This window comes from Dioscorea cayenensis, chromosome 2 (assembly GCF_009730915.1).
Source record: "Dioscorea cayenensis subsp. rotundata cultivar TDr96_F1 chromosome 2, TDr96_F1_v2_PseudoChromosome.rev07_lg8_w22 25.fasta, whole genome shotgun sequence".
Classification (NCBI taxonomy): domain Eukaryota; kingdom Viridiplantae; phylum Streptophyta; class Magnoliopsida; order Dioscoreales; family Dioscoreaceae; genus Dioscorea; species Dioscorea cayenensis.
This window is the reverse complement of record NC_052472.1, coordinates 16,869,481-16,941,569: the sequence shown is the minus strand read 5'-3', so window position 1 is coordinate 16,941,569 and position 72,089 is coordinate 16,869,481. Positions and strand designations below refer to the sequence as shown.

At 34.4% G+C, this 72,089-nt stretch overlaps 5 protein-coding genes across 5 annotated transcripts; 3 read left to right on the top strand and 2 right to left on the bottom strand.

Annotated features, from left to right (window-relative positions):
• Positions 1-26,123: 26,123 nt before the first annotated feature.
• LOC120273268 lies at positions 26,124-26,948 on the top strand. The gene has a single exon (XM_039279898.1). The coding sequence runs from the start codon at positions 26,124-26,126 to the stop codon at positions 26,946-26,948; it is 825 nt and encodes a 274-aa protein (XP_039135832.1).
• A 15,403-nt stretch (positions 26,949-42,351) lies between these two features.
• Positions 42,352-47,700, top strand: LOC120278677 (CCR4-NOT transcription complex subunit 9-like). The gene is made up of 12 exons (XM_039285409.1): positions 42,352-42,445; positions 42,535-42,692; positions 43,031-43,114; positions 43,216-43,305; positions 43,385-43,427; positions 43,793-43,899; positions 43,981-44,076; positions 45,215-45,328; positions 45,416-45,504; positions 45,587-45,656; positions 45,756-45,808; positions 47,621-47,700. Exons 1-12 carry the CDS (start codon positions 42,352-42,354, stop codon positions 47,622-47,624), a joined length of 1,002 nt encoding a protein of 333 aa, XP_039141343.1. The 3' UTR covers positions 47,625-47,700.
• LOC120278687 (transcriptional regulator SUPERMAN-like) lies at positions 47,657-48,693 on the top strand. Its single transcript, XM_039285416.1, has one exon. It carries the CDS (start codon positions 47,797-47,799, stop codon positions 48,571-48,573), a length of 777 nt encoding a protein of 258 aa, XP_039141350.1. The 5' UTR covers positions 47,657-47,796; the 3' UTR covers positions 48,574-48,693.
• A 3,496-nt stretch (positions 48,694-52,189) lies between these two features.
• On the bottom strand, positions 52,190-52,945 carry LOC120280809 (transcriptional regulator TAC1-like). Its single transcript, XM_039287759.1, has 2 exons — positions 52,632-52,945; positions 52,190-52,547 (listed from the first exon to the last, which is right to left on the bottom strand). Exons 1-2 carry the CDS (start codon positions 52,847-52,849, stop codon positions 52,355-52,357), a joined length of 411 nt encoding a protein of 136 aa, XP_039143693.1. The 5' UTR covers positions 52,850-52,945; the 3' UTR covers positions 52,190-52,354.
• Positions 52,946-60,143: 7,198 nt separating this feature from the next.
• Positions 60,144-61,751, bottom strand: LOC120273259. The gene is made up of 2 exons (XM_039279890.1): positions 60,672-61,751; positions 60,144-60,581 (listed from the first exon to the last, which is right to left on the bottom strand). Exons 1-2 carry the CDS (start codon positions 61,749-61,751, stop codon positions 60,144-60,146), a joined length of 1,518 nt encoding a protein of 505 aa, XP_039135824.1.
• Positions 61,752-72,089: the final 10,338 nt, after the last annotated feature.

Here is a 72,089-nt window from a genome sequence, read left to right as displayed (position 1 = left end):
TCATAGACACATAATTGGATTTTAGTGACCTTCGATAAACTTTATATGTAGTTCATAAACTCATATATGTCAGAGGTTGAAATTTTAAAAGTTGTTACAAGTCATTATACAATGGACAATGTAATGAAATGAATGCAAAGAATTTCCTATTTCTTTTTTCTCTTTCCCCCGCTTTTTCTCCTCCTCCTTTTCCTCTCATCCTTCGTGATCCTGCAACAGAAAAGAAGGAAAGATTAAAAATAAATAAAGAGTTTGGGATTTGGATTAAAGTGATTGTTTCTTTTAATTTCATATTTTTACCCTTCATATTCTGAGCAAATAATATATATTGTTGCAAAAAAGGAAAAACAAATAAGAGGTATAAATTTCATTTTCATTATATTAGTATCAGTATAGTTAATGTATTGTCATTAATTTTTAAATCAATACTTATAGTATTACTATTTTAATTGTTATATAAATATTTTTATTATTTAAAAAAACTTAATTATTGGCTAATATACTTATATGCATTTGGCACAATAACTATTATTATAGATAAAATAAAATAAAACAATATAGTGAAACAAAACTACATTATATATAGTTATATATATATATACCTACATAAGCTAAGCCGCAGGAATATAGATTGCAAGAGCTAGTTCAACAGCCTCTCCTACATGGCTTAGCTCCTGATCTGAAGCAACAGCACCTTCATGACAACTAATCCATGGGAACCATCTTCTCCAAGTGCTGAAAGTAAAATAACTAAAAAATAAATGATAGAAATAAATATCTCATATATGCTTAGGAGTAAATAAATGAAAAAATGACTCACCAGCGTTGATGATACCATGCTAGAACAAGGGATGTCTTGCGAAACCAATCACGGAACCAACGCTTATCAGAAATGGTGTGGACAATCACTGGGATGCAACAAAAAAAGTAGGAAATACATTTGAAATAGCCAGGAAGCATACTAGCTGATAGCATGGCCACGGAGATGACACTGAAAATAGTGATCATGCCTTGGAAACACCTGAGTCCAACAGCTTCTCGATTAGTATTGGACTGAAGTATACTTGCCGAGACACAACAACTAAACAAACCAACAAAAGAAAGAATGGCAATATGCAACATCGTCTTTTGGTCATCATCTGCGAAGATTTGGAACCACCCATTTGTCACATTCGATGTGATCAGAGAAGTTAAACCACTTAATGCCGCCGCTGATTCCATCTCAGTTGTGCCTTAAAAACAGAGAGAAAAGTAGCATATGAGATACTGAATTTAGAAGAGGGAGGTCAGGTGAGGTTGAGCAAGAAGCACACTAAAAATGTCCTTTTTGAGCCCAGATTAGGGCCGGGCATGGGTTGTGCAAGGCGGGGTTTGAGTTGGGCTAGACTTAAAGTAGCAACCCATACATACAAATTGGGCTAGGCCGGGTTATATTTGGACTAGATACTAGACGGGTTATATTTGAACTAGATGATGTTAACTCAAACCCGAGCCCTATAAAAACTTTATTGGCCTAAACCCCATTCCTAGCCCAGTCTAAAAATAAATTAAATTTATATATTTTATAAAATAATACAAATAATTAAATAAAACCTCAATCCTTATATTTTATTAAATAATGAAACAAATATAACATAAGTAACACAAAAAAAAAAAGACCCAAAAAAGATATAAATATATTATCAAACCCTAAATCACCAATACGTTTTACATTTATTTATTTAGACCTGATTGGGCTATGCGTAAATCCGTATAACTCAAGCCCACCCAGAAACATAATTTTTGGACTATTTTTCTAAACTCAGATTTAATATTTTTTTTAGGTTGGGGTTGGACCAGCCGATGGGCTGCCCATCACATGGGCACGCCCATGTGATAGAAAAAGATAGTTTTCTAAACCTAACTCATCTATTTTTAGAGATAGCTATATTTTAATAGAACATATTCATTTAATAAAATAATTAATTTATATTTTTGATATAATAATTTTTTAATTTATATTCATCTAAATGATTAGCGGTTACTAAGCACTCAATGGCCACCAATCTTTTCTTATTGGAGAAAGTTGTACACTCAAGGCAACTCTCCCATTATATATGTTCTAGTATTCTAAACTCCTTAATATTTTGTAAACTTTGGTTTAATCCTAATTTTTAATTTAATTAATCTTTATTATAAAATTATCATTTTATTTTCATCTCTATAAAAATTTAATTTCATTTTTTTAATTTAAGTAACATTTATTACAAATTTACCATACTATTTTCGCTTCCATCCACTTTTTTTTCTCTATGTTGGTGAGGGTTTGGCCAACTAAACGCGCTCCACTAGTGAGCTCATTGAGAGGCAGAGAAAATAAAATGTTAAAATGATAATTAAAAAATAGGTTTATGTTCTTTCAAATTGTTTTATGTATTAAGAATATACGTATCATTTACAGACTTGCCAATTAATATCAGAGTTTTGATGTATCCACATTCCGAAGGAGGTGATACAAGAGGAAAATAGACAATTTAGATTAAAATATTGTTTTATCAACTTGAGAACAGGGATAGAGTTGTAATTTTAAAAAAATTTCAATGTTTATTGGGTGATTATAAAAATAAGACTTCTTTATAGTCAGTTAATCTTTCCAAATCAAACTATACCTTTTGGTTTACATTTAAAAAAAAAAAGAACCAAGATCAGTAGATTTATTTTTTTTTTTAAAACAAATTTTTTTGGACAAATATATTAAAAAATAAGGCCATTAATATAGTGTTTTATTTTAATTTACTGTTTTAAAATCACCTTGATTTTTATGGTCAAGCATTAAAAAATTTATAACAAAGTACTACTAATGAATGATTTTGAAAACTTGTTTCTCCTTAAAATAGTAAAAAAAAATCATGGGTGACAATTCACAATTGACAGGAGATTTATACAGTTTTATAGTATCTATTAAAAAAATGTTTACAGTAATGTTAAAACACTTAAAGTTACAGTAATGTCAACAGTACCCCTTGATAGAATTCGAACTTCAAAAAAAAAAAAAATTATTTTGATTCGACCATCTCTTTATGAACTCACCTATTTTAATAATAAATCAATTATTTTCAAGTAATCACATAAGATAACATCCCAAATACTTTTTTTTTTTTTTAATTTATCTCTTTAAAAAGTTCAGAAATAGTAACCGATCAAATAAATCTATGAAATTTTCAAATCAAATAATTAAGTAATTTAATTTTTTATTTTTAATAATAATAATCCTCTTACTTTGGAGAAGATATATACGTGTCACGTAAATTCAATTCCTGGTGACTATGCTATCAATTTCAATAATGAAAATGAGTTGCAGTTCTCTTTGTGTACACTTTTGAAGACTAGTGCTTGTCACCCTCCTAAAAAATAAATAAATAAAAATATGATATTAATAATTTTTTAAAAAAAATTAACATGAAAACAATACAAATATGAATTCAAAATAATAATTCTCACTATTTTTCATTTAGGAAAAAATCCTAATGCTATTTTAAAAAAATTTGGATAAATCAACGACGACCTAATGTTATTTTCACATAAAATATTTTTAAAAAATAGTATTTTTTTTCAATATATAAAAAACAGTAACATCCTCAAGGAAGTGAAAAAAAAACAAGATAAAAACTACATTATTTACTTTCCTTGTAAATAATAAAAGAATGAGTAAAACACGACCAATACCTAAACTGTTTTAGAACCTTTGGTATTTTATATTTTTTTATAAATTTTTTTAAAAAAATTCTGTAGTTTTTAATAGTATAAATAAAGTAAATTTTCGGCTCCATTTTAGGGAATTTTGATATTTTAATGGTTTTAAAGAAATATTAAATATAAACATATAATTTAAAATATAAATAAAGTAGTTTAATCAACTTGTAATATAATACATAAAATGAGTAAATAACTAACTATAAATAAAACTATACATAACAGAAATTAAAAAAAAAAATATCTAAACACCAAACAAACAAAAAATTATATTCAATAGAAAAAAAAAAATTAATTAAACAATAATAAGTTTCATAATCTATTCTTCTTAAAAAAGCCCTAAATCCACATATTCAATTTTTTTTTCAATTTTTTTCTACTTTCACATAAACTTACTTTAAATTTTCATCTCCAAATATAAATAATATATATATATATATATATATATATATATATATATATATTGAAAAAAATAAGAGAGATAAATGATGAGGAGTTAGGCTTAAAACGAAAGGTAAACTCTGGGCCAAGGGAATCGTATGGACAGCGTTGGATGTTGATCCAACAGAGCACAAAATCCAGCCGACCAGGGATGACCCAGGAAAGATGGCCTCTATGTGCATATAGCCTTGTACGAGTAAAAAAGGAAAATTATTTTTGCTTTTTTTTTCCCTTGATCTTTAGTCAGATAACATGACCCGAGAAACAAAGGTCTCTAAGTCTCTTATCCACGCACCAATGGTCATAAACCCAAAAATAAAAAATAAAAAAAAAATAACCCGAAAAGCAGTGAAACAGCAACCCGAAGATTCACAAACCCTAATCCTACAACAAAACCCATAAAAAATCGACGTTTCATGGAAAAAAACACAAACAAAATTAAACCCTAAATTTTCGATCTAGTTAAGAAAAATGCAACTTAATATCTTAAAAATCGAACAACACTTGAAGACCAAAATCGACCAGAAAATCAAAACCATGTAAGAAGAAACCAGGCTGAAATCGGAGAAAACCGAACCTCCCTTCAAAGTTTCTTCAAGCCTCTATCATGGCCCTAGATCAATCATCGTCCTCGTCGTCTACCTCGACAGACAAATAGATCTAGAGTCGTGACACCTCTTCTCAACAGTCAACACCTTGTAAGAAGAAAACCTCACCACCTCTCCCTCCTCAACACCTTGTGAGAAAAGAACCTCACCACCTCTCCCTCCTCAACACCTTGTGAGAAAAGAACCTCACCACCTCTCCCTCCTCAATACCTTGTGAGAAAAAAACCTCACCACCTCTCCCTCTTCAACACCTTGTGAGAAAAAATCCTCACCACCTCTCCTCAACAGTCAACACCTTGTAAGACGAAAACCTCACCACCTCTTCTCAACAGTCAACACTCAACACCATGTAAGAAGAAAACCTCAGCACACCTCTAATCCCAAGTTCCAAACCCAACGAGCCACTGAAGGAGGAGGGAATGCCGTGGTTTTATATATAGGCGGCATCCCAAGTTCCAAACCCAACGAGCTACTGAAGGAGGAGGGAATGCCGTGGTTTTATAGACGGATGGGGAAAATTATGACCGTTCAATTGAAGATTACATTGATCGGAAGGAACGGTTCAGATTGATTTTGCCACGGTCACACGCGCCTATGGTTGTTGGCCGTGGCGTAAGAAGAACGCAGGGCACACGTGGACCAATTACAAGAGTTTTTCTTCATCATTTTAAAAACCTCTAGTTAATAGTGTTTAGATATGGTAACATATATTTATAGCCAATGTATTGTGACAGAGGATTAATTGAAAAACCCATAATTGAATTTTTGTGTCATTATCATTATAATATCATGTAAAATACTTTAGGACATTATAACTCATTCGTTGTTTATTGGTTTTTTTATGGGAGGATATCACTTCTCTCTCTTTCATAATTGTTAAAAAAAAAGATTTATTAGTTCAAATTTGGTTTTTGAAAATCGTCTGGATGTGAAAATTGTAAAACTCTAATTGTCTCATATGTGACACATGATAGGATTAATAAATGTTTAAATGATCGGTAAGCTGTCGTAACTGATGCACTATTATATTTGTTACTCTTTTTACAAAAAATAAATAGTGTTTAGATATTAATTAAAAATAATATCGCTAAAATGTGAGAACAACGAACTCAATAAAACTGTAGATAATAATGCAATATATATATATATATGTGTGTGTGAAAAAATTTAAATTAGATAAAAACCATAGCTAAAAAAGAATGAGATTTCACTTACCTTTAAGAAAGATTCCAACACTCTTGCTATACTTGCTCTCAATTCATGACGAAAGATTCCAGCACTCTTGCTAGACTTGCTGTCAATTCATGACGCTTTACTCAACCTTTGCATCTATATTTATAGATATAAGCAAATTCACGTACTCCCTTCGTATCTCTTCATCTCCCTCGTTTTTCGATCTCTCATTTATACGCTTTGAAGATGAAACAATATATGTGGAAGGAACTTGCGGGACATACATTATCATGGATACAAGACGGTATGCATGAATAATTTTCTTTTGTTAGATTGGAGGGCACGGAATTTGGTTGAGAGCATACTAATTGAGAGATTCAAAACAGTGTATTTATTTCTCTTGTTGCAAGACATAACAAAGGCAATCCAAAATTAATCTCACATCAACTGAGGGAAGAGTTATCATGTACATATAAGAGTTGGGCTGACTTCTTCATTAGAGCGGTTTTTTTTAATCTAAATCTGACCGTTATGCCCAATATTGGTGCTTTTATTGAAATTTGCTCCTATATGGATTAGGATGTAGGCCCTCCACCGGAAATGCCTTTGTGAGCCGGGGCAGTCTAAAATTAGTCTGACAATAACTATAGAAAATTATCATGTGCATATATAAGAGCTGAGCAAACTTTTACCATCAGACTGATTTTTTTAAGATGCAGATCTCACTCTTGTGTACAATATCTTTTTTGTCTTATCTCACTCATCAACAATGTGTTTTGTTTTTTTAAAGTGATTTTTTAAGTTATTATAATGATCTTATTGGTTGTTTATTTTTTATATTTACTTTAACAATGAATTAGTTATTTCCATAAAAAAAAATATTTTTCACAATGATAACACATTTTTTTCTCTCATTAATTTTAGTAAAATATTTTTACTAATATAAATATATATTATTTTGAATTTAAACCTTTATTTTTTAAAAGATAGAATTATTATGAATTTGGTCCCTGGCCAATATATCAACTCCAGGATCTTAATTATTTTATATTTGATTTTTTGAACTATTAATTTTATTATATATATATATATATATTTATTTTTTGCAAGATGCCTTTTTTTCATCGTCTAAACCCATAATTTTAGACAATTAGACCATGTTATGATCAATTTGTCACCTCTTTGTCTATATATATCTATATATATAAAATCCATATTTATACTAAGGGTGTGTTTGGATGGAGGTAATAAACACTATTAGAATGGTAATCATTATCAATAGTAATTTATGCCCATGTTTGGATGGATAACTATTAGAATGGGAATGGAATGTGTAGGTAATGAATAGTGGTACTGTAGAGGCATATGTATTCCCCCCAAAATTGGGGGGAATGACACTATTTAGGGAGGAATGAATAGTATTAACTTTTAAAATGACACTTTTGCCCTCTGAATATTTAATTAAATAAAATTATAAAATTAAATAATTAAATATAACAATTAAAAATAAAAAAATATTTTTATAGTTATATATAATTATAATAATAAAAAGTAAAATGAAACTTTTCAGCCCTCTCGATTATTTAATTAAATAAAATTATAAAAATTAAATAATTAAATATAATAATTAAAATAAAAAATATTTTTTATTTATATATAATTATAATAATAAAAGTAAAATGACATTTTTGCCCATAAAAGATATTTAATTAAATTAAAATTATTAAAATTATACTTTTGCATCCATGTATTTTAGTTAAATAAAAGTTATTGACTAAAATTCTTAATTATAATAATTAGAGTGTAGTAACACTTTCTCTTATTGAGATCTAATTATATAAAAATTAATTATTTAAATATTAAATTAAAATAATTATAACTAATAATAATTAAAATGAGATATTTAATTTAAATATTTAATTATAATAATAATTATTTTTAATAATAACATTCAAAATCTTTTTTTTTAAATTATTTATGTAATTGGATTTATGCATATTAGGGGTAAAAAAGTAATTTTGTCATACTCTCCTAATACTATGCACTGGTCCATTCGACTTCAGAAACTGAAACGTCGCACTTATTTCACCCTCACGCACCTCTCTCTCTCTCTCTCTCACACACACACACACCCCCGCCCACCCTGCACTGATGACCCGACCCTACATATCGCCTTCTTTTTCAACGCACCCCTAGCCCCTATCGACTTCTTTTTCGACTTATTTTTTTCCTTGATCATTTTTTTAAAACTAATGTAAAACAAAGAGCAAAAGAAAGGAACGGAAGTATAGCCCATGAGTACTGTCTTGTATTAGATTTGAGGGGTTTTGAGTTTGAAGCTCTCTCTATGGGAGATCTATGTGAGGAGCATTTTTTTCTTCCCTCCAAAATTACATGGTAGAAGGATTTATATTTAGAAGATCTTTTAGTGCATTTTCATATTTGTTTATCCAATAACTAACAACATTTATTATTTTCTTTAAAAAAATCTACAATAATGTAGTTGTCACATTATCAACCCTTGTTGTTCTTAAATGATTGTTCATAGCCACAACCTAAACATCCACATTCTAAGACCGGATCATAAACTATTAATTTTTCCTCTAAGTGTTTTTATTTTTGTCTTTAACCTCACCATAAACTTTTTATTTTTATTTTTATTTTTAAGAAAGTGACTAGCACTATTTACATGAGGGTGTATGCGTGCGGATTAAAAAATAATTGTTGAAGCGGAGTTTGCTGTTCATGAACATGCTTTAGAGAAAATGAATCACTAAGGATATTATCTTTGGGGGGCGATGCTGAGGAAGGAGAAGCGGAGTTTGCTGGGGAATCTCTGGGGCGAATATGATGATAATCGGCAGGCCAGTAAGAAGGACCACAAGCTAGCGGAGATGCTGAGGAAGGAGAAAGGTACAGGTGGAGAAGTTGTTCATCAGAAAGGACGGACATACGCCCAGGTTGCTAGCTCGCCTTCGTTGGAAGAGCGGTCTTCGAACTTGATGCGGGGGATTAGCCATAGTAAGGACCAGACTGTAAAGGTAGGGGCAAAGCGACCTCGGTCCCCTCGTGAAGGAGCGTGCGGTAGGTTCTTTTGAACTTCCCACTCAACTGCAGAGTGCCGACACCAAGTTGTTTGCCTTTGTTGCTCGGGGGTTGGTCACGTAGCTGCTAGGTGTCCGGTGGAAGATAGGAGAAGCCCAAGATGAAGGAGAATTCATGTGAGGTCTAAGCTGGTGGGAAGTAAGAAGGCTGCTACTAATCTGGAGAGGGACGAGATGAGGCCCACTGAGGCTGGGTCGAACCCCCAGACATTGTAGGGAGATGATTTGAATGTTGTGGTGCCACAGTTGGCGGTGAACAAAGCATCTCTTTCACTGTCCCTATCACCGGAAAGTTATGAATCGAGAGAAGAGTCGGCCAAGGTTGCTCGCCCCTATCTCCGGTCTGGAGGTTATGTCAATGAGGAGAGGCGTGGTAGATGTTTTTTTCCTTCGTTCTTACTACCAAGTCAAGGGACTCGTTATGCTCACCGATCGAGGCTTTCTTCATCTTACCTTTCGAGAGCGTAGAAGTCGTGAGGGAGGTGGTGAAGTTTGGAACGTTTGAGGCATTGACGAAGGATGGGAAGTGCACCTTGAACCTAGTACACTAGATAGCGGAACTCGGGGATTTGGGTCTGGCGGATAGAGATGGTCAGTGGGTGAGTATCTGGAATCTTCCTCTCCATGGGTGGTGTTGGGAGGTTATCGAAGGTGTCTCTGAGATATGGGGAAGCTTATTACCCTCTCGAAGATATCTCGAGCCTCATAAGAGGTTCCCCGACGGTCCCGATTCGAGCGGAGACGTAGGGTAGCTTTATCGCTGAAAGTCGGACTTCTCTTTTGGTATGAGAAGATATCAGGTCTTGATTGTTGAGGAACGAGGGGTTCTTCCATGGTTCAACCTTGAAGCTAAGAGGTATGTCTTGCAGGAAGGTGCTGAAGCTGTTGGTTGGATATCGGTGGTTTCCCGGTTTACACATTCGGTGTCGAAGGCTGATAAAGGTAAGAAACCTATGGGTATCACGGCATCGGATGCATGGGTGGGGGAAGAGAAGAGGTTTGGCTCTGGTGTTGATGGGTCGGAGGTGTTGCGGGAAGGTGGTGGGGCTCTGCCGGTGAGAGGTGGCGGGGTTACCATCCTGTAGAGACGCCCAGTGGACATCAGAGGGGCAGGGAGTGAGCTTCAATCATAATCATCGTTGGTGGAGCGTTGCTCCCAAGGTGAGAACCAGGAAGATCTTCAGAAGATGTGTCCGCCGGTTGAGCTAAGCTCCCGCGGTGGACAGTCGCAAGGAGGACCCCGGCATGTGGCAGTTCAGGATCGGACCGATGGTCCATGTTGGCCAGATGGGAGGGCGCGGACTTTCGAGCAAGACAGAAGGAGTGACGGTAACAGGATGAAGATGATTGGCTTGATGGAACGACGTGTCGAATGCTAGAGGGTTCGAACGCCGCCGCCGCAGGATGCTCGATGTGGGTAAGACACGTGCCACGCCCTGTGGTGGAAAAAGAGCGCTGCGGGAAGGGTCGCCGAGTTCGAGGAGGCTGGGTCTGGGGCTATTGGGTCCTAGGTTGTCGGGGCTAGTGCAGTCGGGTTCAAGGATGTCCGGTCTGTGGTTGCTTCTCACCCAGTGATGGTGGACCAGGATAACTTGAAGGCGGCTCGTGTCAATCTGGAGACAAGATTGAGCCAAAGTGGTTCGTTGAAGGTGGTTGGTGCCACTATTGGGCCTGATGGGCTTGTGTAGGATCCGGTTGCAGAAGTGTTGGGCCATCAGATGGGCCTGGGCCAAGGTGATTTTCATTCTGAGGATCCAATCTTGCTTTGTGAGGTTGATACGGTTGGATCAATTCATTCTGGAATTAGGCCGTCTTTGGGCCGAGATTTGGGCTTGCATCGGGTGGGAGATCATCTAAATCCGGGTTTGGACCAAAATTTGGTGGTTGGGCTAGCGGATTTTGCTTCTTCTTCCTCAAGGAGTATAAATTTTGGTGATGTTTCCGTGCAACCAGTTTTGACTCCGCAAGTAGGTTTGACTTGGCAATTTTTAGCTGGGGTGTGGGCTCTCTTCCCTGTTATAGTAAGCCCGAAAGTTGTATCAGATGGTGTTCCTAGCGAAACAGAGCTGTTCGATTCGCAATCAGCTGATAAATTGTCTTCAAATTTGGAGGGGGACTCGAATGACTCGGTATCAGAATTTGAAAGAAATCTGCGGGCACTGATGCCGGGCCTACAGGGGAATAGCTCGACGGGGGATTCTGATTAACCTAAGGGCCCCAGGAGAAGTGAAAGACAGAAGAATCCGTCGTCAAGAATTATTGTAGAGGCAGGCTTTCTTCGAGAGTCGCCTAGATCAGCAAAGAAGAAACAACATCAAGTAGGGACCTCAGAAGGCACAAACTCCAAACCTCTTTTTTTTCCGATTAGTCTAATGCACAACTTGCTAACTACTGTAATGCATGTGGCATTGTGTTCTCTGAGTCTACTAATGATTGTTTGAATAGTATTCGTTCGCTAGAAGTAGCACGATTAACCCCTGTGTCGGGGGATGCGGAGACTTGTTATGAGGTCCGCATTTTGGAAGTGTGTTTATGAATATTATCTCTTGGAATGTTAGGGGGCTGGGTAGACCGGAGAAAAGATTTCTTCTTAAAGATTTCTTAGCTCTCCATCATACTGAGGTGTGTTGTTTACAAGAATCCAAACTAGAAGCAATTTCGCCAATTGTTTGGAGGGAGATCGGTGGTTCTAAGCTAGACCAATTTGTCTTTGCGCCAGCTAAAGGAACGGCAGGAGGCATGATTGTTGGGTGGAATGGTGCCATTCTCATGGGAAAGTTAGAAAAGGTGGGGGCTTTTAGTCTTAATGTGGATTCTTCGATAAGCGGGACAATTTCCACTGGAGGTGCAGTATGCTGTATGGGCCTGATGCGAGGGCCCTTAAACTTAGTTTCTGGGAGGAGCAACGAGTTTCCATGTGGGGCGGGGGCACTGGGAGGGGGGGTTGATCCCTTGGATTATTTGTGGGGATTTCAACGCCACCTTTTCTATTGAGGATAAATCCTCAAGAGCACTTAATCTTCAGGAGATTCACGTAGCTGACCAGTTCTTATTGAATCTTTGTCTGTGTGAACCATCGACGATGGGTAGAAGGTTCTCTTAGACAAGTGGGCAGGTGCCGCCCATCTCAGTGAAACTTGATAGATTTTTTGTTAATTGCCCTTGGATGGATAAGTATCCTCGATTGCTGCAGAATACCCTTCCGAGGTTGGGATCTAATCATGTTCCTATTCGGCTTGAAGTTGGGAGGCATTACTCAAGGCTGAGGTTATTCAGGTTTGAGTTAATGTTCACGGCGAAGGGGTTTAAGGAACTGGTTCAACAATGGTGAGAGGAGACGACTCTTATTGATTGTGGCGAGTTTGTGGTTTTTAAAAAGCTGTCATGGCTTAGAGAACGTCTAAGGAAACGGGCAAAGCTTAGCTTTGGATCTGTCAAACTCAAAAATTTGAATTTGTTACAAGAAGTGGAGAGTCTGGATATTATTAAGGAGTCTAGGAGTCTTGCACCTTCCGAAGTTGCTCTTGAAAACCATCTTTTGCAATCGTTGGAGTCTATTCATAAATAAGAGGAAATCTATTGGAGGCAAATATCTAGGCTGCAGTGGTTGAAGGAAGGTGATGGTAACACGAAATATTTCCACACGGTGGCGAATGGAAGAAAATGTTGGAATCTGATTCCCGGAATTAGACAAGGTGGGACTTTACTTGTCGACCCTAAAAATATTGGTAGGATTTTTGTTTCTCATTTCTGACAGCAATTCGGCAGTAAACGATCTTCGAGATTCAAAGTGGATCTTTCCATTCTCTTGGCACGCAAACAACCAATGGAACTAAATAATCTAGAGCGACCTTTTACAATGGGCTCGAGATTAAAGACGATGTTTTTAGATTAGGTGGGGACAAAAGCTCCAGGGCCCCGAATGGGTTTCCAATGCACTTTTTTAAACAATTTTGGGAGAAGGTCAAGGAGGACATCTTTAAGCTTTGTGAGGACTTTTATTTTGGCAGGGCTAATCTCGAACGGATTAACTGGGCAAATATTATGCTAATTCCTAAGGTTGAGTCACTTGAAAACCCGGGGGATTACGGGACTCTATCGACCTTTATCAACTCTTCGCTTAAAATAATTTCCAAGTTGATGGATGATTTGGTGGATAGTTCTCAATCTGCCTTCTTGAAGGGTCATTGCATCCTGGATAATGTGGCAATCGCGAGAAGCTTTATTTTTTTAGCATGAAAAGAAGGATCCCCCGGGTACATTTTGAAGGTAGATTTTTGCGAAGCCTTTTGATTTGGTGGATTGGGAATTCTTATTGAACTCCTTGCTCGCTAGGGAGTTTGGGTCTAGGTGGTCGGGTTGGATGGATAATATTCTCTCCTCCACTAAGGCTAATGTGCTAGTTAACGGAGCGCCAAACGGCTATATTCGTTATCGCGGAGGGTTGAGACAGGGAGACCCTCTTTCTCCTTTGTTATTTGTTTTGGTAATGGATGTGCTTAGTACAATGTTTAACCATGCGCTGATTCAAAGATTTTTGGTTAGGGGTGTCGCTCGCCCTTATCGGAGTAGATGCAATCTTCACTGTGCGGATGATCTTCTGGTTATGACTTCGGGTGGCTTAGAGGATCTCAGAATTGTGAAACTTATATTATACCTTTTCGAAGGAATGTTTGGTCTTCATGCAAACTTTTCCAAGACTTGTTTGTACTCGGTCAGTCAGGGGGTTTGGCCGGATGTGGCGACGGCATCAATATTTTATTGCGCGACAGGGATGCTCCCCTGAATGTACTTGGCCTCCCACCTCCTCGAAGGCCACACAAACAAGATTGGGAGTGGATTATCGCTAAAGTGAGACGGCGTCTGTCTGCGTGGAAGAGTAGGCATCTCTCGATCGGTCGATTGACATTAGTGAACTCTGTGCTTTATGCAATTCCCACATATTGGATGTCGATTTTCAAATTACCTACTTGGGTCATTAAAGCTATTGATCGTGTCAAAAGGAATTTTTTGTGGTCGGGGCTTGACATTGAAAATACGGGTTGTAGACTTGTGTGTTGGAAAACTTTGTGCCGCCCTAGGGATCAAGGTGGTTGGGGGATCCTTGACTTACATAATTTTAATCATGCACCTTTGGGGAAGTGGTGGTGGAAGTTCTCAAACGACCCAAAATGGGGAGGGGCTGAGGTTATTCAATTTAACTATGGCAATGTGAATTGGAATTTGTTCCCCATTGTTCACGGGCGGATGTCATTCTTCTGGAAAGGAGTTTTGGGCGTTCTCCCTACTTTAAGATGTTGCATTATGAGTGAAATCTACTCGAGAGAGGAAACCCTTTTCTAGAAAGATCGTTGGCTCAATGGTAGGGCGCCGATGAACGTCTGGCCGGAGCTTTTTAGGGGATGCGGTCATCATGACGCAACTTTTAATATGATGGGTCACATACTAGAAAAGCATCCCTTCTGTAAGGATGCGGATGTCGCTCTTAGCCGGGACCGACTGAGGACTTGTCGACGTGAGGAGAAGGACAAAATAAGATGGGCACTTAACGGTAACGGTGTTTTCTCGGTGAAATCTTTTTACAACTTCTCAAACGATGGTTGTTTGAGGTGCGATATAGAATAAGATTCTATCGTTAAAAAATTTGGAGCTTAGCCGTTGCAACAAGCTACTGACGGCCACATGTGTGTTTTGTCATGCTGGGGTTGAGTAGGTTGATCCTATGTTCCTTCATTGCTCGTTTGCTCGGGAGGTGTGGGACAACTTCTGTAGGATGTTGTCTTTACCTGAGCCTCTGAGATCTATGAGAAGTATTTGGGTTGAATGGAGGAGCTCCGTGAGGCCGGCTTCTAGGATCTTGGTGGATTTAGTAATCAAGGCGTTAGTGTGGAATATTTAGCTTGCTCGGAATGATAGAATTTTTAATGCTAAAACACTTCCTGCTCAATGTGTTGTTCTGAGTATTAATTGTATGCTGCTCTCGTGGTTTGATGCTCTTGCCAATAGCGCCAAGGTTAAACTTGAAGATTCCATGGCTACTGTTAGGCGCAACCTTGAGTTTCTTGGTTCGAGGGGCACGCGACTGCCAAGGAGGATGTTGCTACTGAGGAGGCACCTGATCTGGCTACGGGATAGTCTTTGTTTTATGTATGGTCTGGAGGATGGCCTTGTGTCCTCAGGGGGTCAGTTTTTGGTAGCCCTTGTACCATTTCTTGTGGTGTGAGCAGTTTTGTCGCCTTGGTTGTGGTTGTTTTGTACTGTGTTTGCTCTTTTCAGTTTATTTGAAGTGGTTTATCGACCTTTTTAAAAAAAAATAAAAATAAAATTAATTGTTAATCTGCACATTTTGAATTGGGGACGAAGAGTTTGGATTGCCAGCCTACACCCACAACATTTAACCAATTATCATTATTTTTTTTAAAAGAGTCTTGAACTCGAGACCTATTGATTGTCTCATCTTCATTTTTCACAATAAAATCAGGTACTATTGCATAATAAATATCATTTGTTTGCGTTTAACCTACTTGATCATAAATTCTTAGTTTCCTCAAAGAGTTTTATATTTGCTTTTAAAATGTGAGGAGGTGTTGAGACCTCCTCACATCATTTGCTAAAAGTGCCAGTTTACCTCCTGGTTATTTTTTTAACCATTTCCATCCCTCCTCATTCTTTCATATGGGGTTCAATTTTTTCTTCTAAGAAAAAAATTTCACTCCATTTTTTAATATTTAAATATATTTTTTATTTTTAATAATAAATAATTTTTTTACTTACTCTTCTCCTTTCCAAGATAATTAGACATTGTATAATATATTATTTATAATTTTTTAACAAACGATGATAAGCCAAATGTCAAGGGTGTCGTGGGCTTTTTTTAATTATAACACATGTCTTTATCTCATCATCGAATCGTCCCATCTATTTTTTCTCTTGGTTTTTATCGTCCCCTCTCATTTCTGAAATACTCCCAACTAGTATCTCTATTTTCAAAAATGGACCCACTTAGGTCATTTTCAAGCACAAAAGGGACTAAATGAGCTCATTTTAAAAAATAAAGAGATTATTTGTGAGCATTTTTAAGTAAAAGGACCAAAAAAAATAAGGGGAGAAAAGTAGAGGAACCAATTTAGATATTATACCAAGATGTCATTTATTTATGCAGTAGACCCAAATACTAATACACCAAGATATCATTTGCTTGTTTATAAGCTATGTAACATAAATTACTATAGCTTATGTTAACTCGCCCAGATATATATGTAAATATATGATGTGTAGACAAATTGAACAAGTTCCAATCTATTTCTTTGGTTCCATAGCATTTTGTGCTCGCCCTCAAACCATTTATTATCTTCAAGTTTTATTATTGATTAAATTTAAATAATAATAATAATAATAATAATAATAATAATAATAATAATATATTGGTAATTCATGAAACAGATGATGGTCTCATTTTTTGACGCATGGGAGCATGTAAATGCATCTATTCAAACTCCATTAGAGGTCTATGACCACATTAACTTGTTGTATTTTAATTGTAAAATAATAAAATAAATAAATAAATAGATATATTGTGTTTTTATTTTAATTTTTTTTATTGTTTTTATATATTTATATATGTTTTTTTTTGTTTTTATTATTTGTATATAATATTATTTGTTATTATTTAATTAAATTTATCTGATAATATTAGTGTTTGGTTAGTTTTTTTTTTTTTAAGTAATTTTTATTTTTTTAAAAATTTATTTTTATAATTCGCATAATATTAATTTTAATAATTTATTTTTTAATTGTTTTCTATTACTTTTCATATATATATATATATATATATATATATATATATATATATATATATATATATATATATATATATATATATAGAGATAAAGACATGATTTCTTGATTTTTAATTTTGAAACAATAAAATAAATAAATCGATAGTGTTTTTACTTAATTTTTAATCTTTTTATATATATTTGAATTTTTGTTATTGTTTATATATTATATTATTTCTTATTATTTTAATAAATTTAATTAATAATATTAGTGTTGGTTAGTTCTTCCTTTTTCTTAAGTGATTTTAGTTTTTTAAATTTATTTTTAATAATTCACATCATTAGATGAAACCAGTAGTATAAGCACAAGTGTTTATGCTAGTAATAATAATTTTTAAAAATAAGATAAACAGTGATAATGGAAATAGTCTCTTGAAGGCTTGAAGCTAAAGTTTCTTCATAAGTCTTAGGAGTTGGATCCTCTTCCATATTTAATTGAATAAAAATATTATTTAACATTAAATAACTAATAAAACTAAATAACTAAGAAAATTATTTAGGTTTATTTAGATAATTAAACAAAACTAAATAGCTAATAAAGGTAAGATAATTACAAAATCCTAAGATAATTTAAAATCCTAAAATCATTAGACACTACGCTGCGTCATTCACCTCCACTCGCGAGAAACTCGACCTCGAGTTTTAAACTTGGCAATTAAGCTTGTGATTGGAAACCATCACCATTCCAAAATTTTAATTTCTTGATTTTGAAAATTTTCCATTTAGTAGCATTCTTTTGCTCCCTCTTCGAAAATAACCACATCCTTAGCTTGGATTCTTTGAGATGCTCCGAGAAATCCTTCTTTGGTCTTCTTTTTTTCATCAACACTTTTTCAATCAACTTTTTCATTTTTTTTCCTCAGTTTTAAAAAGCTTCCTTAATTATCTTTTCACAATTTCCATCATCAATAATAGTATTAAACACCTTATTTTTAATCAACTGATGACTTTTGGGAGTTGGCATTATCTACCTTAAAAGATAAACTTGCCTCTGCTTCATATTCGTCTTTTTCATCACCATCTGGCTCACAAATAATCTCTTCAGTCTTCTCTACATTGTTCACAGTCTTCCTCAAGGAACATTCGTTTGACTTGTGTCCCAGTTGATTACATTTGAAACACTTTCCCACAGTAGATTTGGCATATGGATTTTCTATTCTTCTTATGCCTTTATCCTTCCCTTTTTTATCTACCGTCTCTACTGCCTTGTTTCATCTATATTGGTTTTTGTTCTTATCGCTACGATCTTCAAACTCTTCTTTGGACTCTACGGCTTTATAATCTTCACGGTTCTTCAATCTTGTTCTTGTTGCATTAACTTTGCCTTTAGGGCCATATTCTTTACCTCAAATAAGGTTCGGATAACATGTACACCGATTCTGTCTCTAAGTGCTGGCCTCAACCCCTTTAAATACCTTGCAACCTGCTGCCCTTCTGACTCAAGGAGGTTGTTTATCTCAGCTAGTCTCATTTATTCTGCAGTGTATTCATGAATAGACCGACTGCCCTGTTGACAATGTTGAAACAGGATATGCTCAAAATGTGGAGGTAGAAACTCCCTCTTTAATAAATATTTCATCTTGTACTAAGTTCGTACAGGACCTTTACCTTCTCGTTCTCTTTGGATTGAATCCGTTCCTACCATGCAGATGCTCCCCCTTTCAAACGGCATGCTACCAATCGAACCCATTTCTCTGAAGGGGTCTCCATGTAGTCAAAGAATCTGTCAATTTTTCTAATCCAATAAAAAATTCTTTTATATATGACCAAGCTTCTATTGAAAGACGGGATACCCACCTTTAACCAAAAATCTCCAACATCCCTTTCAATAGGCCCATAATTATTTCTCACCCTTTGGCTTTTATATGGTTAATGTCGTCAGAACCAATTTGGTTCAAATCATCTTCTTCCTCTGAATCTTCATCATAGACATATTGTCTATGAATAGGGGCATGACGATATCTGTCAATAAGAACACCACTAGCCAACTCCACCCCTGGCCTTCTATTGTCATTTCGTCTCCCATGTGATCAATCTGTAGAGCATCCAAATGATTGGCAAATTTCTTCAAAGTGCTCATCAAAATGCCGAAATCTGAGATTCATCCGTTGCTCCAAACTCCAATCGTTACAACGCTTCATCCCCTAGAGGGGCTCTAGCCTTCTGATCACCATCACGAAGACCATCATCGCCACCACCAGTTGACATTCTCTCTCTAATACCACCTAGCCAGCGGATACCCAGTTCTAATCCAAGAATTCACACTCAAAATAGAATAGATAAGAAAATTAATTTCAATTCATTGATCCCCTTTCACAAACCCTAAAACAAGTTATTATAGAGGTCTAGATTAAGGACAAAATAGTAAATTAAACTAAAATAATTAAAAAATACTAGATAATTAAATAAAACTAAATAACTAATAAAGCTAAGATAATTACAAAATATTAAGATAATTTAAAATCCTAAAATCATTGGACACCATGCTGCGTCACTTGAAGGCTTCAAGCTAAAGCTTCTTCATAAGTCTTAGGAGTTGGATCGTCTTCCATATTAGTTATGGATCGGCTTCAAGCTAAAGCTCCATTCGTCACAACGCTTTCATCCCCTAGAGGGGCTCTAGCCTTCTGATCACCATCACGAAGACCATCATCGTCGCCACCAGTTGACATCCTCTCTCTAATACCACCTGGCCAGCGGATACCCAGTTCTAATCCAAGAATTCAAACTCAAAATAAAATAAACAAGAAAATTAATTTCAATTCATTGATCCCCTTTCACAAACCCTAAAACAAGTTATTATAGAGGTCTAGATTAAGGACAAAATAGTAAATTAAACTAAAATAATTAAAAAAAATACTAGATAATTATATAAAACTAAATAACTAATAAAGATAAGATAATTACAAAATATTAAGATAATTTAAAATCCTAAAATCATTGGGCACCATGCTGCGTCACTTGAAGGCTTCAAACTAAAGCTTCTTCATAAGTCTTAGGAGTTGGATCGTCTTCCATATTTAATAAAATAAGAATATTATTTGTTATTTCATTCCTTATTCATTCAACCAAAAAGACTAAAACAGAATCGGAATGGACCTGACGAACCGGGTTCAACCGAAACCGGGCTTATAATCGATTCGATTAACCTTAGAAACCAGATTTTGAAAAAGTAAGGTTGAATCAGTTACGTAGCTAGTCGTATTGGTGAACCTGCATGGTCATCAACCCGGGTTTGCATTTTTTTTTTAAATTTAACTTTATAATAATAGATTAATATTAACAATAATATAAAAAATATGGAGGGCTAAAGTGTAAAGTCAAAATTATAAACTTTAAAAATCATGTTTTTATTTTATTTATGATTCAATATTTGAATTTTTTTTAATCGTCTATAATTAAACTATAATTTATTTTTTAATAAAATTATTGATCATAGTTCAATTCGGTTCAGCTCGGTTGAACCCCTCGAGCCCTGACTTTTTTTCGGTTCAAAGCCCGGTCCAGTTCTAAAATCTTGCTCTTTAGAGCCCGTGGTCTTAATTTGGTCCATGTAGGATCTATTACATTGTAAAAATCTAGACAACTTCATACACAAAGATAGTTTTAATTTGATTTTTTACTATTCTATAATTAATATTGGGAAGTTTTGTTATTTTTAAAGGAACTCTATTATGCACATGGCGGCAAGTAATTAGCAATGCCTCTCCCAACGATTAAAGGGTAGAGTAGAACTTAACGACATTCCATTCACTCTATTACGCTGCAAAGCCTGAATATTTTTATATTATTTTAAGTAAGTTTCCACGATGCTTCCTATTCATCGATACGGGTGTAATCGATCGAGTTCGAGCCGAGCAGTAATAAGCTCGAGCTCGAGCTCGACTGAAAATTCGGTACTCGATACTCTGCTCGAGCTCGATCGAGTATTTATTTTATAGCTCGAGCTCAACTCGGTACATAAATCGAGCTACTCGAGCTCGCTCGATTAATCTCGAAAAAGCTGAAAATAACCATAAACATTATGCTCGAGCTCAAGCTTGACTCGAGCTCGAAAGTTTTTCCCCTTGATTTTTATCAAATAAATCTAATATTATATATATACATACATGCTCGATTAGGCTCGCGAGCACTCGAGCCAAGTATCATAATACTCGAACTCGGCTCGCTCGACTACTCGAGCTACTCGAGCTCGAGCTCGGCTCGACTATGACCGAGCCGAGTTCGAGTTTTCACCGAGTCGAGCCCGAGTAGCTTGCGAGTAGAGGTGTATCATTTACACCCCTATTCATCGATGGTTGTGTCTTGTGTGACTACCACTGGAGTGGCTTCAAACTTTGAATGTTATCCAAATAAATAAAAGGTCTGCATAATTTCTCATAAAACATGTAATCCAACGTATATATCATGGCAACTTTCAAGTCCACATCAAGTTTTTGAGTGGATGATGATGATGCAAATAGACAAGCTTTCGACAAGCTTTCATCATTTCATGCAACCAAAGACTGCGCGGCGTTCACATTTATAACAATTTAAAGTGTTGAAATAAATTCTGCTGATAAATTTGGAAGTTAAAATTAAGATTTTAAAGTTTTAGGGTCAAACAATAACAATCACCTAAAATACAGGGTTCTGGTGTCTTTAATGTTAGAAATGGGCTGGGGTCAACAACACCCACATTCAGTGAATCACCCAAATTTGAGAGAGAACATATCTTTCTCAAAGAGTTTAGTCACACATGGGATAGAAAGGGAAAGTCCCATGCACTTTTATATTTTTTATGTCTTACTCTTTTGATTTAGTATTTAAACATCATCACGCTAAATAACCACACGCGAAACCCGACATGTTGTGTGTATGCCCTGTTAGTTCATTCGTTTATAAATTAAAAGAATGAAACAATATAACGGAACGATGCAGTGCGTGCTCTCTGTTGGGAATGACTATGCTCATCTGTTATGATTCATTTTCAAATTTTAGTTACACGTTTTTTTTATAACAACTCGATATTTTTCTGTTTTAAATTGCAATATTCAGATTTTAAATAAAAGATAAGATAAGCTTTGGGTTTTAAATAAGACATGGAACTTTTTCTTCCCTAGGGGTTTTTCTTTTTTCTTTAGCCTTTGCCTTCTGGGTAATTGGTGTTATTCCAACTCTTTCCTACGAGTGTATGTGTGTGAAACGACGATCTCGATTGCAGGGTAGTGGTATCCACGGCACAGCTTTCGATTTTTCCAACAATGCGAAAGCGAAATCTAACTTCAATTATGGTTGTACCAACCACAAAGGCCCTTCTCGGCCTGTCAAAATTGGAGCCCCTCGACGGCACCAATTACCGTAGATGGTTGCAGAAATTGCTCACCTTTCTTTGAGCAACTGGAGGTTGATTACGTCCTCTTCACTGACCACCACGATGACCAACTGGATACCATCTCCATCCCGGTTACGTTTGTTGCTACACCACCAACTGACCAAACCAAGAAGGCAGATGGGGACACTAGTGCTCAGTTTGAGAAGGACAACAAGACTATTTGCAGCCACCTCTTGAACCACATGACCGACCCTCTTTTCAACTTGTTTGGCAACCAAAGGTACGCTAAAGCTATCTGGTATACCTTGAAACTAGGTATGGTGCAGATGATGCAGGCAGGAAGAAGTATGTTTTCGGAAAGTGGCTGCAATTCCAGATGGTGGACGGAAAATCTATGATGGACCAAGTACATGAGTACAAAAACTTGGTGGTGAATGTCTTATCTATGATGGACGGGAAATTTATGGTGGTGAACGTCCTATCTATGATGGCGAACCATCTTTTTTTTAATTGTCAAAATAACACTATTTAAAATATATTCTACCAAACTAACCATAAAACCATCACATCAACCCCCATCTCATCACCCATGTGTTTTTAAAATATAAAATATTAGATCCTTTTTCAAAAACACCCTTTATTAAAAAAAATTACAAATAAAAAATATTTTTATTTTTTTAAACCAATTTTCTTAAGTTATTATTATTATTATTATTATTATAAAAATCAAAAATAAAATAATTTTTTAACAGGATTTATTTTAAAAGATATATTATTTTAAAAATATATTATTATTTTAAAAAAATACCCAATTAAGTTGTTAGGACAATCTTACTGCAAATGTGTAATATTTTTTTCCCAATTATGCCCCACTTATTTAATCTAATTCTTTATTACATTCACTATCAAAACCCATAGTTTTTATTTTATTAATTATTTTTGATATTATAATTTAATTATTTATTTATCAAAATACTTTAAATTAAGTTGTTCAAATTTTTATATATGAGTGTATTTTGGTAAATACAAAGTTATTTTAAAAAATTTTAAAAAATAATTTTGGATATTATGATTTAATTATTTATTTATTAAATACTTTAAGTTAAGTTTTTCAAATTTTTATATATAGGGGTATCTTGGTAAATACAAAGGTATTTTAAAATTTGTAAAAAAAAATAATTTTTGATATTATAATTTAATTATTTATTTATATTAATACTTTGAATTAAGTTTTTCAAATTTTTATATATAGGGGTATTTTGGTAAATACAAAGGTATTTTAAAAATTGTAAATTTTTTTGGATATTAAAATTTAATTATTTATTTATATAAATACTTTAAATTAAAGTTTTCAAAATTTTATATATAAGGGTATTTTGGTAAATACAAAGGTATTTTAAAAAATTGTGAAAAAAATAATTTTTGATATTATAACTTAATTATTTATTTATCTAAATACTTTAAATTATATTTTTCAAAATTTTATATATAGGGGTATTTTGGTAAATTTGGTATATTACTGAGGTGATTACTATTACTAACCAAATATAGTAATGAAAGATTACTAATAAATTCTCAACCAAACATGGTAATATATCACATTACCATAATATTCTCGGGCATATCACAATCCTGATCTCATTACCATAGTAATATATCATTACTGTGAACTAAACAACCCCTAAAAGAATCTTCCTATATTTTTTTTATGCTTTTTAAATAAATATTTGTAATGCTCAAAACTCAAAACACAACATAAATAAAAAAAATGAGATGATAAAATCAATTGTCAAACGTTGAAATTTATGGCACTACAAATCAAATTAAAAGGTTTTATTCTACAGTTTTAATAAATTTGAAAACTGAATATCAGAATATCCAAGAAGATAAGTACTAAACTAAATTTTAAAAGATCTAACATGGTCTTTGAAATACTTAAAGAACAAAAAGCTTAAATATTTTATATTATTTAAAGCAAGTTTCCAGCATGCTTCTTCTTCCAATACCTTCAAGCTCAAGCTTTGAATTTATTTATTTTTACATAAAAAGTAAATATATGAAAAGGCTAATAATTGGTTGATAAAAGGTCCTAGAATTTCTCATATTTAAGTAGTCCAAAAGATCACGGCAGCTTTCAGATCCACATAAATTTTTAGGGGGGGTTCATGCAATATGGACTGGTGACGTCACATATATGACGTTTTAAAGTATTGAAATAAATACTGCTGTCAAATTTAGAAGTTAAAATTAACAATTTTATAGCTTTTTAGGACCAAACAATAGCAATCACCGCAAAGAGCTTACGACTCAGTAGTAAGTAGGGGTGTAAACAAGACGAGCTGAGTCAAATATCATCATGTTCAAACTTGGCTTGTTTATATTATTCAAAGGAACTTGAGCGCTTTCTTAATATGTTTTGTATGCTCAAGCTCGGCTCAATGAAAAGCTCGAGTAACTCGAGCTTAGCTTGTAAAACCTTTTTATGTTGGTTGGTATGCGGACTTGTAAAAATTTGGGTAGCTCGTTGTAAAGCTCGACACATAATTTAAATATAGCTAATTTAATATATATATATATATATATATATAAAAGCTCATTTAGGCTCACGAGTCTCACGACCTGAGTAATTTTGAGCTCGAGCTCAGTTCGCCAAAGTAAATGAGTAGCTCGAGCTTTATCTCGGCTTGTGAAAAAAATCGAATCAAATTCGAGCATGGATTAAATTAATCTCAAGTGGCTAATGAGTAACTCGACTCATTTACACCCCCTTATAGTAAGGCCTCACTTGCTTAAGATCAAGATAATAAAAATTTTATTGTTAAAATTTTCTTAACAGTATATTGGTGGTAATGGTCCCTCAAATTAGGGTGTAAAGTTGAATGTTCTATGTTTTTTTTTTTACTCTATGCATTCCCAACTGTGTGGCTTGTTTACTTTGTAAATTAAAAAAAAATAGCAATCACCAAAAAAAAAAATTGTAAGGCCTTGGTGCTTTAATCCTAATTTTTATCAATTTTAAAAAAATAATAATATATTATAATTTTTATTTATTAAAATATTATTAAATTTTAAAATTTCATTTGAAAGCAATGGAATATAAATAAATAAATAAATACATGATGGAAAGATGGAGGTGCGATTCCTTACTTTTTCTCTGTGGAATGTGACGACGAGCGAAGCCAATCCATCCCTACCGATGGCTCCGACTTCTCGTCATCGCCGTCACCGCTGTGTTCCTCGAGCCGGCTCAGGATCGCGATGGTGAGCTTCTCCTCGGAGTGCAAGGCCTCATCACGGAGATCGTTCAAGGGGGTGGCGGAGGTGATGGCTGGGAACAAGCAGGCTTATGCTGGTCGTGTGGGCTATGACTGTTAGTATAGTATGTGTGAATAGTTTACTCCCACATCGGTTAAAGAGAAGAACGGGCATATATTTATATAATGCAAGATAATAAATAAATTAAATAATTGAATTTGAGAAAAGTGCAAGTAGGCCCTCCAATATATATATATATATATTTATTATTATAATTATATATTTATTTATTTAATCTATGAATGGGCACTTGGGCACTTGGGGCATCTTGGGTTGAATTAAGATTTATTATTATTATTATTATTTAACGAAGAGATGCCAGTCGTTTTCTCTAACAGAAAAAATCCAACCGTTGTTCACACCTCTTCACCTTCTTTAAATATAGAAAAGTTCTCAAAGAAGATTATTACTTTTCTGCAAAGTTTGATCTTGAGATTTTGTTGTATCCTGAGGGAATTGTTGCGAAACCTAGTGCAGACCTGAGGGCGATAAATTTCTAAAAGACAGTGTTCTACACGCCTCAAAATCCACTAAATTCTTCTTCAATCTCTGTTTTCTCTAACAATTTTTAGGAATTTATATACTGTTTGTTTTTACAATGGAGAAACACCCCGAAACTTCCTTCAAGGTGATGAACCAAGATTTCATGAAGCTTGATCGTTTTGATGGCACCAATTATACTCGTTGGAAGGACAAGATGATGTTCTTTCTCACTGCTTTGAAGATTTGGTACGTGCTTGATCCAAGTCTGCCAAAAGTTCTAGTCGCTACTCCTGTTGAATCTGCAGAAGCTAAGGAAGAACGTGTCAAGCATCAAGAAGATGAGTTGCTGTGTCGTGGTCACATTCTAAACACTCTTTCAGACCGTCTGTATTATCTCTTCACTTTTGTTCAATCACCAAGAGAAATCTGGAAAGCTTTGGAATTCAAGTACAACACTGAGAAACAAGGAGCAGATAAGTTCATTACTATGAAATTCCTTGAGTTTATCATGTTCGATCATGTTTCTGTATTGGATCAAGTGCATGAACTACAAATCCTAGTCTCTAAATTGAAGGACTTGAATATTGAAGTCAGTGAAGCATTACAAGTTAGGGTTGTCATAGCCAAACTTCCTCCAAGTTGGAATGATTACAGAAAGAAATTGTTACATTCTTCTGAAAGTTTCTCTCTAGAACAACTACACAAGCATCTCAGAATTGAAGAAGAAACTAGCATTCGAGATGGAAAGAGACTTGGAAAAGAATCTGACTCCAATGTGAATTTCATTGATGTGAACAAGTCCAACAGATTTGGAAAGAAGAGAAAATTCGTGGATGTTAATTCAAGCACAGACAATATTGGTTCCAAAAAGAACAAGACATGTTTCATTGTAAGAGGAAAGGACATTTCAAGAAGGAGTGCAGGTTTTGGAAGAAAATGAAGAAGGATCATGTTGTTGCTAGTTCAAACAACAAAGTTAGCATTGTTGAAGAACAAGTAAAAGACCTTGTGGCTATGGTTTCGAATTTACAAATCTCTACGATAACATAAGTTAATATGGCTGCGTTTTCAAACACCAATGGCTGGTGGTATGATTCTGGAGCAACCATTCACATTTGTAATGATAAGAATCAGTTCAAGGACTACGAGATTGCTGCTGATGGACATGAAGTGTTAATGGGAAATTATAATGCTGTTAAAGTTCATGGAAAAGGGACTGTAGAGATTTTCTTCACTTCTAGAAAGAAACTCACTTTGGTCAATGTTCTCCATGTTCCTGAAGTTAGAAAAAATTTGGTGTCTTGAAATTTGCTATGTAAAGGAGGATTTAAGACTGTATTAGAAGCTGATAACCTTGACCTCTCAAAGAATGGGATCTTTGTTGGGAAAGGATATGCTTGTGATGGAATGTTTAAACTTTCTGTAACTCCAAATATTAATAATACTGAAAAAGTTTCTGCTTATATGATTGATTCATCAATTACTTTATGGCATTCACGTTTAGCACATGTTAATTTTAAATCATTAAAGTTTTTGGCAAAACATGGATATATATCTTATGAAAATAGTGATCATGATAAATGTGAAATTTGTATTCAAGCAAAAATGACTAAGTTATCTTTTCCTAAAATAAAAAGAAATTCTGAATTGTTACAAATTATACATTCTGATATATGTGAGTTAAATGGACATTTGACTAGAGGAGGGAATAGGTACTTTGCCACTTTTATTGATGACTACTCTAAATACACTCATGTCTATCTTATGAAACATAAAGATGAAGTCTTTGATAAATTTAAATTATTTAAAACTAATGTTGAAAATTAGAAAGAAAACGAATTAAAATCTTTAGAAGTGATAGAGGTGGAGAATATTTTCCAACAGAATTTAATTCCTTTTGTGAACAACATGGAATAATTCATCAAAGAAGTGCACCCTACACTACACAGCAGAATGGATTGGCTGAAAGAAAGAATAGAACCCTTGTTGATATGGTAAATGCAATGTTGTTAAGTGCTAACTTATCTCATTCTCTTTGGGGAGAAGCATTATTAAGTGCTTGTCATGTGCATAATAGAATTCCCTCAAAAGTGACAAAGACATCTCCATATGAATTATGGAATGGCAGAAAACCAAATTTAAGTTATTTTCGTGTATGGGGTTGTCTAGCATTTTATAGAGTAACAGATCCTAAAAGGACTAAATTAGGGCCATGAGCTATAACGAGTGTTTTTTATAGGGTATGTTGAAAATTCTAAAGCCAATAGATTATTAGACTTAGAATCTAATGTCATTGTGGAATCCAGAGATGTTCAATTTATTGAAAATAAATTTCATCATAATTCCATAAGTGAGTCAACTCCTAATACATTAGATAATCATAACAAGAAAATTAAAAGAACTAGCACAGTCGAAGAAGTTGAACCAAGGAAAAGTCAAAGAACTAGAAAAGAAAAGAACCTTTATCCTGATTTTATTTCTTCTCAAGCTTTAGTCTTTTTAGTCGAAGGTACAAGAACTGAAATAACAAATAAAATTCCTATTTTATTAAATATAGAAGAAGATCAAACTCCTAAAACTTATAAAGAAGCTCTTGCTTCAAGAGACTCGGCATTTTGGAAAGAATCTATCAATGATGAAATGGATTCTCTTATGTCTAATGGAATATGGGTTTTGGTTGATCCACCCCCTGATTGTAAGCCAATTGGTTGCAAATGAGTATTCAAAATTAAAGATGGAAATATTTTTAAATCGAGATTAGTGGCAAAAAGGTTGAAACAAAAGGAAGGAATTGATTATTTTGACACATATGCTCATGTTGCTAGAATTACTTCTATCATAGTGTTATTTGCATTAGCATCTATTTATAATTTACAAGTTCATCAAATGGATGTTAAGACAACATTTTTAAATGGTGAGATTAATGAAGAGATATATATGAAACAACCTGAATGTTTTATTCTACCAGGAAATGAACATAAAGTGTGCAAACTAACAAAATCCTTATATAGACTAAAACAAGCACCAAAGCAGTGGCATGAGAAGTTTGATTCTGTAATTCTACAATATGGTTTTAAGCATAATAGTGCTGATAGATGCATTTATTCTAAGTTCACTAATAATTCTGGTATAATACTATGTCTCTATGTTGATGATATGCTAATCATTAGTACTAACATGGAAGGAATAAATGACACTAAGGCATATCTATCCTCAAATTTTCAAATGAAAGATTTAGGTGAGGTAGATACAATCTTAGGTGTCCAAGTTAAAAGACATAGTGGGGGTTTTGCACTCTGCCAATCTCATTACATTATGAAAGTGTTAATTAAGTTCGATCATTTGAATATTAAAGAAGCAAATACTCCTTATGATGTTTCCATTAATTTGACTGAAAATCCTGAAAGAGCAATAGCTCAACTAGAATATGCTAGTGCTATAGGGTAGTCTTATGTATGCTATGCATTGTACTAAACCTGATATAGCTTTTGCAGTTTGTAAATTATCACGATTTACTAAAAATCCAGGTGTGTTACATTGTAATGCAATACTAAGAGTTTTAGGATAACTTAAGAGGACAAAAGACCTGGGCTTATTCTATGATAGTTTTTCCTGCTGTATTAGAGGGATACTCTGATGCTAGTTGGATAAGAAGTACTAGTGACAAAATGTCAACTAGTGGATGGATTTTTACATTAGGAGGCGGAGCTGTCTCCTGGGCATCAAAGAAGCAAACATGTATAACACACTCCACAATGGAGTCTGAATTTATTGCCTTAGCAGCAGCAGGCAAGGAAGGAGAGTGGTTGAGAAACTGGTTATTAGATATAAAGTTGTGGCCACAACCAATGCCAGCCATTTCTTTGCACTGTGATAGTCAATCAACTATGTTAAAAGCGCTCAATAAAATATATAATGGTAAGTCAAGCATATAGGTCTAAGGCATGAATTTGTAAGACAATTAATAACTGATGGTATTATTACCATAACTTATGTGAGATCTTGCAAGAATCTAGCAGATCCATTAACTAAAGCTCTAACAAGAGATTTAGTACGAAATACTACTGCTGAGATGGGTCTACGACCTTTCAACTAAACTTATCATTAATAGGAACCTAACTTTTATTTTAGTATTACCACTGATTTAGAAGTTTAAAGGGTAATAACAAGTTAGTGATAAGTGTTTTGAGTACTAGGTTTTGCTGATTAGCAAATTAGTACCATGGTCATTCAGAGGGTGAGTGTAATAATTAAACACTCTTAATGAAGCAAAAACTTCACCTATATAAAATTGAGAAGTCAGGATGGAGCACATGGCCTTAATAGTGTTATTTTTTCATTTGATTGAGAACTTCTGTTTGAATGTCATTACTAGCGAAACATGTGTGACAATTCCGATTTGGAAAATAGAATCACAGTTTAAGCTTCAGCCACTTGCGATTTTGCTAAATTCTTGAATTACTTACACTGCATAAAGGTTTAAAACGAAAGTTACCTTTATAAACGCATTTAGCTATAATATGACTATATCAATTTCACACATACTAAATGGGGGATTGTTAGTATAGTATGTGTGAATAGTTTACTCCCACATCGGTTAAAGAGAAGAACGGGCATATATTTATATAATACAAGATAATAAATAAATTAAGTAATTGAATTTGAGAAAAGTGCAAGTAGGCCCTCCAATATATATATATATATATATATATATTTATTATTATAATTATATATTTATTTATTTAATCTATGAATGGGCACTTGGGGCATCTTGGGTTGAATTAAGATTTATTATTATTATTATTATTATTATTATTATTATTATTATTATTATTATTATTATTATTATTATTTAACGAAGATATGCCAGTCGTTTTCTCTAACAGAAAAAATCCAACCGTTGTTCACACCTCTTCACCTTCTTTAAATATAGAAAAGTTCTCAAAGAAGATTATTACTTTTCTGCAAAGTTTGATCTTGGGATTTTGTTGTATCCTGAGGGAATTGTTGCGAAACCTGGTGCGACCTGAGGGCGATAAATTCCTAAAAGACAGTGTTCTACACGCCTCAAAATCCACTAAATTCTTCTTCAATCTCTGCTTTCTCTAACAACCTCATCAACGCCGATGATCTCGTTGACCACATTCGGCCGCCAGCGTGGAGCAAGATCCTCGCGGTCCGATCTCGGCTTTCCTCTAATGATTGGATTTTCTGGAACGATGCGGTGCGTGATCTCATCGAAAAAAATTGGGTTTTTATTTTTTTGGGGAATTTTTTAATAATTTAGTTTGGTTAATTGCTTAGGACACGGTGGTGATAAATCCGGTGATCTCTTTGGTCAGAAGAGGGTTTCAGGGTTTTTTTTTATTTAGGGCTTTGGATCATGGCCCGTTGGATCATCATCAGACGTTTGTGGTTCTTTCATGGCAGGAAAGTGTGATATGGTCAGTGATCAAGCATACTGATTTTGATGCATCTCCTGATTTTATTCTGATTGAGGATATCAACTGAGTAAATTTAGGTGATTTTTTATGAAATTTTTGTGATTTTTAAATTAATTTATTAGTATTTTTTTCTGATGCTATTTCCTTCATGATTGTCGTCTTTGGATTATTGGCATGGTAATAATCTTTTTTTTTAGGAAAAAAATCTTTATTTTTATCAGCAACAAATTAATCAGCTAAAGAATTTCCCATTGATGGAGCTATTTACATTGAATTGAATGTTATATCTGTCTGTATATGTAGTTCATAAACTCATAGTTGGATTTTAGTGACCTTAGATAAACTTATGATGCATGTAACTTTTAATTTTTAAAGAAGCCAGAAGCCTTAATTAAAACTGAAGTTTGGCAAAATGTTATATAGATGATAATTGAGTAACTACCGTACTAGGTTATAATTCAAAATCTTAATTAAAATGTTTGGTGTGCTTTAGGGATGTAATGATCAAAATCAGTTATGTTATTGCAACTTTTGTTTTATAGTGTATAAGATGTCAGAGTTTAAGAAGTATTGGCCCTATTGGGTACTTGTGCAAGATTTTTAATAAAGTGGATAAGACACCAATTTATTAAAAAGAAGGAAACAGAGGAGTACATCAAAAAAAAGTCACAAACAAGAAAAGTCTAAAAAAAAATAACAAACTGAAATTCTCACAAAGGATAAGGAAAACAGTGAGCAAAAGCAAGACAGGAAGAAAGAGAAAATGAGACAAGCTGGGACGGCTAAGTCAACCGTCTGGAGACACAGGCCTGCCCAGTAACAAGGATAGAAGGACTACTCCTGATCAGCAGTGTGTACCGAATCGCCGATGAAATCAGTGGGTTGAATCACTCTAGTTTTATAAATTTTTTATTTACAAAAAAATAAACCACTCATGAATAGTGTTTTGCGGATAATCACTTGAAAAATTGAAAGTTATGAATTCTACAAATGAGAGGATTGAATCAACTTTGTTATGACATTTTCCTTATCAAGCCTAGAGGAAAATTGCAATAATATGATAGAGTTTAAGGAGTTACGTATAAGCACGAAAGATTTTAGTGAGTTGTTTGTTATTGATTGATAAAATAAACTATAAATAGGTTCATGGACAATGCCATTGATAGGAATTAGGATACAATAGTTCTATAAATTTTAAATTATTAAACACTGAAAAGGTTAACCACCATGAATGATTCTGTTGAAAGGCTGAATATTCTACTTTCATGATATGAACTTTACAAATGTAAAGACTAAAATCAACTGTGTTATTGCTTGCTTCCGCAAGTTATTGCAACTTTCTTATAGAGCCTAGTGGAAAATAGCACATGTAAGGCCAAGTTTGAGTACCATACTTGTGTATGGATGGATGGTTTTAGTGAGTTGGTTATTAGTAACCCATCAAAATAAAATATAAATTGCGTACATGTATGATGCCATTAATAGTGTCCAAGTGAAGCATGATTTTTTAATAGACAAAACCATCAAAATATGTACTCTACAACATGCAGCATTATGCAAAATTACCATGTATAACCATTTACATAGACTTGCTCTCATGTTTTAAGGTCCACATTGCTTTTATGATCATCTTGTGGTTATTGGTGAGCAACCTCATACTTGAACTTGAGCATTTGATTTGTGGACTATGTTGTGATGTTCTGTATTTAGAAACAGCCAAAAGTTCATGCCTCCTCAAAGGTTTAGCTGTATGATTGTAACTTCTGTATGCTGTTTCTCTTATGAGGTGTCACATACCATGTGGATGAGTCTTCATGTCATTGCTCCCCTGCTGCGCATGAGGTTCTTGCATTGTTCAGGAGTTATTTGACGTTGGCTGCTTTTTGTCCTTCAAAATCCAGGAATATTCTTCATTAAAAGATCAAAGTGGAGTGAGAATTTTTTGGATGTATGGCGACCCAGACAACATTTATAAGCTTTGGGTCAACAAAAAGTGGTGATAATGCAGCATCCAAACATCTTATAGACAGTCTTTCACCTGATGAACTCGAGGCAACATATCCAAATATCACCAATGCAATGCCTGTTCAATTCCTATCCATGGTTCCCCTCCTGAAGTCTGTTTTGCGTCTCCTTACCTTGCCTTCTACCACCTGGAAAGGTCAAGAAATCTCTTACAGAACATCTCTTTATTATAGTGTTATTTTTGTGTTTTCAAATGCTCTTAATTAGTTTCTTGTGCTTGTGATGGTGTTTGTAGGTGCTTATTCTTATGGGGATTTCATGGTTCATCTTGCTGGTGTAGATGAAAAGAAAGTATGGGCAGAAAAGATTGTCAGAGAAGTGGAATCAAACTGAATTTTTGGCACCATCTTCTTGTGAATCTATGCCTGTTTTGGAGAATCAGTGCAAAGGACTTTGTGTTTTGGTTCAAGACAAATGCACAATCAGTTTTCTTTCTGGTCTTAAAACAAAGTTCATCATGTTGTGTTGTACAGCCAGTTTGTATGGCAAATGTTAGATTCCTGAATTATGTTGTATTTCAGATAGAAAGTGAGACATATACTGATCTGTGATATCATGGGCATGTGTATTGTATATTTATAAAGGATTGGTTCTTAATTTTAAACATTTCCATGTTGTGTTGGCTGATTATAAAATAGAAATTCTCAGGTGGACATATATGACTACTTTATTTTCTTCTATTCTCTTCTCTTCTCTTTTCTTCTTAATATATACGTATATCTAAGTGATGCTTGTTGAATTGGAATTGTGAATCTAGTCAGTAGGGATGACTTAATGAAGTAGGAGACTATTATAAACATTGTGAGGCTTGACTGCTGCTCAGGGCTAGCTTCACTAGTCATATTCATAGAATGAAGTCCAAAGAAATGCTCAAACTGTGTGTTTTAAATTATCTGCTGACTAGTTATTGCTGTTCTCACATGCATGCCAAGACAGCCAATCTTTTTGTTTCCATTCACTATGTTAGTTTTCATCAATCAAACTCCAATTACTTGCTCTTTCTAGTAAATCAAACATTACAAAAACAAAATATTTTAACTTTTTTTTTAATTAAAGTACATGTTCTAATCACTCAAATTCGCATTAAAAATTTATCAATAATTTAGAAATTCAAAAAATTGGAAAATATATAATTCAATAAAAAAAACATGCATAAATATCCATGGTAATTATGAAGGATTATTTTTATATGCAAAAAATAAAATACAACTTATACTATATTTATGATAATGGGGAAAAATTAATTAAATTGGGAAAAAGATGGCTGTCCGATTACAATCGGGCCAACAGGTTATAATGGGCTTGGTGGGCACCGGCCCGTTATCCGTCCACCGTCGAGAGCGAGAGGTTATCGTTGCTCTGTGAAACCAGCCTCACGCGGTCCCCTCCGCTCTAAGGGTGACATGGGCCGGGGCTTTAGCCTGACCCACATGACCCAACTCCCGACTTGGATCAGGCGAGCCAGATACAAGCCCAAATCAAAGCCCAACCCATTGGACCGGATCAACCATCCAAAGCCATCTTTATAGCCCCCGCTTGGGTTACAAGCCCACGCTACAGGACTCGGTGATTGGTAAGCAAGAAGGCTTATATTTATATATGAGAACTTTCATTCTATCATCCGATGTGGGACTAAAGAAAAGGTTTTTTGATTAAATGAGTTAAAACTTAATTTGGGGATAATAGACAATTAATGTAATTGAGATGAAGTATACACGGTTTCATCTCTGAAACTTATATTTAGATCAAAGACATGATAAAAAAAAATTTATTGCATCATTTTAATTTAGAACCTTAATATTGGGTTGGTTTTTAAGTTCATATATTAAAAGTAGGGATGTAATCATGAATTTGCTTAAATACCTCCATAAAAATGATATTTGTTTGTATACCCCTACAAATCAATTATATTTACTTCTATGCCCCTATGGTTAAGTTGACTCTTAATAGTGTTAAATCAATGGATGGAATAAGGATAACTTACCAAAATGGGTTTGCTTATATACCCCTTTTAAAATTTTTTTTTTTCTTATTTTGTAGACATTACTTATTTCATTCAACAAATGACCATTATGAGTTTGTTAATATACCCATCAAATTTTTTTATTATATTTTATAGACTTAAATTATTTAAATTATAGATAGTTAATATAATTTTTTCATATACGCTTTAATTATTTTTAAAAATTATTAAAAACCATGAATTTTTGAGTAAATTCATATTTTTAAGGTTTTTATAAATATCTCTAAAACATTTTACATTATTACATGCTCTTTACAAATACAACCTAAAAATAGGTAAAAATTACAACGTGTAACAATATATAACAAATAATTTCATACTATGGTTAAGGGTAATTGGGTAATTTTGGATAATGTTAAGGGTAGTTAGATTATGTTAAGGGTAATTGGGTAATTTCATACTAAAAAGTAACAAATAATTTCATACTAAAAATTATGACTTTGGATGATGTTAAGGGTAATTTTGTTAAGTTGAGTTAAGTGGGAAATATGGTTAATTCCATAAACCCTAACGGTAACTAACGGTAGGGATATATAAGTAAAAAAGTTAGTTTTATGAGGATATGCAAGTAAATAGTATTTTTATGGGGGTATTTAAAGCAATTTCATGGTTTTGTAGGGGTATGCAAGTAATTTTGAAATTACTAGTAACGTGTGATTTTTGAAATTTTTTTTAATCTCTAAATTATTTAAAAAAAAAACATATTAAACCAATAATGGGACAGTTAAACTACATAAGGATCTGATGATTTCATTGAAGATGATTAAAGAAATATCACCATGTGAGATTTATAATTTTCTTTTTTTTTTAAAAAAAAAGCATGTGAGATTTACAAAAATTTCTTTCAAGGAGAAAATAATAAAAGCAATGCTAAAAATGAAGGAGTTACACTTAAGGGCCTAAAGAAAATAAAGGGGGAAATATAGATAAAAAATAAAGTGTGCTAATTAGCAAAATTTCTCAAATAAAACTTGAATACTAGATACTAACTCATTCCTTATAATATAGCCATATCAATGAAGAATTTAAGATTAAAAAAAAAAAATCAATTCCAAGATTACAATCAAATAATCAAATAAACATAGAGGAGCAACTATTTCGCACATTCTTCCCATGAGTGTGTTAAGTTTTATGAATCTCTCTGTTAAGTTACTATACTATAGAAAATCTTTATCATCTTAACTTCAAATAATGAATTCAAACTCTTTCAAATTGTGGGAGATCTCGCAAATATTTAGGGTCTCGCTAAGTGTATGACCGATCATAGGTTTGCCTTCTTGCTAATTAAACCTATGCTCACAAATTCAAACTCTCGCTAACAAAATTCATGGATTAACATCGCCACAATTGAATCTCAATAACAATACGAATTAGATCAATGAAAAAAGTCAAAAAAATTGAATTATAACCAAAGTTCAGCAAGGCAAAGCACTAAGAAGGTGCCTAGCCACTCATGAGTATAAAATTCCATACAAAATTTCATAATATTGCAAGAAAACAAAGGTTCCATGAATAACTCCCACCAATTATTTATGTTGAGAATGATAAAGTGACTTGATCTCCTTCAAAGCTTGATCTCTTCTCCAAATTCTTCTCTAGATCTCTACCTTTCTATCATATTGGGGATCAAATCCCTCCTAAGATTGCTCCAAGATATAACGAACACTCTCTAGAATTGTTCCAAAGAAGCTTCCTTTAAAAAGTCTCCAAATTAAAAGCCCCATTTGATCTCTCTAACCATCTATTTATAGGGTCTTTATAGGCTGATGAGTGTACATTTAATCATTATTTAACATCATTTTGTATACTCATTAGGCATGTATTAGAGTATTATTGTGGAATCGATGCTAAACATGGCGAATATTGTATCTTCAAGCTTTGGACAGTGCTTAGGAGAGAGAGAGCCAAAACGAGGAAGATGTAGCTTTCTCGGCATCAACCAGTGAAGAATAGGCCAAATAAACCCACTTTATGGGCATCTTACAGCCGTAAGTCTCATCTAGAGAATCTTACGAGCATGCTTATGCCCGTAATGATATGTTTAAGGACAAACAGAGGGACTTATAAGTAGGGCTTATGCCGTAAGTCCAGACAATAAAAGTTGTTTAGAGGAGCTTACAAGGAGCAATATACGCCCATAAGGGTAGTTGCAAGGGCAATCCAGAGAAGTTTACAGTCTAGCGCTTACACCGTAAGGTGGACCGTAACACCATATAGAAGACCTTACGAATGAGACTTATAGCTGTAAGACAGACCATAAAAGCTGTACAAAGGAGCTTACGAGAAGCAATATACGGCCATAAGGGTGGTCGCAAGGGCAATCCAAAGAAGTTTACAGTCTAGCACTTACCGCCGTAAGGTGGACCGTAACACCATATAGAAGACCTTACATATGGGACTTATAACCATAAGTCAGACCGTAAAAGCTGTCCAGAGGAGCTTACGAGGAGCAATGTACGCTCGTAATGGTGATCGCAAGGGCAATCTAGAGAAGTTTACATTCTAGTGCTTACGGGCGTAAGGTGGACCGTAACACTATATAGAAGACCTTATGGATAGGACTTATAGCCGTAAGTGATCCCATAAGGTTCTTTACCCTAGCATTCTTACGCCGTAAGTGGCTAGGTATAAATATTCATAAATAGGGTTTTTGAGGGGATCTTTTTGTTCTTTGGACGATGAGGCTTGGGGATAGAAAGGGGGCGATTCTCCAGGGCTTTGGAGGTGAATCAAGAGTGAGAAATAGCCCACCTACCTTGAGGTTAAAGATTGGAAGCGTTAAGGAGTGTCTTAGCAGTGTATTTGGAAGGTTTTTGGGAAGATTCGATAACAATCTCAACGTCGCAATTGAGAAGGAGGTTTCTTTGTTTTCATTCATTCATATTGTGTCTTGTGAATTGTATTATTGTTTTTCATTAATGGAGAACTAATTTTCAAGATGCTTTGGTGTAGATGAACTCTAGGGTTTGACATATTTGACATTGGTTGTGGATCTTTATCCTTTAATTGTTTTCTAATTGCAATCTATATTATTTGAATTCAGTTGCGTGTTATCAATGTCCTTAATATTATCATGGCGAAAGCCCTAGTTTCATATATGATTTGCTTAGCATAGACATACCTCTATTGGAAGGGATTGTAAGTAAGCCTAGAAATAGGGTACTTTGGAGCTGAGAGTTCTCTTCCCACAATCATCTCAAGTGAATTAGCAAGTAATTCCATGCTCTTTGTGATCATAGAGAATAGAGTTTAGGAGAAATCACATTTTTATTTTGTATAGAATTAGGGGCAATCGCTTTGCAAAGAAGGGTTGTCTAGTTATTGAATTCTTGTTAATTCACATTAAGATTTCATAGAGTGCAATGCAATCGTAGAATGTCTGTATCGGCATTGTACTAGATTAGTTATTATTCACTCTTGTAAGAGGAGGTAATATATTTTAGGATTTCTCTCAGTTCAAATAGGATTGCTTGAGTATCCCGTTTCCACTTGCTTACTCAACTGATTTTACTTTTGTATTCTTGTTTTCTGTTTTCGTTCTTTTGTCCACATTCACATATCACAACTTTTGGTAGGTTAGTTTTTGGAATTAAGATTAATACTAGTATTATGTATTTTTCCTTGTGGATCGATACTCTACTCTTGAGCATACTTTTCTACTTGATTGGCACGTAGTGTTGTGTCTCCTATCATAGGCCTACATATTGACTGTAAATAGGGGTGTAAATGAGCCAAGCTACTCGAGATTGGCTCTTTCAATGCTCGAATTCGATTTGATTTTTCACGAGTTGAGCCGAGCCGAGCTCGAGCTGCTCATTTACGTTGATGAGCCGAGCTCGAGCAGTAAAATACTCAGCTCGTGAGGCTCGCGAGCCTAAACAAGCTTATATATATATAAATATTAAATTATTTATATATAAATTATAAAAATATCATAATTATATAAACTATATTAAATTACAAAATTACTCTTTTATCCAACTGTGATAGGTTAATTGAGCTTAAACGAGCCGAGCTCGAGCTACTTGAGCTTTTCAGTGAGCCAAGTTCGAGCCTTCGAATAATATACTCTAGCCTAGTGATACTCGGCTCGGCTCGGCTCGTTTACAGCCCTAGCCGTAAACATGGGTGTGTTTATTCGGTGCGTTTGGAAGTTGAATATCCTTAGAATAGCAAATCAGGTAAAAACATAGTTGTAAAACATGCTTTTCATAGGACTGAACACAACACGGTTATCTTTTCTTTGAACACTATCTCACAAGGCAAACATGCCTATGTGTTTCCACTTTGAATTTAGAGTTAGTCTATAAACACCATGTTTAAAAACATGGCCATGTTCCTGCATGTGTTTATTTCAATTTCTTTATTTCCTTTGTCTCTTTAGCCCAAAACTTATTCAATTTGTTCTCTTTTGTTCCAACACTTAAAAAAGAACCTAATCACGAGAAAAAAAAATTTGGGTATCAAAACTTATCAAAAACATGAAGGATCTAGTAAAATGCTATGGAAATCAATATGCAACACATGAATTATACATTTCCGTTTATCTCTTTATATTAGTCCCCGACAATTTACCATTACCCTCTTCTAATTTTCTTAATTTAATATTTATATCCATTTGAGGGTTAAAAATAATAATTTACAATGTGGTATAGGGTTCCGATGTGGGAGCAGAACTTGCAATCCAATTCCCATTGACACGTCCGAATATGCGTGTAAACCGCAAGTGTATGGGTGTCGAAGTAATAATACCACGGTGAGAGGGTAGTCGAATCCTCAGGGAATAGTGCTTAGAACCACCAAGATTGCTATTTAACTAAAATGAAAATATGTTGAAAGTGATGTGGAAACAAACTCAATGCAAATAAAAATAAGAAAAGATAAAGGAGGCGCAAGCAAAAAATAGGAAAGGCAATCGACGATAAATGGGGTACCCGGATATTGCTCCGCCTAGGACAATCATTTCAAGTGCAAGAACCCTCTATTATGCTTCCTAATCAATGCAAGTGATTCGTGGAAATCCTTAATTACATAGTTCCAAATCTAAGGTCAACTATGCCTAACTCTATACATGTCCCGGAGGAGAGATTGAATAACCTCTCAACCTCGCACTCGCATAGAATTGCAATAAGTTCTAGGGATTCCAAGTGATAAATCTCTTTCCTAATTGTAGACCTAACCCTTTGGTCCGGTGGAAGGTCCCCTAACCACAATTAAGCCCTAGATACCAAGATCACTTCAGGCTTCACTCCGTTTGCACCCTGCAACTAAGCCCCGCTGAAGGTCATCCCTTAGACCATTCACTCTATTGTGGGCTGCAAAGAACTCGAGGAACGGAGGTAGAATCTAACACATCGGAGGGGAAGGGGACGCTCCCTGTACCTCTCGACTCATCCCTCTCAACCCTCTCCAACCTAGCTTTTATCTAACACTCGTGGTGTGTCACTCACTCACAAGGTTACCAACAAGAACTCTCAACCCTAGTGTCACTCTAGGGGAGTATTCACACAATCAAGCATTCAAAGTTGGAAATCACAATAAACATCAATTAATTGAAAACATGATAAAGAGATTCAAAGAAATGAATACATCCTAGGGTTCACAAATACCCAAGTACCCACTAGAGGTTTAGCTCTCCCTGGAGCAAAATACAATAGATAATGAAATCAAAAGTATAGAGATGCAATCCATGAATGAAAACCCCCTTGTGTTCGTGTTAAATGTCTTGTGGATCGGCCACGCCTTCTTCAAAGGTCCCCTCGTCAAACCTAGGGCACACCTCGCCGGATCGGTGCCGACGAAAGCTCCCCAATAGCTCTCTTCCGAAGGAGAAGCGGTTTCGAAGGCCGTCAAACCTCTCCAAAGCCTTGCCAAAGCCTCTCCAAACCCCAGCCGCCGGCGCCTCCAAAGATGGGGAAAGGTGGAAGAAAAGATAGGGGAAAAGATATAGAAATCGGGGCTGAATCACGGCTTTTAAAGGGCTGGGAATTCTGATTTTCGGCCGGCTGTGAACAGTAAAATGCTACATCGATTTTGCTACAGTATTTGCTACAGTACTCCGCCAAAAATACTCCCGAATCCACTTTTATTGAGGCAACATAAACAGCACACGTTTATGCCGTAGATCCCGTCGCTTTTTCAATAAACGGGTTCATTGGTGAAGATCTTGCTATCAATGCACAAATCGGGATACGCAAATGTAACTGCCCTTGTGCCCCTCCAAATCATTGTAATTGCTTGAATACATGGAGGTTGGCACACATTCACGTATCTTTGACCCCAACTTGTCTTTTCGCGTTTGTTCCTTCCAAGATTTCATCAAATAGTGCATTCGCGATCTACTTTTGGCTTCTTTTTCTTAAAACATAGCTTCACAACCCTATCTGCGCAAAAGAACACAAATACACATGTATTAGGGCTTAAACCTGATAAAAGTAATGCTCATTGTAAAGAAAGAACGCTTCGCATTCTTATCACACAAGCACTTATCACCCATGCCATTGGGTGAGGACATACAACTAGATGTTCATTTTTTGGCTGTGTGCACCATCCTTGACTGTTGGGTTCATCGCATTTATTAAAAACAAAAACAAAAAACTTTATTTATTCAATAATGGAAAAGTATCATTTTCTTAAAATAAGAAAAAAATAAAATTATACTTTTTCATTTATCTCTTTACATTAGTCCCCCATAATTTACCATAACCCCCTTCTAATATTCTTAATTTAACATTTATACCCATTTGAGGGGTAAAAATAATAATTCACATTTGTAAAGGATCAATACATAAAACGCAGCCATCTTTATATTCCTTTGATTCTCCCGCCAGAGTTACCATTTCCAGTTTGCGATGGCGGAAACCGAAACAGAGCTCCGCAACGGCGATCCAGAGGAATGGGAGAAGCGAACCCTAAACCTAATCAAGGGCTCCGAAATCGATCAAGGTTCCACCTTTTTCAATCCCTATATTCATGTTTTACCCTCAATTTTGTTCAATTTCGTGAAATCCTCTTCTTTTTCTCCGATTTCTCAGAGTTTTCGGCCCTGAAATCCAAGAAGACTGGACGAAAGAATCGGCACAAGATCAAGAAAATGAACAAGCCGATGATGCTTCCTTGCACCCTTCTTGAATTCATGGATGATGATCTCCGAGAGGCAGCAATTCGATATCTCAGTACTTTCTTGATCGAGGTCCATATCTTGCTTCTTTTGATCCTGTTAGACTTCTATCTAGGGCTTCAAATCATCTAAATTTAAAGATTTTTTTTTTCTTTAGTTTGTTTCTTTTTTCCAGAATTCTATTCAATTGCGTGATGTTTATTCTTGTGAAAATGTTAGATTGCCATATGAACTTTACTAAATTTGGTAGCAAATTTGTTTTCAAGATATAAATTTGTTTTTTGTTTCTTCTTGATCTGGTTCTTGTTTGGATTTTTTTTTGGATGCTAAACAAATAAAACAAAATAAGGCTGGAGTAGAATGCTATATGAGTTCTTTGTGGTTTTTGCATTTTATTTTTTCTTTTGTAGAGAAGAGAGGAAAATATGGACAATTATGACAGGGCTGGATTTCTGATTTTTCATTCTTTTGGTACAATGACCATACTGTTGCAGGTAGTGATTGAATATGTTTGTTTTTTCCTAAGAATTTCAATTTAGTGTTGGTTGAGCAGAGATTAAGATAGTTTATTGTTTTTATTTTAATGAGTAATCAGGAAGTAGTGGAATTTATTTGGAAAATGGACAATGATCCACTGGAGGTACGATCAATCAAGCGCCTTGCAAATGTTCTGACCATGTTTCAGGTAACTATTCTTCTTCTTATGTGTTTGTTTCTGTGAAATTGAATGTGGTTTTAAGTTTACTAAAGTCATGGTGTTGCAGTGTGTCGCAGCTAACAGTGAGACCAGGCAGAAGTTTATTGATTGTAAGAACTCTGCCCTTTGTGTATTGCCTGTAAAGCGAACTGTGAATTAATAGCTTATTTCTTCTTTAAAATAAGCATGGATTTTCAAAATGGCATATGATGTATAAAAAAGTTCTAAATAGCTAGGATTTTATCTTGTCACTTAATAATCTGTCTGTTCTTCACATTTATCCTTTTTATAATTCTGGCAATGTGCTGGCTAACTAAATTATCATAATTAATATTCTACCCACACTTGGATGCACCATTCTGATCAAATTCTAGTCTTCTTTTGACTAGCTGCATCTTTTTGAGACCGTATGTTCTGCTTCCTGTTAGCAAGGTTTTCTTAACTATATCTGATCATACAGCATTTTTTGTTTCAGCCTCTATACCAAACTTCTTGATTCCTTTGATCCAGTGTACAAATGAAATTGAACTATTTGATAATATCCGTGCAATTGCACTCTCAGTCCTTGGAATTTTATGCCAGGTACTTTTTATCTTTTCAGCATCTCTACTGATACTTGGCATCCAGTATAGTTGTATGTGAATCAAATTATTCTCTTTGAAGGCCAGAGAACCAACTGTTATCAAGTGGGCCATAGAGAGTAATATGTTGGATGTTTGTAGTTACATTATTGATAAAGGAAGTGAGCTTACGAAAGTGGTAAATTCTCCCCTCTTTTCTTTTCTTCTCTTTTTTTAGAATTTGTTTTCATGCTTCAACTTATTTTTCAATCCACAATCTTTCATTTCTGTTTTTCATTTGCTACTTCACATTTTTGTGTTCATTTTACTAATTGTCATGTACTCATCTTTGAATTTACTATCACCAAGGCATTTTACTGGTGAATTTGCTAGTATAATAAAATTCGCATTATAGAATTCAAAATGATGTGGCATTTGTTTGGCATGGATAGAGAAAACCAAAAGACAGATGACTTGGATTTGAGAAATCACTTTGAAATTCCCTTTCAGCTGATTATTTGTAAATAATGAAAAATGCAGACACAGGTCATAAAAGTTTCAGGTAGCTTATGTCACAAGAGTGTTGATTCAGAGCCATTCAGTTCAGGCAAGGATTAAAAACCATAACTAATAAAGGAAATCATCACCTGAGCTGTTCTTGTCCTTTGTGAAGGTCAATAATGTTTTGCTAGCTTGGGAATCTGATTTTCACTTTCTATGAAGTACGTAAACAGTCTTATGGCCCAACTGAAGAAAGGCTGAACATTTAGGAAATGGTTCATTGCAATATTAATTTTTCTACTATTTCATTCTTAGATGCACAATTCTCTGTATTTGTCACATTTGAAATTGTGCAACTCCTCAACTATTTATGTGGCTTTTTAAAGAAAGAAAGAGAACAAGATTCATCCTTTATTTTTTTCAATTGTCATGTAACAAGATATTATCTGTTCTATTATGTGCATGTCATTAGCTATCATGCAGGCATCTCTGAACAATTTTTTGTTTTTCTCTAAAAAAGATATTTATACATCCCCCTTTACACTCAATAAGCAATTGTATGTCATTTCTTTCTTTTGACAACTTTCTGTTGACTTACTTTTAGGAAAACTACTTTCTGTCAATTTCTCACTAGTTCCAAAGAGTATGGCTGTGTGTTCTGTTTTTTGATTCAGTATTTGAAATCTTAAACTCATAGTTCATTTTGAAATATGTTGAACTGAGTACCTTTTTCATATGAAACCACAAACACAACTTTAATGGTGTTGGGTTGATATATTTCATATTTCTTAATTATTTTTTATTGAAGGAAATTGCTCCATTTACATGACTGGCAGATTTCAATGCACATTCTTGAGGCTATACTTCAAGACAGTTTTGGGATACAACATATTTGCAATCCTATCAGTGATCATATACTGAAAGCACTGATCAGGGGATGGGACCAGCTGGTGAAGCTTATGAACTGAGAAAAAAATTTCATTACTTTTTGCAACATATCCATTCCCCTGTCTGATCAGTTCATTGTCTTAATAAAGGTCACTCTCCTGGCAGCAGACCAAGATTTCTCACCTCGTCTTCTGTTCCATATCATCCGATGCTATATTTTGCTTTCTACTAACAAGAGGTAAATTTTGTGGGATCAGACTAAGCAGTTTCCTTATACTTGATATTGACTTAGAATAATCTCTAGTGTGCCTCATTTTCAGAGGATATAACATTGTGATGGAAAACCTACCACAAGCCATCCTGAACAATTCTTTCAAGGATATGATAGAAGTATGTTTCTTTTACCAGTAGCGAAAGCCAAATATGATTAAACTTTTGTATTATTTTTAGTAAGAGATATCTGAATATTTCTTTTCTCTTGTAATGTAGGAGTTCCCAGTTCTCAAGAACTTGCTTGATCAACTGTACAAGATTATGACCAAGTAAGAGAAAAATTTTGTGAATCAACTTTTAATTCTTCAGTTTTGGATAAATTAAACAGTTTTAGTTTACAAGCCTATTTGATTGTTTTTGCTTTCATAGTAGACTGAATTAGTGATAGTCCCATCTGCTTCATGTAATTGTCAACTATCAAATAGAAAGCATCATTCATTCTTCTTCAATAAGAATGTGAAAGATGCTTTCTGTCCGATTCCGTCTCCATAGAAAGATTTTATTAGTAAAAATATATGGGAAAATATTACTTTCATAATTCTTCGAAAACAGGACCACTTACATGAATTGATTCTAGAAGTACATCTGATGCAACACTTTTGTATTGATTGATTGTCAAGTATTTGACTAGTTTCTCATAGAGACTGCATCTTAGTCACAAAATGCTATATCAATAACACACTCCTAAGTCCTAAACATCTTTCAGTGGTTTTGCAGAGTTTCAACAAACGTACTTCTGGATAAATCTGAGCACTAGTTATCATGTTAGTAGGTTCTTTCACGAATGAGAGTAACTTGCATATCTCTTAGTTCTTCATTGTGGTGTCCTTGTGAAACAACAAATAAGACTAGATGACACCTCTACGTACCCTGATGATTCTCATACACCATCTGATGTTATACAAGACCTCAGTTAGCTCATGATGACAATATTGGACTGAGGTCTTGAAAGCCAGGCAAATCAAAACAAAACCTTCATGTCCATCCATACATCAAAGCAGAGAACACATTCCTTAGTTCATTAACTTCACTGGTAGCATGGTCCAGAGTTAAAGAGCACTTCTTTCAGAAATGGGGTGGTAACAATGTGCCTCACAACTCTTTCCCCAGTTTCCCTTTTTTATGCACTTGATTTGATTTCACTCATCCCTGACTTCATGTTGTCCTGTTGATGGTGCACCAACCTCACACCCACCAATCACATGCAATGCCTTTACTTGGCAGACAAAAAAGACCAAGATATGTAGGAGATGACAGACTTATTTATGATGGTTCTTTCAGTGATTCATAAAGAGTGAAAGACTGATGGAATGTTTTCATGGTGGAAGTGACACCCCAGCCAATCATCACCCTCTGGGCCCTGCCATTGCCAGTCACAACATCTCTAACTAGTAACCCCAAAACCCTTAACCCAAATCCATCCCATAGATTCTCTCCAACCCTAGTAAACCAACATAAACCATGAAAAGATAAAAAGTTGCAAGCTTCTCTCAAGCTTTTAATGGATGTTCAGTGAACTGGAATGCAGTGAGGTGGAGTGAATGAGAAGCAAAACCCCTAATCTCTGCAAGGTAACACCTGCAACTTCATCTATGCACCCATAGTCAAAGTTGGCCTGGTTTTAGCAAGCAAAGGGTAGTTCATGCAATTGGGCATCTTTGTCTCCCAAATCTTTTTTGTCCATCTTAGGTCACTTCCTTGAGAAAGTGCTTATGTAGTTTGCTCTCCTTTGTCCCAACCATTAGCAAATGCAGAAGAACTACTGCTCATCTGGAATCTTGTTTATATAAACCATAAAACCAATTTCAAGTCTGGCTTACAAGAGATTCCCCTCCCCTTTTGTGTCATATCAAAGTTAACTTAATCACAGAGCTTTCACTTAAGTTAGAGAAACAAAAATGAATGCAATGATGATTTGACATGAAGTGAGAAGTTGAAAAACAAGATGAAGAGAAAGTAGTGTTTTCCATTCATATGCTAGCTAAGCTCTTTATGTTGTATCACAAGTTGAGGTTTCTCTCTCCCTCTCTCTCCCTCCCATAATGCATGCTGACTCTTTGCCCATCCCTCTCACGTGCTAGCTAGCAAAGCTCTCTCACTCTCAGACTTGGAACGAGGAGTTGGCCAAACATGGCAAAGGGTATATACAAGGTGGCAGACCAAGGCTACCATTTTTGCAAACCTTGAGCCAAATATAGCAAGACACATTTGCAGGAGGTACCGCGAATGGGATTTTCAGTTTTAGGGTTAGAGTTTGATGGCCACTCCTGCTCCTCCATTACTTCCCCATCTGAAAGAGATATCAATAAGAGAGATAAAAGAGCCAACTCAAAACTCTTTATATTATCATGACACTACTGCTCAGGTGAGTGCCACTACTAGTGCTCTCTTTGTTTTTCCATCTTTTCCCAACTTCTACATTGTTCTGTGTTTCCTTTTTTCTGCAACTCAACTCTCATGGAGAGATTTGAGACAAGTTCAAGAGATAGAGATCAGTGTGGAAAGCAAGGTTAAGGAGATATGGAGCCATGGTTGTCCTAGTCTTTCTGGTGGTCTTCTTGGTGGTTTCTCATGGCCTCCAAGGTTGTATACTTGTAGCTTTTGTCACAGAGAGTTCAGGTCTGCTCAAGCTCTTGGTGGTCATATGAATGTCCATAGAAGGGATAGAGCTTTGTTGAGGCACTCTTCTCCTTGGGATCCTTCTTGTCTTACTAAGCCTAGGCCTGACCTTAACCTCATTCCTCCTCCAAACCCTAACCCTAACCCTAATTCTGTCAACTTCTCACCACATTGTCATGCTGCTTCTTCCAAGGCTTGCGCCTACACATTCCCATCCTTGTTTTCTCCTCTCAAAAGTTTCACTTCTTCTTCCTCATCTTCGGCATCTTCAATGGAAGCTTTGCAAGGTTCTAGGCCAGTGAAGCCCTTATTTAGGGTTGGGGAGTTAAAGAGTTTCTTTGACATGGATATTGAGATGTATGCTACTGACATTGACGATGATTTGGATCTAGAGCTTCGTCTTGGTCCTTCATAAATTGTCTATTAATTTTTCTTGCAAGTTTATCATGCATGTTGCTGAACTCCATTTCAGACCTATCTTTCAGTTCTTAGATTGTTAGTAGATGAAATCAATGCAATAATATTCTTCTTTTTCTGTTCATTTTTCTTTAAATCAGCATCATAGAACAAAATACAATGAATGTATCTGCTCTTGCACTATCATGATAAACACTATATATGTTTTCCATTACTTTGTTCATCAGCATCATAAAACAAAGATAAGAAATACATCCATTCTTGCACTATCTTTCTGCATGCATGATCATGCATAAAAGCACAAAAAAACCATTAAACATGCACTGTATTCTACATGACCTGTTACTGTATTTTTCATTAGTTTTGTTCACTGCTTGCTTATCAGCAGCATGCATATATAGAGCAAAAAGTACTAGCATGTATTCCATTAGCAATTGGCATTATGATATTTTGTCATGTATCTTTTACTATAATGGAGGAAGGACATTAAGAGCATGATGGTGAGTTCCATTATAGGTCAGGAAGGGACATGGTTATGAGTCCCAGAAAAAGCTCAGAGTGTAGTGCAAAATGGTATTGTCTCCCGGAGATGACGGCCTTCCTTTGTTTTTCAAAAAGTAAGAGACAAAAACATGAACGTCATGATCCTTTTCATGTTGGGAAGTGAAGATACAGTGAACTTAATTTACTTTAGTCTCATTGCCTTATACTAGTATAGTACAACTCCAATGTCACTCTCTGCATGTTGATCATTAGGATTATATATATATATATATAAATCTAGAGAGAGATAGAGAATGGTGCAACTCTCCTTAAATTTGGTTCATATTCATGTAGGATATTAAGAGTCTAAGATAACACATTTATATATGGTTCTATATAGACTTCTGTCAAGAGGGGTTTTTTTTTTATATTCAAATATCACTTGCAAAAAATAGGCAATTGCTAATGTACCTATGTTAAAAAAAATACTTATATATACTCTTGTATATCAATTTTATTTGCTTATAATAATCAGCCGAACTTATATATAAATATCTTGTGAAATTAGAGTCTAATCAATTTGGTTTGATTAAATTATTAGTTTTAAAAATTAGACATCGTAGTTCAGCCTATGATTTATTCTTGTTATTCTTTCTATTAAGCTTGACCTTGTATATATATATATATATATTTGGTCTTTAATAAAAATTCTAAAAATGTTGAATAAACCAACTAAAGAATGAAAGAAAAGGCAATGCAGCTGGCCATGATAGACTTTTGACTTTGAGAACCTTTTGACCAGTGTGACAACTGTAACATTCCAAGTGAACCAACTAACACTTGTGTTTGACTAATGAGAACACAAAACCCTGGAGCATCTAGTTAGCTTAACTTGGTCCACCAACAAGGCCGGCTTTTCTTTCTTGTTCTTAATTCTAGATGGAATTTTAATACATTAAACAATTTACTAGACAGTCTTCATGCATGCTTTCCTAATTATTACTTATATAGACTTTGTCCTCTTCTTTCATCTTTATGTTTAATAGAGTTTTTATTATGTTCATGTCTCCATTTAACAATGACTTCTCTTCATTTTTTATGTTGATTGAAAGAGAGAGGCCAGTATTAATGTAGTTACAATATATGTATTTGGTTTAGATTTTATAATAAAAATGTGAAATTTAATTTAAAAAGAAAAGTATGAAAAACTATTTGACTTTGAAGAGAGAGAGAGAGAGAGAGAGAGAGAGAGAGAGAGAGAGAGTGTGTGTGTATAAATAAGTTGAGTTGTGGACACTTTCAGTCATCTCATTTTCTTCATAGATTTATGGGCTTAAAGTCTTTATCTTTTGTATTGAGTTTTCTTAATGGATTTTTCTATATCATGCACATTTATGTGAGAATGTTTATAGTGTTTGTATATATGCTTCTTGGCCTTGATTTAGATATAATTATTGAATTTAATATCTTGAGTCATTTGTGGTGAATTGAGAAAGATGTAATTCATAATTAAGATCATATTTGACATTATACTTAAAGGTATATAGAGATCTAACAGAATATATTGATTAATGATCTCTTTTGATTATGAAATTCAGATGTAACTCATGATTAGTGAAGCTAATCAAACATAGAGAGGAAAATCACATGTAATTGTTGTGATACAACAACAACCACAACAACAATTACAACAGCAACAAAAGTCCCCCATATATATAAGCCCTACTTATCAAACAAAATAATCAAGCAAATAGCATAAACTAGAATATATAGGTAAAGTTAATGTTCAAAAAATTAGCATGGATTTGTACAACATAAGGTTAGAGCCAAGCAAGTAATTATTTCCTTCACATTATTTTGAGAAATCACATCTAGTTATGAGATATGCCAAACAATTTTATAATATATATATTGCTTAAGCAATGCGCAACAAATAAAATCCTATAGCAAAACATGCAAAAATAATATAAAAGAGCAAATGGTATAAACATTAAGAGACTATATAATTGCTCAAGAGGAAAAAAGTATGCATTGGCATGATGTGAGGTTGGAGCTAACTCTAGATCATTACTTCCTAAGAAATATAATAAACAACATGCAAAACAAGATGATTGAGCAAATGGTATAAAGAAACATCAATTTAGAATAGCTCAAAGGAAAATAATGGGCATTGATCGGTACGATTTGAGGCTCTCAAGTTATCCAAAATGTTGTTTGCCTCACTTCTTTAGAAATCATATGAATGTGCAAGAAAAAAATAATTTTACAAAAAAAATGTAGAAGAAGATAATATAGAAAATGGTAATTAAAGACCAAAAGGCAGTTTGATTGCTCAAAAGAGAAGAAATGTCATAGATCAGCAAAATGTGGCTTGAGTTATAACTAATTAGCTCAAATTATTATTAATTTGCATCTGCCATTTCTTCAGAGGTCATGCTAAAAACCAAAAACAGATCAACCAATGTAATTTTGCATGAACAAGGAGATAACCAAACAAATGGTAAAATTTCTTACTTAAAAAAAAAAAGGGAGTGGGTAGAGAATTTTTTCTGTATTACTTCCTGAGAACATGCATGCATTTGAAGACAATCAAATATATATATATATATATATATTACCACTTAATGCATGTAAGCACTATTATGCAACAACTAATACATTCTAAACCTTAGTGTCATCCTTTGAAGGCCTACATTTTGCATAACAATGACATGAATCAAATATCCAGCTCTGCTAGTACACTTTGCTATTAGCTGCTTGAATCAATGTTTCAGTACTGTGACAAGGTTCATTTAATTTTGCTAAACTTAGTATAGGGATATTACCTAATCTCATCAATCAAGCATGAAACACAAGTATAATGAGCAAGGAAAAGGAAACTTTCAAGGCTAAGAGAGCTGAAAAGAGTGTAAGAACAAACCTTAGAATTCCATAGAAGCAACAAATTAAAAAAGAATGATTTTTTGGTCTCATCAATATATATATAACAATACATCTGCAACAACACACTAATTAAGAGCATATATCATCAAAGAAACATCCTGAAAATTTCATAGTTCTCATTTTCATCAACAATATTAACATCATTAAGTATATATATATAGTGTTTAACAATAAACACAAAGCTCATAATGATCAAATAACAAGATATAATCAACTCATCAAAGAATCAGTACTTACTACCTATCTGTACATATATAACAATGAAAAATCCATAGTATATATGTATAAATATATATATTAGATACCATCTTCACGAAATATTAAAAGCCAAAGATGAACCCTAACTATCCTTGTTAGGGTTCATGATGTTGACCAAGTCTTAGCTCCAAATCAACCTCTTCTTCACCTTCCTTCATCTTCTCCCCTCCATCTTCCAATCCTCCACCATCAAACCTCATGCTCAAACTCAATGGAACATCCTTATTAAACAAACTTAACTCCTGTGGCCTCCTAACGCCTTCATCCTTCCCTAGAGAAGAAGATGCACTGCAAGTGAAGTTAAACAAAGGATAAGGATAAAGAGGCATTTGGTTCATATATGATTGTTGATGATGAGCATAGCCACTAAACTCTGTCTTCTTCGCAAGATTAGTCGGAGGTTGCCTCATCTTCGCTCGATCCTTTCTATGTATGTTCATGTGCCCGCCGAGTGCTTGTGCTGTTGTGAACCCTCTCTTGCAAAACATACACTCATAAGACCGACCGGTCCCTGCATCATCATTCACTTGCTCCGCTGACTCAGCCTCATCGCTCGACACCTTTGTTTCGCTCTTCTTCCCTCCTTCCATCAGCTTCAAACTCTTGTTCAATTACAAAGCTAACAACAGTTGTTCATGTTGAAATGATCATGGAGAGGAGAAGGGAATGATGAAGAGGGTTATGTAGGGAAGGGAAAGAGCTAAATAAAAAAGGACAATGGAATAACATTGCTATTGTCATTAAGGATTAGTGTTTAGAGTGTTTGTGAGTGGGACACGGCTTTGACGTATTGTTTTTGAAGTTTGGATATTACTTCTTGGCCGGCAATGCCATTTATCCATCTTCTCCTACTCATTTCCATATATATCTTCATTTCTCTCTATTCTTTACTAGTTTACTTGGACTTCTAGCTCAGTTCTAACTTCAGTTGAGTTTATTCATTCAGTGATACATATATATATATATATATTTTTTTGAAAAGGTGATACATATATATATATATATATATATATATATCTGCCAACACGGTTTTTTTTTTTAGAGGAAACACAATGTAAATTGTACGTCAGAGTTGAACTATATTAGTGCATGTGCTTGAGAGCATGACTTCTTTGTTTGGTGGTCTTCATGAGCTAGTCTTCGTTTTGTTGAACCATTTACATGTTGGAATTGGAAGCTTGGGTTGTTTTTCTATTTATAAGACTCTAGTTTGTTATTGACTTTATTCAACTTGAATTTATTATGATCTTTCCTATATGTATTTCTTTGGTTTTGTGATTGCAAGTTAATTAATTGGGAATAATATTGGAGCTAGTTTCTTAATATGTTAAACAATTTTGATTAAAGGAAATGTTAGTGAAGTATTATTAATTTGTTTTTAATTTTATAGAGATTATTCAAGGATATTTCTTATGTTGTTTTACTAACAAAGTTTTGTTTCAGAATATTGAATGGTATGTTTATTAATTGGCATTAACATGAGTGTATATATTCGTTGATTTGGTAAAAATCAATGATGTTTATGTGTCTGATAAAAAATTTATTTTTCATTGTAGTTGCAGAGAAGTTTATATCTCATGTAAAAAAAACTAATTAATGGGAATGTTTGTTGTGAGAATATTTATATATTAGAATTGGAAATAATAGTTTGTTTTTCCCATTAACAGAGATGTTTAAATTCTTATGGTATGTTTTATAAAGTTGGACTTGTTAATCAAGCATCACCATAATAAAAAGCTATTAGATTGATTCTTTATCTATTTATGGCTTTTACACTACCAAATTATTTAGTATTGATACTAGAGTCAAGTCATACTATCATTGCATATAGCTATAAAAGTTATTATGCGAATATATTAGTAAGGTCATTTGCTTGTTCTCTGATTTATTTTGTTATTGTTTGACTAATAAAATCATTTTTTACTCTTTATTTTTGAATTATTATATTTAACCAATTCATATTTAATAGTCACACGTCAATTAATCCAATAAATGATTTCCCCATATCGGTTTTACCATACTAAGTTATTTAATAATTATATCGAAATCAAGTCTTATCGCATTTTGTTTTTTCTTTCTTAAAAAAATTCCCGCGTAGAGAAATTTACATCTAGTTGAAAAAAAAATACCAAATGTCACCCGCAAACAAATAAAGAAAAAAGTTTAGCATATATCCAAAGCAATTAGTGAGAATGATTTACATAATACCTCTGAAACACCTGGCAAACAATTAATTAATTAATCAACTAACTAAACACAACTCAAATTCACAATTGATGATCATTGATGACCTCATAAAATTAAAGTGAACTAACAAAATTAACCAATAAATTGTCTTCACCCAAATGACACCATGGAATAAACTATAAATAAGATCATCATAGAGTTAATCCTTGACCCCATATCCTACAAATACAAACAATGCATTGTTTTTAGCCCCATGGCTTCTTAATATATACCCAAGTGTGAGATTTGCAAGCCTCTTTGATTAATCAAAGTATGGGTCCATCTTTGGATATGAAGAAAGGCCAAGTAAAGACACTAAGAAAATGGTCATTATTGACTGCTATAGAATTAATGCATGGAAAGCCATGCATGTTCTAATAACGCGTTACGTTGAATAGGTATTCATTTATCATTATATAATAATAATAATAATAATAATAATAATAATAATATAAAGTTTGGACGGCACTATCACTATGCCTTTTCCGTCACTGAGTTGGACACAAAGTAAAAGGATTATTGAAAGGCCTTGTCAACTGTTCATCCATTTGCACATGTTGGAGGACATTCATATATTGCATTAATAAAGAGTTCATATTGTGGGGATTCATGATGATCATGTTCTATGTTTTTCTTAGTTAGAATTGTGTTTAGATAAAAAAGAATTTATTTATCTTAGTTTGTATATTATTTAAACAAAGAGAAAATGTTAAGTATTAAGTGTAACTTTAAACACCAATTAATGAGTTTGCATGTTTCGTATGTTATTTCCTTTATTGAGTTTGAAACGGGTAGTTCTAAGGACAATGTTGTTAGCTTTAGAGAAAAGGTTGATTAAAATCTTCATCCATTCTTACTTTATTTATCTGTTGAGCTTGATCGTAAGACACCATTGCACCATCATCAACATTGTAGTTGTTGCCAAGACAATGTTTAAATGTTTACGTGACATAAATGGAGCAAGATCAATTAAATGGGGTTATAAAAAAAAACACATGTAGAAAAATATGATTATTTATTTATTTATATTAATAAAAAAATGGATAAACTACAGTTAGATTAAAAACAAAATGTGGTTATGAGAGAGAGAGAGAGAGAGCGCGAGCATATAAGTTAATTATATACATGGATATGCCTCATGATCTCCTAGTGCTGAAATGAAATGGGTTAGATAAAAAAACATCGATGCACTAAAAGGGTACTTACGATATCTAAGAGATGATTATCAGAGATAATGATTATTTGTCTTCTGTGTCACCAGGTCGTGTAATAGATTAATTGTTGTGGGTGAGTAGTTTAGTGGCAAAAATCAATGCTAAGTTCATCAATGAATAAGCTAAAGAAGTCAAAATTTTGCTTGAATGTTTGTACGGAGTCTCTTAGCTTGGATCTTTTATTTTTTTATTTTTTATTTTTTTGGAGAAACTGAGCAAAAAGCTATAGAAAACACAACAAAAACTACAGCAAACTAGAAGTGAAGATCATAAGCCACCGCCACCGCCACCGCCACCTTCTCAAGCCAGTTTGGGAGAGGCAAACCTTTGTGAAACAGAGAGACACCCGGATTCCTAAGAGCGAATTTCGTAAGTTTGTCAGCAACCAAATTCAGTTGTCTAGGGTATAATCTCCAGCCTGACGGAATAGCATTCCTTGAGGTACCCCCGAATCGTCTTGATCGTCGTATTGAACCTCCAGTTTATCCTCCTATCATCCTCCCGAATGAGCTCCACCAAAGCAATGCAATCCGAGTACACCAGTTGGGGAAACAGCTCGCAGCTTCTGCACCTCCTTAGAGCCTCCTCCAGCGCCAGCAACTCAGCTTCCGTGCTTGAATCAACTTGCCCATTTCTTGCCCCTGCAAAGACCACCCCTTTTTCACTGTTAACTAGAACAAACCCAATGCCAAAGCTTTGAGTTTTTTTCCACCCATGCCACATCAGTAAACAGAGACAGAGAGAGATTGAAAGGTCTAGAACAAAGCTTCCCTGAATTTAATTTCTGAACATTCAGCAACTCCTTCACAATAGCAATGGCTCTATGTCCCAAATTAACCAATCCAGTTTGGGTCTTCATTATTAAACACTTTGGCACATCGAGCCTTCCAAATCATCCATGCACCAGACGCCACCACAGCTTTCAAGTAAGGGCACCACTCGCACCATTCCAACTCTGAGTTATCCACTCCCCATCACACAGATGATTAATAACATTTAAATCAACCCCAAGGATAGAGCTGATGACATTCCATGCTATATGACTCTTGGTACAATTCCACAGTACATGATCATCCGTCTCTGCCCCCAGCCCACAGAAAGAACACTCTTTGTTCGGACCAACATTTAGCCGATGAAGGTAAGCAAAGGTAGGAGTTCTTCTGTACACCATCCTCCAGATAAAAACTTTGACTCTCGGACTAGTACAAAGCTTCCATATCTGCATCCAACCCTCCCAGCCCTCCTCATTAGCAACCATATCCGAGTTAATCCAAGAATAAATAGAACTAGCCAAAAAGGCTTTAATAGTTCTTTGGTTCCAAACCCACAGACTGGGATTGTCCCTATCCACCTTCCGCCTACTTATATGCTCCCAGCTAACATTGTCACCAAAGATCAACCTGCAGCCCTCTGGATTGAGACCATCCCGATCAACACAATCATTAATTGAAATATCACTCAATTGGATGTCCATATTAAGGAAAGTGGGTTTAAAATTAATCGGAATCTCAGACAACTAAGGATCATTCAGGAAATTTAATTCAGCAAGATTGCACTCCCTGATCCAACAATTAGGCCTGATCTTCAAGGTGACCTTACAGATCAATCTATAAAAACAAGAAGCCCGAGCAGTATGCTTAATGTTCCAGCAGTGAAAATCACCATACTTAAGCTTGAAAATATGCACCCAAAGTTTATCATCCGAATTCAAAACCGAGAAAACATTTTTAGACATTAACGCAAATTTGGCATTCCTTAGATTCCTAATACCAAGGCCCCCATCAGCTTTATCAAGTGTAGTAGTGCTCCAACCCAAAGTGTGAAAGCCACTACGATTGGTTCTCCCACCCCATAAGAATTTCCGAGCAACTTGGGAAATCTGGTCCAGGATAGAATCATGAATGGCAACACAAGATAACTGATAGGTAGTGATGGGCATCAGAATACTGTTAACCAGAATAGCTCTACCAGCAAGCGATAAATTATTAATGCTCCAAGCTTTAACACAATTATACGCTTTGTTAACAAGGGGTTGCAAACAGGTTTTGCTAATTCTTTTAGGACTAATCAGGGAACCCAAATACTTAAAGGGTAAGAACCTTCTTTCATGTTAAGAATATTCAATATAGCCTTACGAACTCTTCTGTTAGTCTAACAAGAAAAATGCACAGAAGATTTGGATTCATTCGGTGTTTGCCCAGTTAGATCATTATAAATGGATAAGCAAGTGTTGCAAGCCCTAGCAACTCTACGAGAGGCCCTAGAAACAATAATTAAATCATCGGAGAACATCAAGTGATTAAAATTGCTACTCAGTCTATTATCATTCCCCAAAATTCAACCATAAACATGGCCTGGTTAAGTAAGGCAGATAAATTCTGGGACACGTGCAAGAAAAGATATGGAGAGAGATGATCACCCTGCCTAAGCCCTCTACTACTCGAGAACCAGTTAGAGACTTGGCCATTAATCAACAAAACATAATTGGCATTAGAAATACAGACCCGAATCCAATTAACCCAAACAGTCGGGAAATTCATGAGGTGGAGAGTAGCACGAACAGCTTCCCACTCAACCATATCATAAGCTTTCGCTATATAGATTTTATGTAACATCCTCGGGAGACACCTAGTATCAGAATCTAAGGAATGCACTATTTCTTGGACTGCAATGATGTTATCAAAGCTACACTTACCAGCAAGAAAAGCACATTGCGCAATCCCAACAATCTTATGAATCACATTCTTCAAACGATTCGTCAAGATTTTTGCAAGAATTTTATAAGATACATTACACAACGAAATAGGTCAAAAATCCAAAACACTGTGAGAGTTGTCAATCTTCGGAATGAGCACCACGAAAGTTTTACCCCAGGATAGAGGAAATCTAGCATTGCTAAAGAAAAAGGAAATAGCCTTGAAAAGAGGCTTTTTGATAAGGTCCCAATAAAAGAGATAAAATTCTAAGTTTAAACCATCCAGACCGGGACTCTTACATTTAGCCATACCTTTAATAGTATTGAGGATTTCCCGGTAAGTCACGGGTTTAATCAAAAGAAGCCCATCTACATTAGGAATACCATTATGATCTGGAGGAAGATTAGTAACCAAATCGGAGAAGGACCACCTACTATGAGACTTCCACAATTCTTGATAAAAAAATTAAACGAAGAAATTTTCAATAGCCCCTTATCAGATCACACATTACCCAAACAGTCTTGAATGAGCGAAATTTTATTCCTATGAGTACAAAGATGCGCCATATTATGGAAAAACTTAGAATTAAGATCTCCCTGTTTAAGCCATAGCATGCGAGCTCGTTGAGCCCAGCAGATGCTATTTTGCTTGAGCAGGGCAGTGTGCCGGTTATTAAGAGCTCAAAGACACCTATGGTCAAGAGAAGAAGGGTCAGTGGAACTGTCAAGCCTCTCAATAAACTGGATGTCATCCTCAGTTTTGATGATATCTCTATCCAAAGGAGACAACCCCGAAGAGCTCCAAGAAATCAGGTTTTTCCTAGTACGAGCCAGAAGATGGGAAAAGGCATGCAAGGGGGAAGCAGAAGACTCAAACATCCAAGCTCTACTCACCGCGTCATGACAACCCTTATACTCCAACCAAAAATTTTCGAAATGGAAAATTCTCTTTTTAAAACCAGAACACACGACTTTTCAAAAGCAAAGGATTATGATCAGACGAAATGCGGATAAGATGAGAAACAGAGTAAGACTCATGCAAACCAATTCAATCTAAATTAGCAAGGAATCTATCCAGCCGAGCCCAGCGATGAGCACACCCCAATTGGCCATTGCACCAAGTAAAAGGCACCCCAGAAAAACTGAGATCAAACAAATTATTCCCACTAATAAAATCGTTAAATAATTTAGACTTAGCTGCATAATGGTTGAAACTTCCCCCACGATGTTCATCCTCAGCACCAATGGCATTGAAGTCGCCCGTAACCAGCCAATGGATGCCAATATGCGCCAGTTTGGTAAGCTTCTTCCAAACCTGAATCTGGGCTGACAAGATCTGGGGATTATAAACTACAGAGAAAATCATACCTTTGAGATACTTCGACGAGATAACCAGATGTAACACATTGCGAGACATCGCTAGTGGGGTAACAGCGCCCACATCTTTCCTCCAAAGGGTAAGAATCCCGCCAGACAACCCAAGAGTCGGAACCGCTGCCCAGTCCCAGTCCTTCGTCAGTCGCCTGCAAAACTTGATACAACGTTCTTCATTCTCTCTCGTTTCCACTAGACAAACCACAAGAGGTTTGTGCTTCCTCAGGAGATTCTAGATTTGATTTTTCGTGGCAGAGTTAGAGAACCCTCTGCAATTCCAACACAAAATATTAGTGATAGTTGTGTGATTCATGGAAAAACCAATAGGATAAACAAAACAAAGAAACTATGCAGCACAAAAGCTGAACACAGGTATTAATATGAGCTATTTCTCCCTTTCTTGGCTTTCGAGGCTGCACGCACGGCTCCTCTCTTAGCTACCGCCTCAGCTTTAGCTTCCTTCTGGTACTGAACCAAGGTCATATCCTTATCAGATTCCACCCTATCACTTGAGTTATCCGTCTCTCCAGCCACCACACCGACTGATTCAGGCTTTTGAAGAGCATCTAGTATACGATCCATAAGGTTATTATGGCAAGAATCTTTCCTTCTTAACCCATGACTCCCCGGAGACACATATCTGTCCCCTCCTTCAAGCCGCAGCCCAAAAGAGGAGATTAAGATAGGTTGTGAAAGGAGAGGCTCTTCCATAATATTCTTCCCTTTGTCTCTTCTTTTTTGGATCTCCAAATAGTCAGACTCCACTCGAATCTCCGCTTGGTCCAGGGTCCTAACAGCCTCCCCAGCAGGAACCTAGCAGTAAAGATCTGGACAAACACCCACTTTCTTCCTGTTTCCACCGTCTTGTTCCATCAAATCACCGTTAAAGAAACCCTCTCTTACCCTACCGTTCCCAGGATCCGTAGGGACACCAACGGGTAGATCAAGATTCGACTCCGGAGCCCGTTCCTCTGACATTTGATCCATCCCGAGGAGAGCATCATCCCTATGCCTAGAAGCATGGCCCCCACGCATCGAACGGCTTCCCCCTCGATTAGACCGAACCCCAGAGCTGGTAGACACATGTCGACCAACAGAGGACATTTGGCGCTCGCTACTCAGGTGTCCCTTCCATGTGGCGTCACCCTGTGCTCCCTCCTCTCCCTTACGGTCCGAACCAGTAAACTGGCTGTTTCCCCTCCCCCGCCGGCGTTGCACCACCATCCACGGTCCATACTGTCCGTCATCCTCCTTCGCCATCTCAGCTTCCTTGGGACAATCTTTTCCTTCCGCAGCAAGAAGAGATCGGAGCGCCTCCCCCTCTTCCACATCCACATCCACTTGCATGTGCAGCTGATCCTGAAGAGACGCATCCTCCAGTATCCCATTCCCATGACCTCCTCCAGGGGAACGAGAAATATCAGTTGAGCAAACATCCTCTCCATGACCGATAAGACCATACTTAAAGCAAAAGACTGGAAGTTTTTCATACACCACAGCCACCATGCTACGATGCTCCTCATCCCCAATCCAAAACCCCCGTTTTAATGGCTTGGACAAATCTATTTCCACACAAATGCGAGCAAACTTTGCTCGAGAGATTTTTTTTTCAATGTGATCATCGACCTTCAAAAGCCTACCGAACTGTTCTCCCACAAGCTCCAAGATCTCCGCAGCCCAGTATTCAATTGGAAGATGATGAAGTTGCACCCACACCGCCGCCAGATGTAGTTTCTCAAACGCTGGTTGAAAGTGATTCTTCCAAGGAGTAAGTTGCAACACCATTCCACCAATTGTCCAGGGTCCCTCCCAGAGCACCGACTCCACCATCTCCGGCTTGTCACAATGGATGAGAAAAAACCCATTTGACATGTCCGACACAGTGAACGGACCCATCCCTCTCCACATTTCCAGAAGCAACCTCCGGACCACCTCCAACGGAGGGGCTTTTCCCAAGAACTTGAGAAACAAACTGTTGCTCATTTTGCAAATTGCACGTTCCTTTAACTTCTTGCCCACAAACACTACATCGTTAACCGATTGCTTCAGTTTTTCCAAGTTCTCCTTCTGGTTAATGTGTGGCTGGTGGATCAACGGATACAACCTCCTTATGCTTCACCACATTAGCCCAGGAACGATGTCCATCAGGTGGAGCAGACGTTCCCCCCCTTCTCGGAGCTCCTCCCCCACTCGCTATCGCAAGCGGGGGTGAAACAAACAAACGACAAGAAACCTCTCTCAGTTACATAAGGATCAGAAGGACGACCACCAGCTTGGATCTTTTACTTTCAAGTTCATGCTTCATAACAAATTTAGTTCATTATTAATAAATATGAGAAACATAATAAAATATAATCAACGTATATAATAACCACAATTGAATATAAAAGCATGACTATAAATTAAATAATTTAAATAGTATTAAAACTTTTACTAAGTAGAAAATTACAAATATATATGTTTTAGTTTTTATTCTTAAATTATTAAATATCAATATTGTAATATACACGTACCATGATAGACTATTTGATTCCCCTACACGGTTTTGAGAGTTCAACTTTCAACTATTGCGTTGTTGAGGCTTAAAATAAAGGTGATTAGTAATTTCCACTAAAATTTCAAAATAGAAATATTGCAATCTCATAAATAAATTAAAATTATAAAAATAAAATAAAATAAAATTAGTTCAAATTTAACCATATTTAACTCTTGCTTAACAAAGTTCCACGACAAATAATCTGGCTTAACCATGGTTATATCTTGAGTAATATTTTTCGGTGATGAAACCACAACAAAATAGAGTTGTTATTATCCAAACATAATCTCTGCCTCTACTTGATCAATAAACCGTGATTAAATTCTTGAAGAAAGATCATGTTACTACTGATTAGAAGAGTCATGTAAAAAAACATAAAGACAAAATAAAGAGAAGAAATAGAAGTGAACATCCTTCTTGAAGACTTGCTAAAAGAATACTCTCCTAATCAACTAATAATCCATTTGGAGCTAAACCCCAAGACTAAATTTGTATGTTAACTTTTAAAGTCAGTTCCTCGATATTCAAAATTCTATACTAATAGTCTTCTTTGTCAAGGGGGCTTAACAAGAGATTCAAATTAAACTAATTTAGATCTCTGTGTGACGTCCTTGAGAGATATAGAAAAGAAAAAAAAAAAAAAAGTACTCAACATTATAAAAGTTTAATTTAAAATAAACACAATGATTACACATTTGGAATTCTCTAAAATGCCTTTGTTTACAAAGGCATTTTAGAGAATTCCAAATGTATTTTGAGCTTCATGACCAATTCTATATTAGCTTAATTATTTCTTAAGGATGATAAAACACAATTATTTTAAGATAACCTTAATTGCTAGGATTATAACCTCTAATGATCTTGGAAATTTTCAAACTTATGAGAATTTAGTATCTCAAAGATAATTTCTAATCTATTCCAACTCATTCCAGCTAGATCATATATTATGATTATTATTAATTCTCCCTCTCTTTGGAGGAAGTGCTAGTCAGGCAAACATTATATAAATAACATATGGAAAGTAATGCTTCGACAAAGAATAGCTTCACATTTATTTCTTTCCCTTTCCAAAAAGCCATTATCTTCATCAGAGAACTCCCAAAACCTTTGTTAGTGGATACAAGCCATAGGACACAGATAAAGAATGAATATCATGTTAGTCACATCATCAATCTTTTCTTGATTCTATTGTCAAATAATGATATAATAAAATTATAGTATTTAAGTGTGTGTGTGTATATATATAGAATAAGTGGCACCTTAGTTTTGATCTAGACTTGTTGTTTATATTTTATTTTTCTCTTGTAAATCTCCAAAATGATTCAGACTTTTAGCTTTCATATTTCACATTTCCTTTAACTTTTACTTTCATATTTGTTGAAGGAGAAAATAAAAATAGAGGAAAAGCAAAGAAAAGTTATCTTTTATTTGACCAATCAAAGATAAGGAAAAGATTCTCCAACTCCTTTTTTTTCATTTATGCAAAATAAATTTAAATAAAGGGAATAATTAGACTTTTTAATTTGGAAATCCAATGAATTGGAGTAAAGAATTCAACATAATGGAATGGTCTTAGGTTTTAGATTTAGGAGACATGAACAAGAGATAGATAGAAGTGCAATACTTGGCCACCCTATCCCTAAACCAAAAGAAGCCACAAATCCAATAAAAAAAAGTCTTGAAAATGAGAACCATTATATATCCAACAATCACCTATTATTCTTTCCACACGTTTGACTAAAGAAAACCAAATATTTTGTCATTGTTAGCATAAGTTCATTAAATTTGATTAGGTGAGCGTGATTTCAATTTTTTTAAAAAAATAAATAAATCACTCAAAATTTATTTAAAATAAGTGATAAATACAAATTAGAAGAAGTACAATGCAAGAAAAAAAAGAGAGATACATAGACTCCAGGGCAAGAAAATATTGAGGTAAAGTGTCAAACCATCAAAGATGATTAGATATAGAAGCAAAAGAAGGGGATAGAAAGAACTTCATTGCGATGATTTAAATCAACATTTTAGGTTAAAAATTATTATTTTAGATTAATGATGAGATTTAATCCACTTATTTCTTAGTTCATTTCATACCTAACTTGATGCATGAAAGTTAATTAGAGACCTAGATCATCTAGGGTTTGGAGTAGGCCATAGTGATGTCTTATTAATGGCAAGCTCATCACTTCATATATGACTAACAAACAACTCAAGAAATCATTATGTACATTTTCTTGTGATGAATTTGGACAAAGGGAGAAGGGTGGATGGAGAATGAGCAATCAATGAAGTGAGAGCGAAGAAAAGAAAGTGAAAAAAAGGTTTTGGGGTTGTAGGAAGTGACCTAGTTAACTTTTAGGGAACCTATTAAAGGAAAATCTTTGCACCACCAACACAACGTAGGGAAATGGAAAAAAAAAGTCCATTAGCCCCATGTTGGAGAACATCTAAGATATTAAATTCTAAGTCTCAACAAGCAAGTTTGTTGCATAGATTAATGTTAATTTGCAAACCCAAGTGTTGCATAGATTAATGTTAATTTGCAAACCCAAGTGTTGCACTAATAAAGGCCAATTAAACTCTCTAATAAACGGTGTTAATTTATAATTTGGCTCACTCATATTAAATGGGTTGGGTTGGATTTAAATAGATTTGGGTTTAAATATATTAATTTAATAATTGATTCATAAAAATTGTGTTAAATCAGTCAAATAGTCATCATGTAAGGCATACAAGAAAAATATTATTTAAACTCTAAATAATTTAATTAGCTAAGTCCACTAGAGCTCGATCATATTTTAATTTTTCTGTTGATTTCTGCTTATCAATTTTTGAAATAAAAATAATAAAAAAATTATATTTACCTACATACCCTCACAAAATTTATTGTTTCATATATATATATATACTTCTTTGAAAACTTTCTTCCTTTGACTAGCATTGGTTATGGGAGTGAATTACAAATTAGACATAAAAAAATATATCATTGCCTGTCACTTAAATAACTTGAATGTTTTTGTTTGTTTTTTTTTTCTTTTAATATGTTTGTTAGGTGTCTAAAACACATATTCTATTCAAAAGAATCCCTAATTGATTCCTTATCCTATTCAAAACAAGTAGAATGGAAGAATAACAACAACACCAATATAATATTCTCCAATTATAAGAATGAGATCCTCCACACATATAAGCAAGATGTACAAGAGACAAACAATTAATTAAAAGGAAACTAATTAGTGATTGTTAATTAGTGGAATTAACTTTACCCAAAGTCTTGCAAGATGGAAAAGCATAAATGGAAAAAATATAGTTTAGTGGTGAGTGTCAAATCAAAGAGATGCAATGCTACAAAGGAATCTAAAAAAATTAATGAGAAAGAGGAAGGAGAAGGAGAAGGTGCACCTCATCTGTCAAGTTGGCTTTGCACAACATGCATACTTTATATCTGAGGCTGTGTGTTTGACCAATTGAGAATGTAAATGAATAGGGAATGGGCCAAAGGGGGGAATCAAGAGTGCACCTATCAACTCAATACAGTGATAGAACCATGTGCACATTATTAGCCACCAAGGACTTCGTTTAACTGGTAGATCTACATTAAATTCAAAGTGAAAACTTGTCCATGGAGGGTTTACACACTCTATTGTGAAAGAAAATTGATTCCTCAATTGCTCATTTTTGAGTCAAAACTTGTTCATGGAGAGTTTATACACACAGACCATCGTGAGAGAAAATTGATTCCTCAATAACTCATTTTGGAGGGAAGAGAGTTATAATCTTTTTATTGTGAATGTGGTGTTCATTCATTTGTCTTGTGTTTTGGTTTGTATTAAATTATTAAAAAAATTAAATTGATTAGATTCGATGATACTTTGGAGTTATTTTCATTTATTCCTTTAAAGATATTTCAATTCACAATGTAATTTATTTTTGTAAAAATATAAATAAAATTTTTTAAATATTAACTGTAACATATGCATATATGCAAAATAAACAAATAACATGTTTTTTTTACTTATGTTGTTTAATAAATTTATTGGTTATCTATTTTTTTCAAAAGAATAATAAAAATGATAATTTGTAATCAATCTGAAATTGAATCATTGACTTTAAAAAAAAATATTGACTTGAAGCATCTGATCCAAGAAAAACTTTTGTCAATTTATTGGGATGAGTAAGTGTTAATATATGAAATCTCCATCTCGGATATGATTACTTCTAGTATCATCTGAATTTTACATTTTGTTTAATTTAAATCAAGTGATTTATCTCCTTATTTTTAAAAAATGTATATATATCAAAAATAAGTCTTGTTTGATAAGGTGTTTCAATTATTTTTAGATATTATACATATATGTTTGCTGCAAAGAAAAGAGCTTATGAAATTATATGGAATAAGCAACGTATTGTTGGAACTTAGGAAATAATTATAATTAACATAAAATCTAAATCTGTGTGACAACTAGGGTAACAATATTTTTAAGTTTAATAAAATTTTAGTTATGTTAAAAAGTATAAATAGTTATGAATTAATACATATTTAGTTAAGTGAAGATTTTTTTTTTTGTCTTTTTATAAATGTGAATAAACCAATTTAAGGTATGCACAAATATGAAATTAATATCTCAATAAACATACGTAAGTTGCAGTTCAAACTCATCTTCTTGATAAAAACATGAATACCTTAAGCAGGTAATATGGTATTAATGGTCTAAAAAATTATTGGCATGAAGTGAAGACTTGGATCCAAGTGTGGTAATTAATCTGATTCACTCTCTCAGCCTCTAAAAAAGTCTAGTGTGATGTAATCATGTTGATGTGGAAGCATGGGCTAACAAGACCAAAATTAAACCTCCAACCAGATGGAATATGCTCCAAGGAAAATAAAACTTAAAAGCAATCTAAAGTGATAAATGTTAATATTATTCAGGAAGTTGGTGGCAAGTTGAAGAGTATGATGAAATTCCAACAAATCAAAGTGCATGTCATGACTCATTGTTTGTTGACATGCATTGATTGAATGGTAAAAGGATGCAATGCATTTGGCTATGCTTTTTGGCCTTTGTCATAATAAATAAGTCCAGTGATTGATGGTTAAGTTTGTCTAATGACAATTCTATATTTCATAATCTTATCTAAGTCGAATACTTTTTAGCCTAATATTAAGAAAATAAATGGGGTTTAGTCATTGACAAGTATTAGCTATAGAATTTTAAGAAAATTTTGCTTGCATACCCTTGCAATTACTAATATGCCCTTACAAAAGGCATCTTTGATTACATATTTTGTAAAGGATTTTTTTTTAAATATATACATATATCGTTAAAAGTTTTTTTGTTTTTCAAAAAAAATTTTTTTTGATAAACCGTAGTGTTATTAAGAAATAAGAAATTTTTAAACATTCAAACTATACAAATAGCCTAAAAAAACCTATGGAACAGGGGTGGTGTGGGAATTGGCATAGTGGCACACGCAAAAGGGCAATGTGGTCATTCTTCGTTCTAAAGAAAAAGCTTTTCGAACAAAATTTTAAAGAATTTGCACTGATGATTAGGAATTAGTACAATTTAAAAAATAAAATTAAAAAGGGAAGTATTATTAAAAAAATACTTGCAAAATTAATCTAAATATTGCACTATGATTTAAGTTGAACTTACAAAATTTTATAATATATAGATTTATATTTGGTCTTTTACTATAAATAAATAAAATATAATTTGCTTTTTTAATAAAATTTTTCAATTGGTTTTTGGGTGTTAAGTTTTTTTAACATAAAACAACAACATATTTTTGCATGTATGAAAGAATTAAAAAAAAACAAATATTAAAGTAATTAATGCAGAGCAAAAAATATTTTAATATGACTATATATATATCGGTGGATTTGGATTGGAGAAGTCACCTCCAAAGATTAATTATTTAAAGGAGATCTTAAAGCTAGCAATTAATTAACCATGTTTATGCCAATATCTGTCAACATCATAAAATATGTATTTATACATGTATTTACATAATTAAGACATATATATTTAATAAAATATCTTTATCAAAGTGTCACTTGAAGAAGCTCAGGCTGGCCACATACAAAAAAATTTGTTGACCAAGCCACCAATTCATGTCATCTCTATCAAGCCATCAAACCATACTCTTCAACTTTTCCTTTGTCATTGATTTAGGCTTCCTTGTCTCCATTAATTGATACACAATTGACTATACAAACATTAGTTTGAATTAATGTTTTCTTTTCTTTTATTAATTTATGATTTTCAAAGTTTAATCTATTCCATCTAACAAAGTTTTCCACGCTAATGGACCATATAAGTCTTACTATCAAATAATGAATCAAACACATCTAATAATAGTTCATACTGAATAATTAATCAATAATTTCTCCTTTCTTTCTCAAGTTTCGAATCAAGCAAATTTAACTAAATTCTCATATTAGTTTAAATTTTATTTTATTAACATAAATAATTCACGGGACCAACCCTAACTTTTGAATTTTGAGAGGTAAAATATCAACTCTTCTATTATAGAATGGTCAATTTTGAACTTTTTGATCAACTGAAAACATATAAATATTTTCTTAATTCTAATGATATATATATATATATCTTGTATTTGTTACATTGTTTTTCAATGTATGCATTAAATAAAAGAGTCCATTAGAAGAGTGGGGCCGGTGGTCAAGTAGTGAGTGAGAGAGTGTTTGAGATTGAGACGTATAATCAAAGACAAAATTGTGTCTAGGTTCTCCTCCCAGTCATATATATTCATATATATATATATATATACACACACAAGAAAAGATCATTTGGGGGCGTTCCTATGAACGCCCATTAAAAAAAAGTAAAGAGATAATTAAGAAGAGAGAGATAGGACAAGATTGGTTGATGAATAGTATCATAAACAGTGTCGGGCCATTGTAGCTCTTCAGATTGAATTGTTAAGTTGTGCCTTGGTTATAGATTTGTCGTAATACTATTCATTTGCACAATAAATTCTGAATGAAAATTGTTGAGACCGTTGGATTTCAATCCAACAAATCAACATCAACGTTCGTAGATACATGATCTACCAATGTACTCAGAAGATACAACCTCTCTATATATATATATATTGCTGCTACTTCTAAGTTAATAACTCAAAATCAAAGAAAAAAAATTTGAACAACTCACTCAAAAGGAAAATGATTGCATTTTGGTCCCATATACACCCAAAATCTTTTGACCTGTCTAATCAACTATCACTGTTTCTTTGCCTTTGTTTTTCCCTTCTTGTATAAAGTTATTTTTCTTGGATGACCTGCTATATGGAGAAATGGTAAAAATATCTTTCTTGTTTGCTTTTCAATATTTATTTCTATAATTATAATTTTAAATTTTAAATATAATTTTTATATTCTCGAGCGTATATTCAAAATGTGGATAAATTATATTTACTAAAATAACAGGAGAATATAACTAATATAAATTGAAGGGAAAAAAAATACAAAATCAGTCCACTAGTTGTGGAGATGGAAAGACAACAACCAGAAGAAAAGAACAACTGAATAAACCAGGATATAGAAGGAACACATAACAAAACAAATTAAGTATAAAGAGAGAAGAAACAAAAATAGGATAACCCTGGGAACCGCAGGGAAACATCACCTAGGAGCAGACCAAGAGTACGTACTCCTTGCTGAAACTTCCTACTAAGCCATCCTTTCATCTTGATCGCCTACGTCGGAGTGATGACCCAAGAACTTTAAGGTGTGCTTGGTCAACATAGCTGAAGCTTCCAACTTGGCCTTCTTGGCATCCGGGGCTGCTGTAATCATAACAAAAGCATATAAATAATTTCGACAATAATAGTGGAACACGATGAGAATTTATCATGGAAATTGCAAGCATTTCTTTTAAGCAAAATATTCCAAATTATGAACCTACCAATGAGATCCCTTATTTTTCTTGAGGTGTGGGCAAGTTAGGCTTTCCAGCTACCCCAAAGCTCCTGTAAGGATCTCTAGTAGGTTGGGGAGGCTAAACACCTGAGTAAAATAATGCCATAAACGGTTTGCTATTAGATAAAGAATTAGCATGTGGTTAACTAATTCAATTGCCTTATGGCATAAAACACTAATGGATGTTAGATGCCTGTTAAACCTTTTGGTCCCCAAGTTTTCTTAGGTGAGAATGCGATTATGCCAATCTAATCAATTGAAAAGGTTGATTTTTCGAGGGTATGCGCCTTTCCAAATAGTATGTGTTGATGGGCAAAATGGTATCGCTGTGATGGAGGAAACCGTAGAAAAACATGATAATAAATTAACCTTTGGAAGTTAGGCTCCACCTCTTACAATCACTAGATCCCTTGGGATTGGAGACACTAGTTCTATGTTTGTCCAAAATCACGGGATCAATCTAAAATCTGGGTGATTGAAGAAAGTGTAACAATTCAAGAGAGATTTCAAATTGTCTCTGAGACGTCCTAAATAATTCTAGCCAAAGGTACATGGGTGTATAGTTGTTGACCCATTTGTCGTACCAAAAAAGAGTACTAGCACCGTCCCATATTTCTAGGAATGTACAAGCTCTAAATGCAAATGAGCATTTGAGAACTCCATTCTAGAAGTAGGATTTTCTTCAAGGGGTTGGCAGAATAGATTACATGTCTTGGCATCCTAATAATAATTATATTGGATCACCTTAAAACCACATTATGGGATTCCATTTGCTATCTTCCACCACCATTAACCTAGGAGGGCATAATTGAATTCCTATAGGTTCAAAATACAATATCCTTCATGCTCTCTTAATTTATAAAGCCACTCCAATTTACTAAATGAGACCCCATATGGGTCCAAACCTGACTAAAAGAAGTTTCTCTTGATATGGTCAATGGCTTTGATCACCCAGTGCTGTAACTTGAAGATCAACATCCAACATGTGGGTATAGAGGAGACAGACATAGTTAATAAAGGTTAATCCGTCACCTAAAGAAAGAAATTTTACTTTTCATACAGGTAACTTAGATCTTGTCTTCGCAAAAGGATTTTCCCAATTTGTCTTTTTGGATGCTTGCCTGAGATGGGAACTCTAAGGTAGTTAAAAGGGAGTGATCCTGTTGAGTAGTTAAGAGTTTGAGACATTGAATTGTTTGGGAGCTGCCCGGTCGTGGCAGAGGTCTTATTGAAGTTAATGGCCCTTCAAAGATATATAGAATGAGTTTGATTATTCTCAGATCCTCCATATCTCCCACAATCATCACTAGGAGATTGTCATCATACTGTAGGTGACACATTTTTCTTAGGTTACCTAGTAGGACTTTGCATAAGATCTCCAAGTTTTGATTGCATATTCTCAAAACTGTAATTTTTTTATTTTAAAAATTTTACTTTTCTACCCAACCTAGTATGGACAAAGTTAGGTTTTTTTATATATAAATTACCATTTGATGTTTGAGAAAATCTTACTCAACTTGTATTGACGCTAGCTCACCGTTATACTAGTACAAGCTTGTTTCAGACATAGGAAACGAGCTCACTTTTTATACCGGAACAAGAGCCATCTAGCACCAATATAAGTGACAAACTTGCCTAAATGCAGAGGTTAGAAGTACATAAAGCTGGCCTAAAGGGCAAGCTCACACTTTGTGTTGGTGCCAAGGTTGTCTTGAAGTGAGGGATGATTTTCTTGAAATTTAATGAAGTTTCGAGTGAAGGGGATTAAAACAAATAAAAATCTATAATATATCAAAATATTAGATTATGTGAATAGCAAAGTTAAAAACATCATAGACTA

What these genes read in the sequence shown, in the direction of transcription:
- LOC120273268 (XM_039279898.1), top strand. Translation starts at nt 26,124, where the DNA reads ATGGAGAAACACCCCGAAACTTCCTTCAAGGTGATGAACCAAGATTTC.
- LOC120278677 (XM_039285409.1), top strand. Translation starts at nt 42,352, where the DNA reads ATGGCGGAAACCGAAACAGAGCTCCGCAACGGCGATCCAGAGGAATGG. An exon ending in CAGGCAGAAGTTTATTGATT is followed by an intron (nt 43,428 to 43,792) that starts GTAAGAACTCTG and finishes TTTTTGTTTCAG; the next exon opens with CCTCTATACCAAACTTCTTG. An exon ending in GAAGTGAGCTTACGAAAGTG is followed by an intron (nt 44,077 to 45,214) that starts GTAAATTCTCCC and finishes CATGACTGGCAG; the next exon opens with ATTTCAATGCACATTCTTGA.
- LOC120278687 (XM_039285416.1), top strand. Translation starts at nt 47,797, where the DNA reads ATGGCCACTCCTGCTCCTCCATTACTTCCCCATCTGAAAGAGATATCA.
- LOC120280809 (XM_039287759.1), bottom strand. Translation starts at nt 52,849, where the DNA reads ATGGAAGGAGGGAAGAAGAGCGAAACAAAGGTGTCGAGCGATGAGGCT. An exon ending in AATCTTGCGAAGAAGACAGA is followed by an intron (nt 52,548 to 52,631) that starts GTTTAGTGGCTA and finishes CTTCACTTGCAG; the next exon opens with TGCATCTTCTTCTCTAGGGA.
- LOC120273259 (XM_039279890.1), bottom strand. Translation starts at nt 61,751, where the DNA reads ATGAGCAACAGTTTGTTTCTCAAGTTCTTGGGAAAAGCCCCTCCGTTG. An exon ending in CGGATCCTGGGAACGGTAGG is followed by an intron (nt 60,582 to 60,671) that starts GTAAGAGAGGGT and finishes CTTTACTGCTAG; the next exon opens with GTTCCTGCTGGGGAGGCTGT.